General features: G+C 45.8%; 1 protein-coding gene, 1 long non-coding RNA gene and 1 pseudogene across 2 annotated transcripts; 2 read left to right on the forward strand and 1 right to left on the reverse strand.

Moving 5' to 3' along the window:
• Positions 1-2,715: 2,715 nt before the first annotated feature.
• LOC109941623 (leucine-rich repeat extensin-like protein 3) lies at positions 2,716-5,169 on the reverse strand. The gene has a single exon (XM_020542765.3). It carries the CDS (start codon positions 4,808-4,810, stop codon positions 3,224-3,226), a length of 1,587 nt encoding a protein of 528 aa, XP_020398354.1. The 5' UTR covers positions 4,811-5,169; the 3' UTR covers positions 2,716-3,223.
• A 14,087-nt stretch (positions 5,170-19,256) lies between these two features.
• Positions 19,257-19,908, forward strand: LOC109941999 (uncharacterized). The gene is made up of 3 exons (XR_002264585.1): positions 19,257-19,287; positions 19,368-19,443; positions 19,861-19,908. It is a non-coding gene; the product is annotated as an uncharacterized lncRNA (long non-coding RNA).
• Positions 19,909-21,590: 1,682 nt separating this feature from the next.
• LOC109941707 (uncharacterized protein At5g49945-like) lies at positions 21,591-45,933 on the forward strand (annotated as a pseudogene).
• Positions 45,934-72,089: the final 26,156 nt, after the last annotated feature.

A 72,089-nucleotide genomic window follows, 5' to 3' on the forward strand; every position in this document is an offset into this window, starting at 1 on the left:
CTGAGTCCAGCTTCAGGCGCCACAGGAAGCTCCGCCTCGCCCGACCTTGGGCCTCGGCCTCAGGAGAAGTCTCCGCCTCGCCCGACCCCAGGGCTCGGCCCCCGCCTCGGCCTCGGAAGATGGACTCCGCCTCGCCCGACCCTAGGGCTTGGCCCCCGCCTCGGCCTCGGAAGATGGACTCCGCCTCGCCCGACCCCAGGGCTCGGCCTCGACCTCGACCTCGACCTCGGGCGGAATCGCGTCCTCGCTCGGCCTCAACCTCGACCTCGGAGGAGTTTCCGCCTCGCCCGACCTTGGGCTCGGACCGACCACGCCACAGGGGGGATCATCATTACCCTACCCCTAGCTAGCTCAGGCTACGGGGAACAAGACCGGCGTCCCATCTGGCTCGCCCTGATAAACATGTAATGATGGCACCCCGCGTCCGCCCATGACGACGGCGATTCTCAGCCCCTTACGGAAGCAAGGAGACGTCAGCAAGGTCCCAGCAGCTCCGACAGCTGTGCTTTTACAGGGCTCAAGCGCTCCTCCGACGGCCATGACATCGCATGCACATGGCTCTAGCACCTCTCCGACAGCCACATTGGCATGTACATAGGGCTCTGGCTCCTCTCTGCCGGACACGTTAACATATTGCTACACCCCCCCATTATACACCTGGACTCTCTCCTTACATCTATAAAAGGAGGGTCCAGGGCCCTCGTACGAGAATGTGGTCGCGCGGGAGGACGGGCTGACGAATAGGCTCTCTCCGTCGCGAACGCTTGTAACCCCCTACTGCAAGCGCATCCGCCCTGGACGCAGGATAACACGAGCCGCGGTTCTCTTTCCCCCCTTTTGTGTTCCATCTCGCGCCGACCCATCTGGGCTAGGGCACGCAGCGACAATTTACTCGTCGGTCCAGGGACCCCCCGGGGTCGAAACGCCGACAGGTATGTATATGTAATATCCGCTGTATATTTATCCATCGCCATCTGCCTAAAACTAGATTATTTCTGGCATGGCATGGAGGTGGTATTAGGGCAGTCACAATAGTGTAGCTAATACACCCTTTATAACAACATCCATGTCATATATATACTATACTAGTATATTAAATCTTACATTGATGTATTTATAATAGATATCTATATCTGTTTTTAATACTTATTACACTCTTTACGACACCTCAGTTTCTTTCTATGTATAGTCTTACTCAAGGTTTATAGATAGCGGCACTCCCTTCTTGTTGTCACATAAGACAGATGGTGATATAAATTCTTTGAAGAGAGCTGATTGTGCACTATTGCGGCTGCTCTTATTCAAAAAAATCAAAAGCAGTTAGGAGGCAGACTATTCTAGCAGCAAAAGGTAGTGAAACAACGGGCATAACGGTCATCTGGGGCACAATCACAAAGACAAAAACAACCGTGATCATCAGATCATGTACTATTCTTTTCCCCTCAAAAGCACCCAAGGCTGACAAAGGGTCAAAGGCCGTGCCGCGTAGCAGTAGTAGCGTAGCGGCAGAAGCACTCTCCAGTCACAATTCACAATCCCCTTTGGGCTTTGGCTGTCAAGATTAGCTTGCTGCAGCCTGCTGGGGTAGACGGGTAGCTTAGCTTCCCCTGGTTTAGTTTATCTTAGAGCGTCGCCCAAGAGCCGACAGCTCTCTCGATCCCCTAAAAGCAAAAGGAAACAACATCACACTCACAAGCTTTCTGGACAAACGGGAACGTGCTTAAACAAGCAGCTCGTGACCCGGCACCGGCAGATGTTCCAACCAGCAATCAACCGGTCAAATCAAATGTTAGCAGGCAATTAAGAAACTACAGAAAAAGGGCTTGGTACAATACAGTACTGCTAAAAGAAGATTCGCGGTGCAAGCCTCTGCTCACTGCAGTCTAGACATCATGGCAGCCACCAGCGGCAGTACCAGGCAAGGTCCTGGCAGTCACAAGCGATGTTCTGGGTGAACAGAAAAAAAAAAGAAGAGGGTATTGCTGAGTCCTGACCAGGATACTTTAGGTGATCAAGCAAGCACGCATATGGTACGAAAGCCAGGATATGAAAAAAAAAAGAAGAGGGTATTGCTGAGTCCTGACCAGGATACTTTAGGTGATCAAGCAAGCACGCATATGGTACGAAAGCCAGGATATCAGCACCTTGACGAGACAGAGACACCACCAAATCCTGAAAAAAGTTGCACCGTTCTTCACATATTTTTTATGTGTCTTTGGTAGATTCTCGTTCATGTATGTACAGACATGAAAGACCTGCCATTTCGATGCGCAGATGCTTGTTCAATGTTCTGCTAGTATGAGGTTATAAGTTCAGAATTCTGCTGCCAAATTGAGGTAGCTATCTCCTATACTTAGGCTTGTTCTGTTAACAGTGGACTGAGTGAGATTCGAATGGATTAAATCCCTCATATTCAAATTTAAATAGGAGATGATTTAATCCACTTTAATTTCGCTCAATCTACCTATAACGGAAAAAAAGTCCTTAGAGAGGGAGTGGATTTTCGTTCATCAGTACCACCAATGGAACAAATCCAATGAAACAATGGTAAACCGGTGCAGTATGCAATGAATCGCTTGCCGAAAGTAACAGAACACAGCAAAGGAGAGGAAATGGGGGAAATGAACAAAGATCATTTAAAGATAATACTAACAAGACTAACATGCAGCAGAGAATAAGAATAACCCAGAAAAAAAAGATAAGTAAAAGTGCGGATGTTAAAGAAAAGGAGTGAATAATATAAGAGCAAATAATCGATGGTAGCTGTGATACAAAAGGAACAAATGGCAATGGAATTTTTGTTGTTTCTAAACTTTTATGCCTGACTGAACTTAACCGGGCTAGAACTTCTCTATACACTCAGATATATGATAGATCGCTGGACCTACAATCCTCCTCCTTCTGTCCCTCTCAATCTCTCCTTTATTCACAGCCAATTAACCACAAATCCGAAGCCTACACGCTCCAAAGCCCCACCACCACCTTCAATCCAGTCCCTTTCAGCAGCAACGACCGACACCGACAAACCATAACTCAGAAAATTCTGTGGAGATTACCACGCTCTCTCTCGAGGCCTGTAGCCATCAGCCAACGCTATTCGCTAAGCGTGACAATGACCACGTACACCGGTGAATCTGGTAACTGCTATAGGCTATAGCCATTGCCGCAGGGGGGCTGGGCAAGAGCAGAACCAGCTATCCTTTCTTGCGTCTGAGATTGGTTTCTACCGATGCAGCGCAGGGGGTGGCGGTGATCCATATTGAACTGGGTGTACTGATGGCCATGGATGGTGCTGCTGTGGGGGAGGAGGCGATGCATATCGGACAGGGTTTGTGGGTGGCAATGGGCCGGGGTAATATGGTGGTGGCGGTGGCGGTGGCCATGGATGTGTTGGGGTGCAGGGCAGCGGTGGCGGCAGGACGGGGCATGGCGGGCACTGTGGTGGAGGGTGATAGACTGGCGCTGGAGGAGGCGGGGATGGTGGAGGTGGGGAATGCGGTAGTGGTGATGGTGGTGGTGGTGACGGCAGAAGTTGAGGTGGCGGTGGTGAAGGCAGCGGCGGTGGCGGCAGAGGAGGAGACAGAAGTGGTGGAGGTGGAGATGGCGGCGGCGGCGATGGTGGAGGTGGCGAAGGCGGGGGCGGTGAAGGCAGACGCGGCGGCGGCATGGGCTGGACGAACGGTTTGCACTGGAACGCGGCGCAGTTGACAGGTGGGCGGGCGTAGAAGGCGGCGCACTGCTGCGGCGTCCGCTGCGACGAGCGGTTGGGCAGGCAGTTGCTCCGGTCGCCGTCCCGCGGCACAACGCGCGCGCAAGCCGGCGGCTCGCCCGTGAAGAAGTTGTAGGCGAACGTGAAGTTCTTGAGGCGCGGCAGGTTGCATATCCCCGGCGGTACCGCGCCGGTGAGCAGGTTGTGGGTGACGTCCAGCTGCTCCAGCTTCCTCATCAGGGCGAGCTCCGGCGGCAGCGGGCCGGCGAGCTGGTTGAAGCTGACGTCGAGCACGGTGAGCTCCCGCAGCAGGCCGATCTCCGGCGGGAAGCAGGAGGAGAGGCCGTTGTTGATGAGCAGGATCTCGTTGAGCGTGCCGGACATGTTGGCGACGCTGGCCGGGAGGCAGCCGCCGAAGGCGTTGTGCGCGAGGACGACGACGGACGCCGGCGAGTTGCCGAAGTTGTCCGGGAGCTGGAAGCGGAGGCGGTTGTGGTTGAGGAAGATGGCGTCGAGCGGGCGGTCGAAGAGGCGCGGCGGGACGGCGCCCTCGAAGTCGTTGAAGCGGAGGTCCAGGAAGCGCAGCGCCGGGAGGTCCAGGACGACGTCCGGGAACTTGCCGACGAAGCGGTTGTTGCTGAGGTCGAGCTCGTGGAGGAGGCGGAGGCGGCGGAGCGCGCGGGGGAGGACGCCGCAGAAGCGGTTGGAGTTGAGGTGGAGCAGGGCGAGGTCGGCGAGGAGGCCGAGCTCCGGCGGGAGGAAGCCCGCGATGTCGCCGTGGTTGAGGTCGACCCCGGCGACGGCGAGCGCGCCGCGGCGGTGGGTGCCGCCGGAGGGGAGCGGCGCGCAGTAGACGCCCGTGTAGTTGCACACCCCCGGGCCTACCCAGTCGGCGGTGAGGTTGTTGGGGTCGGAGAAGATGGCCTGCCGCTTCCACGTCTGCAGCGCGACGTACGCGTCCCGCAGGCGCCGGCTCGGGAACCGCCACGACGGATCCACCTCCACCGCCACCGTCGGCCGCCCCTCTGAAGCCGCGGCCGCCGCGCCGAAGGAGGAGGCGGCGGCGGCGGCAAGGAGCGCCAGAAAAACGGATCCTCTCATCTCATCTCCGGCGCAGCGGCGGTCCCTCTTTGGTGCGGCGCAGTGACGCGTCACTTGGTGCGCACAGAGAGAGACGAACGCGTAGAGAGAGAGAGGAGGGGGCAGTGCAGCTATATAAACACGCGTAGTGGCGTTGGTCAGAGGAGAAGGAGAGGAGGGAGAAGTGTGCGCGTAGCGGGCCGGAGAAGGGGTGGCAGAGGCGGGCGCGGCGGAGGATTTATGACGGGCGCGGAGGGCAGGCAGTTGGGCGGCTAGGGGCACACCCGCGTTCGGCTCCGGGTTTTGCGTCCGAGAATTCGTGCCAGCGCGAGGCGTGGCGTGGGCTGGAGCCTAGAACTTCTACTCTCGTCGTCGTCGTCGTACTAGTGTGAGAAAAAGATCCGCCAGTCCAGTTCAAACTTTTGGGGACTCGGGGAAGGAGCGAGAGTGTGTGTCTACGTTGGAATTGTGGAGAGGAGAGGATCGTTTGGTGAGGACACACTTGGATGGTATAAAATTCACTTGGATGGTATAAAATTAATAGTTAGCTACTGAAAATTAGTTATTGGGTTTTAAACACCGTAACAAATTGTTAACTATCATACAATTAACAATTAATCTATGTTTGGAACCTTAGAGATAATAGTCAGCCGGCTAATAAATTATTATCTAGATTGAATCAGTTAGTAAACTAATTATTAGTTGTGAGGTAGCGAACAATTAGCTGTTTGAATCCAGTAACTAATTTTTAATTGCTAACTATTAGTTTTAGAGATTCTATACAGGGCCTTAGTTCATTAGCTAGCTCAACCCAGCTAATAATTTATTAGCCGGCTAACTATTAGCTTTAAGAGTTTCAAACAGGGTCGAAAAATGTGTTAATTGCGCAGAGGAAGTGATAAGAGTGAACAACAAGACTACAGTACCAAACCGAACCGAACGTGTTTCTTGTATAACACTGTTATATATATTGTAAACTATACTTAAAGGTGTTAATAGGGATTTCTTCGTCGGATTTGGATACCTCATCCTCATAAAGTTTAACCCATTCCTATTCCCATCGCCGTACTCATCATTGGTATAACATTCATCACATATTCATTCTCGTTCGGGTATTGAGTCTCCAATGAGTCTTCATCATCGATAAAAAACCATGATCATATTATATTTTAATATGATATTAACAATACACAAAAAACATTACATCACAAATAAATCTTATATATAATAAGGAAAATATTGTTTACTCAAGCAGAACAGTAAGAACAAAGTAACATGTGGACTCGTGGACATGATAGCTGGCACCGGGTTTGAAGTGGATAGATGCTTAAAAGGGTTGGAGAGGTAGAGTTATTTGTTGGAATTATTGTCTAATGGATTGAACACCTAATTTCTTTAGGTGAATTTTACACATGGGTAATTAGGTTCAGATTCTGCTTTCCCATACTCATACCTACCATATCTAATAGGGAAAGAATCTCTAAATTTGTACCCATGAGGATTAAAAAAATTTCATACACCAACCCTACTAGAGGAATTTTCCATAGGTTGACGTATATTGGGTCCCATTGACATCTCTAAATGTATTGTTTTATAGAGTGAAGTTTTCTAGTTGTTACGTAAAAGATAGCTCCTTAAACTATTCTTTAGGGAGTGAGCTTGTAAATAAGTATCGAGAGTGGGAAAATTGTGGAACTCTAATTCCTATTATTTAGAGAGTAAAATTTATAAAAAAAATCCTAATATCCATACTACTAAAAATATGTAGTTTTTATAAACAGAATTAAATCTATGGAAAGTTGACTTCGACAAAATTGATAGCTCTTTTTTTCTTGAGAGTAGGTGCAAAGGATAAAAACAAAATCATTAAATGGTTCTGCCCAGTGGACTGATAGTGCGACATATTGTACCTAGTACACCGCCGTGTTGGTCAAAGAAAGGGGTTTAGAATTAAGACAGGTCATGGGCTTTGATAGTCGTCTAGAGTGGGTGAATAGGACGAAACTGAAAATTACAAACTTTTAGCACAACTACAAGCCGGGTTAGCGTTAGAAATAAATGCGAGTCTGAAAGAGAGGGTGAAAACAAATCACAAGCAAATAAGATGGATGACACAGTGATTTGTTTTACCGAGGTTCGATTCTTGCAAACCTACTCCCCGTTGAGGTGGTCACAAAGACCGGGTCTCTTTCAACCCTTTCCCTCTCTCAAACGGTCACTTAGACCGAGTGAGCTTCTCTTCTCAATCAAACGGGACACTAAGTCCCCACAAGGAACACCACACAATTGGTGTCTCTTGTCTTGGTTACAATTGAGTTGAACAAAAGAAAGAAGGAAGAAGAAAAGCAATCCAAGCGCAAGAGCTCAAATGAACACAAGTCACTCTCTCACTAGTCACTATTTGATTGGAATGATCTTTGGACTTGGGAGAGGATTTGATCTCTTTGGTGTGTCTTGTATTGAATGCTATAGCTCTTGTAAGGTGTAGAAAGTCTGAAAACTTGGATGCCATGAATGGTGGGTGGTTGGGGGTATTTATAGCCCCAACCATCAAAGTAGCCGTTGGTAAAGGCTTCTGTCGACGGGTGCACCAGACAGTCCGGTGCGCCATCGGACACTGTCCGGTGCGCCAGCCACGTCACCCAGCCGTTAGGGTTTGACCGTTGGAGCTCTGACTTGTGGGACCACCGGACAGTCCGGTGGTGCACCGGACAGGTTCTGTAGACTGTCCGGTGCGCCTTCTGGCGCTTGCTCTGACTTCTGCGCGCGCAGGCACGCACTGTAGCGCATTTAATTCCTCTGCAGACGACCGTTGGCGCGAAGTAGCCGTTGTTCCACTGGCACACCGGACAGTCCGGTGCTACACCGGACAGTCCGGTGAATTATAGCGGAGCGGCTCCCAGAATTCCCGAAGGTGGCAAGTTTGGAGTTGGATTTCCTGGTGCACCGGACACTGTCCGGTGGCACACCTGACAGTCCGGTGCGCCAGACCAGGGCACACTTTGGTTGTCTTTTGCTCCCTTTGTTTGAACCCTTTCTTTTGACTTGTATTGGTTTGTTGTGAACCTTTGGCACCTGTAGAACTCATAATCTAATAGAACTCATAATCTAGAGCAAACTAGTTAGTCCAATAATTTGTGTTGGGCAATTCAACCACCAAAATTCATATTGGAAAAGGTTTGACCCTATTTCCCTTTCAATCTCTCTCTTTTTGGTGATTGATGCCAACACAAACCAAAGCAAATATAAAAGTGCAGAATTGAACTAGTTTGCATAATGTGAGTGCAAAGATTGCTTGGAATTGAAACCAATATACTTATTTCAATAGATATGCATGGATGGGTTTTCTTCTTATTTAAAATTTTGGACCTCGTTTGCACCACGAGTTTTGTTTTGCAAATCCTTTGTAAATTCTTTTCAAAATCATTTTGCAAATAGTCAAAGGTATATGAATAAGATTGAAGAAAGCATTTTCAAGATTTGAAATTTTCTCCCCCTATCTCAAATGCTTTTCCTTTGACTTAAACAAAACTCCCCCTAAATAAAATTCTCCTCTTAGTGTTCAAGAGGGTTTTGCAAGTTTTGAAGATACTACTTTCTCCCCTTTTTGAACACAATAAGATATCAAATTGAAAACTTCATTTTAAAATTTGGTGGTGGTGGTGCGGTCCTTTTGCTTTGGGCTCATACTTTCTCCCCCTTTGGCGTGAATCGCCAAAAACGAATACTTGTGAGTGAGATATAAGCCCTTTCAAACTTTCTCCTCCTTCGGCAAACACAAAAATATGAGTGAAGATTATACCAAGGTGGAGAACGGAGCGGAGTGCCGACAAATACAATTTGAGTTGAGTGGAAGCGCCTTCTTTGCCGAATACTCCATTTCCCTTTCAATATCTATGACTAAGCATAAGATGATACTTGAAAACACATTAGTCATAGACATAAAAGAGATATGATCAAAGGTATATAAAAGAGCTATGTGTGCAAGAATCAATCAAAATTCCTAGCATCAAGAATATTTAGCTCATTCCTAAGTTTGGTAAAGGATTGCTCATCTAGAGGCTTGGTAAAGATATCAGCCAATTGATCTTTGGTGTTTATATAGGCTATCTCGATATCCGCCTTTTATTGGTGATCTCTCAGAAAGTGATACCGAATGGCTATGTGCTTAGTGCGGCTGTGTTCAATGGGATTATTCGCCATGCGGATTGCACTCTCATTGTCACATAGGAGAGGGACTTTGCTAAACTTGTAGCCATAGTCCCTAAGGCCCTGTTTGGAATTGTAGTATTTTTGCAGTTTTGAAACAATACTATGGTATTTGATGATACTATAGTATTGGAGCTCAAAAGGTGTTTGGTTTGTAGAGTCAAAACTCAGTTTTAAATATCATGGTTTACCTAAAACTGCGGTATTTTTGGAGTTTTCGAAACTCCACTCAGGACCTCAGTTTTCTTCTCTTCTCTCTACATATACTTTATTTTTACAATAGAACCAAATAGATCTCGGTTTTGAACAATACTGTAGTTTTATTGTGGTAAAGCAATACCGTAGTATTTATGTCATGTACAATTATAAACTATAGTATCTCAAAACTATGGTATTTTAAAACTGCATTCCCAAACAGGCCCTAAGGGTTTGCCTCATCCAAAGCAATTGCGCGCAACAATGGCCTGCGGCAATGTACTCGGCTTCGGCGGTAGAAAGAGCTACTGAGTTTTGTTTCTTTGAAGCCCAAGACACCAGGGATCTTCCCAGAAACTGACAAGTCCCTGATGTGCTCTTCCTATTAATCTTACACCCTGCCCAATCAGCATCGGAATATCCTAATAAATCAAATGAGGATCCCTTGGGGTACCAAAGATCAAACTTAGGTGTATGAACTAAGTATCTCAAGATTCGCTTCACGGCCCTAAAGTGAACTTCCTTAGGGTCGGCTTGGAACCTTGCACACATGCATACGGAAAACATAATGTCCGGTTGAGATGCACATAAATAGAGTAAAGAACCTATCATCGACCGGTATACCTTTTGATCTACAGATTTACCTCCCGTGTCGAGATCGAGATGCCCATTGGTTCCCATGGGTGTCTTGATAAGCTTGACATCCTTCATTCCAAACTTAGTGAGTATATCTTGAATGTACTTCGTTTGGCTAATGAAGGTGCCCTCTTGGAGTTGCTTGACTTGAAATACTAAGAAATACTTCAACTCTCCCATCATAGACATCTCGAATTTTTGAATCATGATCCTACTAAATTCTTCACAAATAGATTTGTTAGTAGACCCAAATATGATATCATCAACATAAATTTGGCATACAAACAAATCATTCTCAATGGTCTTAGTGAATAAAGTAGGATCGGCCTTTCCGACTTTGAAGCCATTAGTGATAAGAAAATCTCTTAGGCATTCATACCATGCTCTTGGGACTTGCTTGAGCCCATAAAGCGCCTTAAAGAGTTTGTAAACATGGTTAGGATACTCACTATCTTCAAAGCCGGGAGGTCGCTCAACATAGACATCTTCCTTAATAGGTCCATTGAGGAAAGCACTCTTCACGTCCATTTGATAGAGCTTAAAGTCATGGTGAGTAGCATAGGCAAGTAATATTCGAATTGACTCAAGCCTAGCTACGGGTGCATAGGTTTCACCGAAATCCAAACCTTCGACTTGTGAATACCCTTTGGCCACAAGTCGTGCCTTGTTCCTTGTCACCACACCATGCTCATCTTGTTTGTTGCGAAATACCCACTTGGTTCCTACAACATTTTGGTTAGGACATGGAACTAAATGCCATACCTCATTCCTCTTGAAGTTGTTGAGCTCCTCTTGCATCGCCATCACCCAATCTGAATCTTGAAGTGCTTCCTCTACCTTGTGTGGCTCAATAGAGGAAACAAACGAGTAGTGTTCACAAAAATGAGCAACACGAGATCGAGTAGTTACCCCCTTATGAATATCTCTTAGGATGGTGTTCACGGGGTGATCTCGTTGGATTGCTTGGTGGACTCTTGGGTGTGGTGGCCTTGGATTTTGTTCATCCTCCTTGTCTTGATCATTTGCATCTCCCCATTGATCATTGTCGTTGTCTTGAGGTGGCTCATCTTCTTGATCTTCTCCTTCATCATCTTGAGCCTCATCCTCATCTTGAGTTGGTGGAGATGCTTGCATGGAGGAGGATGGTTGACCTTGTGCTTGAATGGGCTCTTCGGATTCCTTAGGACACACATCCCCGATGGACATGTTCCTTAGCGCTATGCACAGAGCCTCTTCATCATCTAATTCATCAAGATCAACTTGCTCTACTTGAGAGCCGTTAGTCTCATCAAACACAATGTCACAAGAAACTTCAACTAGTCCAGTGGACTTGTTAAAGACTCTATATGCCCTTGTGTTTGAATCATACCCTAGTAAAAAGCCTTCTACAGCCTTAGGAGCAAATTTAGATTTTCTACCTTTTTTAACAAGAATAAAGCATTTGCTACCAAAGACTCTAAAATATGAAACATTTGGCTTTTTACCGGTGAGGAGTTCGTATGATGTCTTCTTGAGGATTCGGTGTAGATACAACTGGTTGATGGCGTAGCAGGCGGTGTTGACCGCCTCGGCCCAAAACCGATTCGAAGTCTTGTACTCATCAAGCATGGTCCTTGCCATGTCCAATAGAGTTCTATTCTTCCTCTCCACTACACCATTTTGTTGTGGCGTGTAGGGAGAAGAGAACTCATGCTTGATGCCCTCCTCCTCAAGAAAGCCTTCTATTTGTGAGTTCTTGAACTCTGTTCCATTGTCGCTTCTTATCTTCTTAATCCTCAAGCCGAACTCATTTTGAGCCTGTCTCAAGAATCCTTTCAAAGTCTCTTGGGTTTGAGATTTTTCCTGTAAGAAGAATACCCAAGTGAAGCGAGAATAATCATCCACAATAACTAGACAGTACTTACTCTCGCCGATGCTTATGTAAGATATCGGGCCGAATAAATCCATGTGGAGTAACTCCAGTGGCCTGTCAGTCGCCATGATGTTCTTATGTGGATGATGAGCACCAACTTGCTTCCCTGCTTGGCATGCGCTACAAATCCTGTCTTTCTCAAAATGCACATTTGTTAGTCCTAAAATGTGCTCTCCCTTTAGAAGCTTGTGAAGATTCTTCATTCCAACGTGGGCTAGTCAGCGATGCCAGAGCCAACCCATTTTAGTCTTAGCGATTAAGCAAGTATCGAGTTCAGCTCTATTGAAATCAACTAAGTATAGCTGACCCTCTAATACTCCCTTAAAAGCTACTGAATCATCACTTCTTCTAAAGACAGTAACACCTGTATCCGTAAAAAGACAATTGTAGCCCATTTTACATAATTGTGAAACGAAAAGCAAGTTGTAATCTAATGAATCTACAAGAAAAACATTGGAAATAGAATGGTCAGGTGATATAGCAATTTTACCCAATCCTTTGATCAAACCTTGATTTCCATCCCCGAATGTGATAGCTCGTTGGGGATCTTGGTTTTTCTCGCAGGAGGAGAACATCTTTTTCTCCCCAGTCATATGGTTTGTGCACCCGCTGTCGATGATCCAACTTGAGCCCCGGGATGCATAAACCTACAAAACAGATTTAGTTCTTGATTTTAGGTACCCAAACAGTTTTGGGTCCTTTGACATTAGATACAAGAACTTTGGGTACCCAAACACAAGTTTTTGATCCCTTGTGTTTGCCCCCCAACATACTTGGCAACTACCTTGCCGGATTTGTTAGTTAGCACATAAGAAGCATCAAAAGTTCTAAATGAAACATTATGATCATTTGATGCTTTAGGAGTTTTCTTCTTAGGCAATTTAGCATGGGTTGATTGCCTAGAACTAGATGCCTCACTCTTATATATAAAAGCATGATTAGGGCCAGAGTGAGACTTCCTAGAGTGAATTCTCCTAATTTTGTGTTCGGGATAACCAGCAGGGTATAAAATGTAACCCTCGTTATCTTGAACCATGTGAGCCTTGCCCTTAACAAAATTAGACAATCTTTTAGGCGGGGCATTAAGCTTGACATTGTCTCCCTGTTGGAAGCCAATGCCATCCTTAATACCAGGGCGTCTCCCACTATAGAGCATGCTTCTAGCAAATTTAAATTTCTCATTTTCTAAGTCATGCTCATTAATTTTGGCACTAAGTTGAGCTATGTGATCATTTTGTTGTTTAATTAAGGCTAGGTGATCATGAATAGCATCAACATTAATATCTTTACATCTAGTGCAAATAGTAACATGCTCAACAGAAGATGTAGAGGGTTTGCAAGTATTTAATTCAACAATCTTAGCATGCAATATATCATTCTCATCTCTAAGATTGGAAATAGAAGCATTGCAAACATCTAAATCCTTAGCCTTAGCGATTAATTTTTCATTTTCAATTTTAAGGCTAGAAAGAGAAGCATTCAATTTGTCAATCTTAGCAATTAAGTTGGCATTATCATTTCTAAGACTAATAATTAAATTATCACAATCATCAAGCTTCCCAACCTTAGCAATTAAATTGACATTCTCATTTCTAAGGTTGGAAATAATATCATGGCAAGTGCTTAGCTCACTAGTTAATTTTTCATTTTTCTCTACTTCCTGAGCATAAGCATTTTTAACTTTAACATGTTTTTTGTTTTCTTTTATTAGGAAGTCCTCTTGGCTATCCAAGAGTTCATCCTTATCATGGATATCACTAATTAATTCATTTAATTTTGCTTTTTGTTGCATGTTTAAGTTGGCAAAAAGAGTAAACAAGTCATCCTCATTATTACTAGAATTAGCCTCATCGCTAGATGTTGCATATTTAGTTGAGGATTTTGATTTCACCTTCTTCCTTTTGTCGTCCTTTGCCATGAGGCACTTGTGGCCGACGTTGGGGAAGAGGAGCCCTTTGTTGACGGCGATGTTGGCGGCGTCCTTGTCGGAGGAGGAGTCGGTGGAGCTCTCGTTGGAGTCCCACTCCCGGCAAACATGGGCATCGCCGCCCTTCTTCTTGTTGTACCTCTTCTTTTCTCTCCTCTTTCCCTTCTTGTCGTCGCCCCTATCACTATCACTAGATAATGGACATTTAGCAATGAAATGACCGAGCTTACCACACTTGTAGCACATCTTCTTGGAATGGGGCTTGTAATCTTTCCCCTTCCTTTATTTGAGATTTGACGGAAGCTCTTGATGATGAGCGCCATCTCCTCATTGTCGAGCTTGGAGGCGTCGATGGGGACTCTACTTGGAGTAGAATCTTCTTTCTTCTCCTCTGTTGCTTTGAATGCAACGGGTTGTGCTTCGGGTACGGAGGAGGATGCGCCTTGCTCGATGATCTTTTTGGAGCCTTTGATCATTAGTTCAAAGCTCACAAATTTACCTATTACTTCCTCGAGAGACATTAGTTTGTATCTAGGATTACCACGAATTAATTGTACTTGAGTAGGATTAAGAAAAACTAGTGATCTTAGAATAACCTTGACCATTTCATGGTCATCCCATTTGGTGCTCCCGAGGTTACACACTTGGTTCACCAAGGTCTTGAGCCAGTTGTACATCGCTTGTGGCTCCTCCCCTTGGTGAAGCATGAATCGACCGAGCTCCCCCTCGATCGTCTCCCTTTTGGTGATCTTGGTCACCTCATCTCCTTCGTGCGTCGTTTTGAGGTCGTCCCAAATCTCCTTGGCGCTCTTCAATCCTTGCACCTTGTTATACTCCTCTCGACTTAGAGAGGCGAGGAGTATTGTGGTGGCTTGTGAGTTGAAGTGCCGGATTTGGGCAACTTCGTCCGAATCATAGTCCTCATCCCCTATGGATGGTACCTATACACCAAACTCAACAACGTTCCAAATACTAGTGTGGAGTGAGGTTATGTGATGCCTCATTTTGTCACTCCACATGTTATAATATTCACCGTCAAAAACTGGTGGTTTGCCTAATGGAACGGAAAGTAATGGAGTACGTTTAGAAATGCGAGGGTAGTGTAGGGGAATCTTACTAAACTTCTTGTGCTCATGGCGCTTAGAAGTTACGGACGACGCGTCGGAGCCGGAGATGGATGGCGATGAAGAGTCGGTCTCGTAGTAGACCACCTTCCTCATCTTCTTTTTCTTTTCGCCACTCCGATGCGACTTCTGGGAAGGGGATTCCTTCTCCTTTCCCTTGTTGCGGGACTCTCCCGATGGAGCCTTCCCGTGACTTGTAGCGGGCTTGTCGCCGGTCACCATCTCCTTCTTGGCATGATCTCCCGACATCACTTCGAGCGGTTAGGCTCTAATGAAGCACCGGGCTCTGATACCAATTGATAGTCGCCTAGAGGGGAGTGAATAGGGCGAAACTGAAAATTACAAACTTTTAGCACAACTACAAGCCGGGTTAGCGTTAGAAATAAATGCGAGTCCGAAAGAGAGGGTGAAAACAAATCACAAGCAAATAAGATGGATGACACGGTAATTTGTTTTACCGAGGTTCGGTTCTTGCAAACCTACTCCCCGTTGAGGTGGTCACAAAGACCGGGTCTCTTTCAACCCTTTCCCTCTCTCAAACGGTCACTTAGACCGAGTGAGCTTCTCTTCTCAATCAAACGGGACACTAAGTCCCCACAAGGAACACCACACAATTGGTGTCTCTTGTCTTGGTTACAATTGAGTTGAACACAAGAAAGAAGGAAGAAGAAAAGCAATCCAAGCGCAAGAGCTCAAATGAACACAAGCCACTCTCTCACTAGTCACTATTTGATTGGAATGATCTTTGGACTTGGGAGAGGATTTGATCTCTTTGGTGTGTCTTGTATTGAATGTTATAACTCTTGTAAGGTGTAGGAAGTCTGAAAACTTGGATGCCATGAATGGTGGGTGGTTGGGGGTATTTATAGCCCCAACCACCAAAGTAGTCGTTGATGAAGGCTTCTGTCGATGGGCGCGCCGGACAGTCCGGTGCGCCACCGGACACTGTCCGGTGCGCCAGCCACGTCACCTGGCCGTTAGAGTTTGATCGTTGGAGCTCTGACTTGTGGGACCACCGAACAGTCCGATGGTGCACTGGACAGGTCCTGTAGACTGTCCGGTGCGCCTTCTAGCGCCTGCTCTGACTTCTGCGCGCGCAGGCGCGCACTGTAGCGCATTTAATTCCTCTGCAGACGATCGTTGGCGCGAAGTAGCCGTTGTTCCGCTGGCACACCGGACAGTCCGGTGCTACACCAGACAGTCCGGTGAATTATAGCGGAGCGGCTCCCAGAATTCCCGAAGGTGGCAAGTTTGGAGTTGGATTTCCTGGTGCACCGAACACTGTCCGGTGGCACACCGGACAGTCCGGTGCGCCAGACCAGGGCACACTTTGGTTGTCTTTTGCTCCCTTTGTTTGAACCCTTTCTTTTGACTTGTATTGGTTTGTTGTGAACCCTTGGCACATGTAGAACTCATAATCTAGAGCAAACTAGTTAGTCAAATAATTTGTGTTGGGCAATTTAACCACTAAAATTCATATTAAAAAATGTTTGACCCTATTTCGCTTTCAGGCTTCATAAACAAGATTATCTATGCCAACATTCACTATAAACTTCATTAAATTTTATTTAATTTAATTGACACGAATCTTGTAATTACATTATTTTGGAGAGTGGGAGAGTACCTCGTAGCTAGTACAGGAGCACATGTGCATGCAGCGGCTAAAGTGAGGTGTATTTGGTTCCTATATGCATCGAATATTTAAATGATAATTATAGATATTAAATATAATCTTTACTACTCTTAAGACGCTACTGTAGGCGTGCACATTTTGGTTCTGCCGATCCCTCTGCCCACCCGCCCCTCTGCTCCCCGCCATCACCGCGACGCCAGCCGCCATTAACGCCGATCCTACGATCCGAGGCCCTGCAGCGCGGCCGCCATCAACGCACCCTCGATCCGCCATCTACGAGCCCCACCATCAACACGGCCCGCCATCAACGCTCCTCGATCTCTGCTTCGGGCAGACACATCCTCCATGGTCCTCCCCTCCGCATCCGCATCCTCCGCCATCGTTCGCCCGCCCGCGTCGCGTTGCGCTCCAACCAATCTCCGTGGTCCTCTCCCCTCTCCATCCTCTCTCGCCTATCCATTCGTCGTCTCTGTTGCGATAGGTTGAGCGCCTCACACAACCCCGAAGAAGACGTCGACGCCACCGCGCCACGCCTCGATCTCTGCTCCGGGCAGGGCCCTCACCATGTCCCACACGACCCCGAAGACGACACTGACGCACATCTCTTCGCCAGCCGCCGCCACCGCGCCACGCCCCAATCTCTGTTCGTGCCACCGTGAGTATGTCTCCTTCCTCCCCACGGAGTTCCCTGCGAGTATGTCTCCTTCGGCATCGTGGGCTTCCCATCACTTGGCGCTGTCGGATGCGGGAGACACAGTCGCAGGCTACACTCCTGCACGCCCCCTCCTCGCGCAAGGCATGATGGCGACGAGCGTGCGACACCTTCGACGGCTCCACAGATGCAACACCAAACAATGGGAACATGGCGAGGCCGGCGAGGAGAAGGAGCGCACTCATGCTACAGAGGGGGTAAGATGAGCGGTGGGTTGAAGCGTCTTGTTGCTTCCATTCTTTTTGGCTGATACGGAACCTTGCCCAGCTCGATTTCAAGATCCGAGGTCTCCCAGATCTAGTTTGAAGGATTGGACCCGAGGTACCCCCACCATGAAGTATTGGGACCCGCCGCCTGTCTCACCTCTTCTGTTTCCCCTCGCTCCCTTCCCATCTCCGCAGGATACTGCAATGAATCGGGCTCCTCGATAAACCAATCGACTTTCCCTCTCGTCACCGACATGCCGAAGCGGGACCGCGACAGTGAGCGTCGGCGGTGCTCCTCGTCGTCACCGCGACGGCGCAGCTCGTCCCCGTCCAACCCGGACACCGCCTTTGAATCCAGTGGCAGGGCATTTGTTCGATGTATAAACCTCCAAGAGATGTCACCCACCAACCAGCGGGAATTTGTGTTTAGTTTAGTTGATTTCTGAATTATTTAGCCCGAATTTCTTAATGCAAAACTTGAAATCCAAAACTAGATTCTAATGTAGATTGTAGAGTATATATCCTACTGCAGTGGGATTGTTGGATTCTTAATGCGAAACTTGATGCCCAACCAACCAGCGGGAGGAGCAGGCCGAAGGGGAACCACATCATGGTGAGGAGCCTCCATAATCACGATTATTTAGGTAAACCAATCACAACTACTTATTAAAGTGATTTTCTTAACTATAACACTTTAAGACAGAAACTCTACCGGACTTTCCTGGGCGCGAGAAAGTCAAATTTGGTGAAGTTGTTGAGGCTCCACCAAAGTTGTCATTCTCGAAGGTAGTTACTTCTCCACATGGCTCTACATGAATCCTTTTGTGCGATCTGTATTCTGGATTACACATCGATGGTTCTATAGTTCTATAGGTGAAGAGTGCTTTAGATGCCTCTCGCGAGATGCTGAGGAAAGAGGCAATTGAGAATTACAGAAATATCAAAGGCTAGACATCGAGGCTTGGACTGCAGCTTCCAACACTAGCAGAATCACAATAGATATTTTCTCTATTTATTACAGCATTGTCAAACTTACTCTGTTTATATCAGAGAAGTTTAGAGTATCAATTGTGTAATTTGTACTCTCATGTAGGCAATTCTGAAAAAATATTCCTGTCTGGATTTCCTCTCTTATTTTGTGTGTTTGTTTTTCCAATTGGATCATTGTTGTGCTCTTGCCAACAGGGTGTTATGTGATTAAGAAAGAAAATGTTGATTGTTTGATCAGTGGCTTGGATTTTGGAAAATTGCCCATATTTGGTTCAAGTCCATTCTTTGATGTGGCAATTGGAGCATAATTAACTAATATTTCAGGATATCTATACTCAGTGAGTTTTTCTTCCAACCTCCCTAATGTATAGTTGTGGAATATGTACATGTCTTCAACAGTAACAAAGGATTAAAAAAAATCATGTTTTGGCATATCAAGTTGAACGTGTGTATGCATACAACTGGAGCCCTTTATCCATGTGGAGGGTAGACATTGTTTTGTATGTAGCATCCTTGGATTCATCTGCCAGTTTGAATCTGAAGAAGTGTATCACAGTATCAGGGTGGCTACCATTATCTTCATGGCGGCGGCGGCCGCGGCGCCTCCCATCCCCACCCCTAACCCCACCGATGACTGGGTGGACGGCTCGTGAACGATGGACTGTTCCTGCGGCGTCACGTTCGACGACAGCGAGGAGATGGTCAGCTGCGACGAGTGCAGTGTGTGGGTGCACACGCGGTGTGCACGCTATGTCCGCGGTGTCCACACATCCTTCTGCCACAAATGCCGGAGGTCCAAGCGCGTGCCTTCCTCCACCGACGAGGCCGAGGTTGCTGAGCTCCTCGCCGAGCTGCCAACCCACCGCCCGCCTCTGCTGTACCGCCGCTAGGCCGAGGTCTCGCTCCCAGCCCACATCCTAACTCTTAGGAGCAAGCGAGTCTCGCCCTGATCTGGTATGATTCATTGTTTTGTTCAGTGTGCCAGATATACTCTTCTTTGGCAGAGGGCTTACTAGCATATACTGTTTGTTCAGATGCTAACAGGACATAAGGAAAATGCGGAATTTGCGCTTGCCATGTGTCCAGCAGAACCATATGTCCTATCAGGAGGTTAGCCTATTTTCATCTTGTATGTTTGTGTTTTCCTACTATTTTGGGAGTCAACTATTTATCCAGTTTGTTTGAACATCTCGAGCACAAGACTTGGGTCCACCTAACTTCCATTCAATGGCAATATGTTTCTTTATTGCATTGGCAAGTGTCCTTCCCCTTAGGATGCCATGGCAACTTTAAGACACATGGAGAATATTTGGAGTGGAACCTTAGTCACCGCTACACCATCTCAGCCTATGTAATAACAATGTGTAAAGTTCAGTTTGGACATAAGATGATTTGTTTGAACTTTTGGGGCTATAAAATTCCGTTTTTCAGCTCAACTAGAAGAACTGTTCGTTTTCAGAAGTTATTGATTACTGTGCTTTTGATAAATAATAACATGTGTTTTGTTCAAATACAAAACTTAAATAGGAAAGGACAAATCTATTGTCTTGTGGAGCATCCAAGACCATATATCTAGATGTTCATTGTTAAAACATGTCTATTTGTTTAATGATGTTATTGTTAATTAAACTAGGATCATTAGCCTTCTCTGTGAATGTCTATGTTGACATATGCCTTATTTTTATTTTTATTTATATTTATACCCTATATTGTTTTTTTATTTGGGGATGAAGTGCGCATGAGTTTTGTAGTGTGGGTGATGATGCTTGTCTTATTCTGTGGGATGCTTGAACTGGCACTGCCCCAGCTGTTAAGGTGACAGTTCTCTTGTTCTATATCTAATTGGATAAACTATGTTTTTGGCCAAAATTGAGTCAATGAATGCAACGCGGCTTCTTTTGTAATAATATAACTTCACTTAAAGAGGTGATGGGTTGTTGGTTTTTAATGAGACCATTGCAATCACATGGAGCTATTTATTTTGTCAAATTGGCCTGAGATACTTTACTTGTTACATGATAATTGTGTTTCTAATTTTATTTCTTGAATGACTGTTCATTTTCATTAACTTAACTGATATAATGTGTTGAGAAATTGATCCTGATTGATTTATTGGTCGAAAGTATTTTGTTCAGTTCTTTACTTGTTCCAAATAGGGTGACATTATATTTATTTCCTAATGTGGTGTACCTTTAGTTTTTTTTTTCAAGATATGGAGTTTGTAAATGCAGCATGGACTATGATGTTAAAAATTATTTATTATTTATTTCCAAGTTGAGAAAGCTCACAGTGGAGATGTTCATTGTGTTGATTGGAATCCCCTTGATGTTAACTATATCTTAACTGGGTATGATGGCATTAAGGTTCAATTCAGCATAATCGTTGAAACAAATTCGATCTCTATCAGTTCCTTATACGTTCAAGTAATGAATCTTTCAATTGATTAAAATAATAAAATTTATGTATGGCTACGATCACAAATGGACTACAAAACTTTTTCTCGTAACGCTATAACACACATTTATACATAAGTTATCGTGTTATTACATGTTTCCGTTGCAACGTACGGGCATTCACCTAGTATAATTATAAAACCAATTAGACAAATGAGGACTAAAAGATGAGAGAAATTTATTAAACCTAGTTAAGACTATATTTAATACTCCTCAATAATATTTAAAAGAGTAATATTCAAAACTTAAAACTTTATCAGGGGAACCAAGCATCCCACATTGCCGACACGGCGAGGGCGTGCATGGCACGAGAAGCACAGGGAAAAGGAGACACGCCCGGTCAACAGCAGCTTGCTTCCAGCTACATGTTCAGGCTATTTAAAGAAGCAGCGTACGTCGATGCATGCTCCGTGACTCCGTGTAGCAGGAGCAGTGCTGTGGAGCCTGAACGAGGACGAGTGCGGCCCCACCTGTCCGTGTCCCTCTCAAGCTTACAACCAACCAACACATATCTGTCGGTCGTTTAGTAGTTACAGTGAACAGTTCCGCTAGAGGCTAGATAGAAATAGAATCCTGACTTCCTGACCACGAACAGGCATGGAAACCTCACCGCCGACGACCTGCGAACGCCGGCCCACCGCAGGTCGGGGTCAGGTCCGCACTCCGCTACGACGGCGACGCACCGCATCCGCATGCCTGGAACGCATCCCGAGGCAGAAGCAAGATGAGCGGACCCGGATCCGCGGCTGGATGCGTGGTGGACGGTTGGGTACCTGACGCTAGCCTAACACGGACACGGCGCACATGCATGTGCGCCTCGACATCGGGACGAGACGACGACGGCTGGAGCACGGCGGTTGGTGCTGTGGCCCCACGTACCGGCGACCCGTCGCCCGAAACCGGAACCGGAGGGACAAGGCGACAGGTTCGGCCTCGGTCAGTAGTAATAGGTTAGGCGACTGTCGTAGCGGCAGTAGCAGTACACAGGTAGGCAAAGCAATGCCGATGCATCCAACTAGCGATACGAACGGATATCCAGATATCCGATATTCGTATCAATTTTAATATAAACATATATATAATATATATTATATATATATATATATGTTTATATACTACTATATTAAAGCTGCAAGTGGTAGCATGTCTCCACCTAGTTCTGCCTCGAGCTAATCTGGACCGTCCATCTATATCCATTAAATCAGCACCGTCCGATCCGTGCGCCGCGCTTTCTCCCCATTTCCTTCGCCTCCTCTCCCGCTATTCAGTTTGAGCCGCAGGAATCTACCTAAGAAACAAACGCACCAAAAGATACACGACAGGCTTACATCTTCCTCTCCTCCCTATCAAAGATGGCGGATTTGAGCCGCCCTAGCGACGCCATCGCAATCGCTCGCCTGCCCGCCCGCCCGCTCGTCCGCTGCGCGTCAGCCTCGCCTCACCCCTGGGCAGCCGCGAAGGGCGCTAGAACACGACGACATCCACGCCAAACCCTAACCCCGCTACGCGTACGCCTCGGGACCCCACCCCGGAGCTCGACCTCTAGGACGAGGACGAGTTCAAGGGCATCCCCGTGCTAGAAGCGATCCCCTTCGACGACACCGCCGCGCCGGCCAAGGCCGACCAGTCGGATCCCTCCGCCGAGGCTCCTACCGAGACGATTCCGGCCACGAAGAGGAGCCCAGCTGAGCTCCTCCACGCATTCTCCGTCGAGATCGCGTGCGTCAGCTTCCTGATCTGCTTCGTGCTCAACTACTTTACGGGGAAGCGGCAAAACAAGAACATCGCGCTGGCCTGGGCCACCAAGTTCGCCACGAGGGACTCCATCTTCGACAAGAACTTCAGTCTTCTTGGCACAGGCGACGGCAAGGACACGCCACTCCTGCTCAAGGAAGGACAGGACGTGTTCAAATTCTACGCCAGTGGGAGACGCTTCTGCCAGGGCATGCTCGCCACCATGGAGATGCGGGCGCGACACGACCTGCTGTCAAGGTTCGTCGAGCTGGTCTTCCCTGGGAAGGACACCATTACGTTCGAGGTGGTAATGCACGAAGAGGCCATGGACCACGTGATTCTGGCCGTGGCCCGGAAGAAGGCAGCTAAGGAGCTGCAGAAAGAGGAAAGGTGAAAGTTGCCTAGAGGGAGAGTGAATAGGCGAAACCAGAAATTTATAAACTTAAGCACACACTTCAAGCCGGGGTTAACGTTAGAATTAAAGTCAAATCCGAAAGAGAGAAAAATCAAATCAACCAAGAAATTGTCACACCCGGTTTTAAAGGTAAACCGAATGCGAACCATGTACGTGCCAGGATCAGTAATTCACGTACACAACGATTACATAAATGACTCATCATAGCACAATGCTTCGAATTACAATAAAGAGTAAGTAATAATATTATAGACTAGAGCCATTTACATAATATAAATCAAAGTACACAGAATCGAAACGTAGCCAACGTAAACAACCCACCACAGGCAACTGACTGGGGGAGCTCGCTAGCCTAGTCCTCGAACTCGTCGACGTCCTGGAACTCCTGGAGATCCGCCTCGACGCCTTCTTTACCTGAGCATAGATTGCACCAAAGGCAACCTGGTGTTTTGTGAAAGCAAGGGTGAGTACACATCAACGTACTCAGCAAATGTCCTGTTTGGCTGAAGTGGACTAGCTTTATGTGGGGTTAGGGTCAAGCAGTTGCTTTTAGTTGATCAGGTAATTATTACTAGTAGAGAGCCAAGTTTTAACATTAACCCAAGTTGTTAACCCAAAAGTACCCTTTCCAAACGGAAAGAATACCACTTACCATTACCATAGTCATAACCAGAACCATCAGTCTCATTGCCACCTGTAAACCAGAGTATCTCTGATCAAGTACCACTAATCACTGGAGCTCCCTTGGCCGCTCATAACCGCGAGCACGGCTGATATATCAGTTTTCAAACACTCTGCAGAGGTTGTGCACTTTACCCACAAGCCGTGATTCCCTCTTGCCTCGGGCCGATCAAACCCTTAAACACTACCAAGGTGAATAGGCAGGGTTTCACTACGTAGCCTTTACAAAGATTCCCCGGGGCTGTAGCCGCCCGTTAGGTTTCCTAAATGTACCGCACTCCTCCCCAAGAGACAAATCAACCTTGGCAGAGCGAGCCGCATACACCGAGCCCATTGACGGCACAACGACTAAGCGAACTACACCCTAGATCCTCTAATTATTCAGCTAAGGGCGTCCCACTCCACCCTCATGGTTGCACTGTTTTCCCGGGCGGTCATCCATAGAACAGGTCCTTACGGAGAGGCACTCGAGAAACCGCTCGAGCCCCCTAAAGTATCACCAGTCCAACATCATAATCATAGAGACAACATCGTATCATAAGTGTTCACATCATGTTCATTGATTAAAGTAAAGCAATAACATGAATCTAACCATAGTAACCCAAAAAGGTAATCAAGGACAAGGTAAATAGAAAGCTAGTCAATCCCTAGGTTGTTCATGGTACGCGGGTTGATGAATTATAAAGTAAATGGGACATAATAGGTCAGAGGACACTTGCCTTCACCAAACAGATGCTCAGGATCTTCGGCCTTGTAAAACTCGAAGAGCTTGATCTCGGGACCAGTGGTTCACCAAGTGTTGATCATTGATTCCTCGAAGCTCAGGAACGAGTCGTGATTCTAATCGCAACGCGAGGCGAAGAAAAACAGACACAAGCAAACAAACATATACATATACATAAGAACATTACACCCACTAGTACAATTTGGCTCTATACAAGCGGTAGGATTTTTACATCACAGGCGGTTCGGTTAGAAAACCGCCTGTGATGTCCCAGGCGGTTTAGTACGCCTGTGATGTAATAGTATCACAAGCGGTTTTTGTTTAGGACCGCCTGTGATGCTCTATCCTTTTCACAAGCGGACCCTAAGACAAAACCGCCTGTGATTGTAAAAATATGAAAATACAATTTAAATATGAAAATAATTTTAATTTTTAACAGAAATATGCAAATACAATTTAAATGAATTAATATTTAATTTTTAACAATAATATGCAAATACAATTTAAATGAATTATAATAGCACACATAGATAACTAGAGAGATTTTAAATTAATTGGCAACCACAATTCATAGTCGATCATACATGATAACAAATACAATTTGATTCATACAATTTTTCATGAACTACCATTTTTCCGCATGTATGGCTTTAAGTTCTTATCAATTTTCTTTTCCACACGCTTGATTCTCTCTGGACCGTTAAAGACGAACATCTCTTCATACTTATTGTATTCCTCATCTTGGTCTCCCACATTCTCAACTCCAACAATTTTTTGCTTTCCAGAAATAACTACATGCATCTTCTCATCTGCTGGATCGAGTACATAGAACACTTGTGCAACACATTCGGCGAGAACCCACGGGTCATCTTTATATCCTACTTTCTTTAAGTCTACCAGTGTGAGTCCGTAGTTATCCACTATCACCCCCACGGGATGTTGTACCCATTGGCACTTAAACAAGGGTATTTTCATGCTTGGGCCATAATCAAGTTCTCATATTTCCTCTATGAATCCAAAATATGTGGTCTTCTGTCCATGTAGGTCAAAAGCATCGATACGAACACCGCTATTTTGTGCAACACTTTTCATGTCTTTTGATTTAGTGTAGAATGTGTACCCATTGATGTCATATGCTTGCCATGATGTCACAAAACACGATGGCCCAGAAGCCAAATTCTTCATTGTTTTCTCATCCGAAGAGTCTCCGAATGGGATGTTTTTGTCCATTAACCATTCGCTGAAACGATGTTTGTGCTCCCTCATGATCCAGTCCTCTGTGCGGTTCTGATTTTCTTTACGAAGCTCATTCAGGTGTTCCTCTATGTAAGGCTCGGCTATCGTGAGATGTTGTAGTACACTACCATGAGCACAATGTACTAGCTTGTAATCCTCAACGCGAAAAGTTTTCTTGCCCATTCTCCCTCTCCCACATAGTTTACCCTCATGTTTAGGTACAGGCACACCTATCATTGTTCCGTCACTGATGTAATCTATACAGCTCTCAATCACTTCTTCTGTAGTGTATCCCTCCATGATTGAACCCTCTGGGTGAGCGCGATTTCGCACATAACCTTTTAATACTCCCAGGTATCGCTCCAACTGAAACATATGATGTAAATATAGTGGCCCTAATATTTTTATCTGATCCACGAGATGTATGATCAGGTGTACTTGCATATCAAAAAATGATGGAGGAAAACACATTTCAAGCTTGCACATAGTCTCGATGATGTATGCCTTTAGATAGTCCAAGTCTTCTAAAGCTATTACTTTTTGTGAAACCGCATTGAAAAAGTAACACAAGCGTGTGATGACAACTTTGACATGCTCTGTTCGAGGGCTCTTACCGCAATTGGGAGGAACACCGTCATCATCACATGGCAGTCATGAGAGTTGTAGCCAAATAGAGACAAGTCCTTCATCCTGACTAGTCTGCTGATATTGGATGAGAAACCTGTGGGCACTTTGACCCCACGCAAACATTTGCAAATCTTTGTTCTCTCCTCAACTGACAAGTTGTAGCTAGCTGGGGGGAGGTAAGGCTTCCCTTTGCCACTATCCACTGGATGAAGTTCCGGTCTGATTTGAAGATCTACTAGATCATTGCGTGATTTAAGTCCGTCTTTTGTCTTACTCGGCATGCCCAGCAAGGTTCCAATGATGCTGTCAAAAACATTTTTTGTTACATGCATCAAATCAATGTTGTGACAAATTTCCATATCCTTCCAGTATGGGAGGTACTTGAAAAATATTGATTGCTTCTTGAAAGTTGTGTAAGTTGAAGGGTCAGTTCTCTTTCTCTTTTCTCCTTTGTTTTTCCCTTTCTGAATACAACATGAATGTTCTTTACAATTTCAAAAACAAGTTTCCCACTATAAGGCTTTGGTGCACCTTCACTTTCCAGTTGATTTTTAAATTCCTCTTTCATCTTTCGGTACTTATGCTGCTTCATCAAGAACCGTCTGTGTCCCATGAACACCAACTTCTTGGATGATTTAAGGTACATGGAAGCAGTTCCATCGACGCAAACTACACAACCATTCTTTCCTTTAGTCTTTTGCCCTGATAGTGTGGCGCCACCGGGAGAATCATGGATGGTAACAAATATAATTGCTCTTAAGTTGAAATACTCACGGCAATACTCATCCCATATTCTAACTCCTTCATTCCAGAGCTTTGTCATATCTTCCATAAGAGGTTCTAGGAACACATCAATATCAACACCAGCTGATTTCGGACCTTGAATAAGAATAGTCAACATAATATACTTTCTTTTGTGACACAACCATGATGGAAGGTTGTACATCGTTAAAGTCACGGGCCAGGTGCTATGTACACTTCTTTTTTCACCAAATGGATTCATTCCGTCTGTACCCAAAGCAAATCTTACATTTCTGGTTTCTTTGGCAAACTTAGGATACATAAGATCGAAATTTTTCCATTGTGATGCATCAGCAGGGTGTCGAATCTGTTTGTTATTCTGCTTGCGGTTTTCAGCATGCCAACGCATAAGCTCAGCCCCCCTAGGGTTTGAGAACAAACGTTTTAAGCGATCAATTACTGGAAGATACCACATCACCAAAGCTGGGTTCTTTGACTTCTTTTTCCCATCCATGTCATCAAAAGTGTCATCGTCACTTTCAGGTCCAATAGTGGATTTCTTGTTTTTATTTTTCTTCTGGAATTTTTTTACACAGTCTTGATTGTAGCTCTTCTTGTATCGACTGACATTGCAAACTGGGCATCTTGATGCGTTCTCAAAATCGCCACGATACAGAATACAATGGTTCGGACATGCATGAATTTTTTGCACACCCAGAGCTATGGGAGATATAATCTTCTTCGCTTTATAAGTGCTTGTTGGTAGTTTGTTGGGTTTTGGTAGTAATTGAGACAGAAAATTCAAAAGATCTGTGAAGCTAGTATCAGACCATCCGGCGCTAGCCTTCAACTTCAGAAGTTCTAGAACTGTACGCAGTGTAGTAAACTCTTTGTCACAACCCTTTGATTCATCATATAAAGGTTCTTTTGAGGCACTTTCCAGTCCCTCCATTTTAGATAGCCCTTTCTGCGATCCCACAGAACTTAACATTTCTGGTTCCATATGGCGCAACATCTCTTCACAATCAAATTCTTCAAATTCTTGATTAGCATCCACATTATCCACTTTACCATCAACTTTAAGATCTAAAATTCTGACAACTCTCTCGTCATTACCAGGCACTTCACACGGATCCAACTCACCATGTTCTGACCATATCGTGTAATTGTTTTTAAACCCTCTTTTTAGCAGATGTGATTGGATTACTCCTATATCTCTCCAAGCTATCTTATTATCACAATCGATGCACGGACATAATATCTCCTTGCTCTTTCGCAAATTCGCGTGCTTGTTGGCCGCTTCAATAAAGCTTCTCAAATTTCGAATGTACGACGGATGTGGTCTTGGCACATTGTACATCCAACCTCAGTCCATTACCTATCCCTATATTGATTAACGTCAATATCGAGATGTAACATGAAAAAATAAATGTTCATGAAAGTGAAACAAGATCATATCGAGATGTACCTAGTACATGAGACAAAATTTTTTAAAATATCTCTAATTAATTGAATTTAATCCCTAAATCATGAACGAATTAATGTGCATGAAAATGAAACAAGATTGCAGCAATATAGGTACCTTGAGGTGAGACAACTCTTCAAAAAAAATCTTTAAATTAGATCAACTACAAGTCCAAATCTTGGAATTCCTGAGTTTTTCTTCAATTCCGGTCTATATTACAAAATTGAGGCAAAAAATCGTATCAAAATGAGAAAGAAAACAAACGGAGATCATATATATGCATAAACTCTTGAAATCAAGCCCGAAAATCAAAAACAAAACCTTCTTCCCGTAGATCAAAAAAATCCGCCGCCGCTACAGTAGTGTGTAGCCTAGCGGCGTCGGGCTCCGGAAGTTAGGGTTCCTGCGCTGGAACCGAGCCTTTTATACTACATACACATCACAGGCGGATTTTAAGAAAAACCGCTTGTGATGTATAACATCACAAGCGGTTTTCTATTTCGACCGCCTGTGATGTTTATCACAGGCGGTCGAAATAGAAAACCGCTTGTGATGTTATACATCACAAGCGGTTGTTCTAAAAATCCGCCTGTGATGTGTTTACTATATAAAAGCCTCGGTACGGTGGCTTAGGGTTTAGTTTTCGCCCGGAGCTAATACTACGCCGCCAGGCTGCTGCGCCGCCGTTCCCGTCCCCGTCTCTGAGCCGTGAGCGCCCGCCACGCCGTCGCCGAGCCCGAGCCCAAGCGCCACCGTCTCCGAGCTGGGCGCCCGTCCCCGTCCCCGAGCGCCACCGTCTCCGAGGCCAAGCGCCGCCGTCCCCGTCCCCGAGCCCGAGCGCCGAGCCTGCCGCCGTGCCCATCTCCGAGTGCGCCACCGTCCCCGTCCCCGTCCCCGAGCCCAAGCGCCACCGTCTCCAAGGCCAAGCGCCGCCGTCTCCATCCTCGAGCCCGAGCGCCGCCGAGCCCGAGCGCCGAGTGCGCCGCCGTGCCCATCTCCGAGCCCTCGGTGCACTCCTTGATCATGCCTTAATTACTTGTTAAAAATTCATGCCTTGATTACTTGTTTTTGCTAGTCATGCCTTAATTATTGTTAATCTTATATTGTTAATGTTGGTCATTATGCTTATATTGTTGGTGTTTTCACTTACATATTTTGTTAAGGTCACCATTTTTGCTTTAGTAGCTTGTATCCCTTGTGATTAAATGTTGGTAATTATGCTTATGAAGAATTTTGTCATGGATAGTTGATGCAACTACTAGGACCCCTTCTTGGTAGAAAATCTCCATAGTGATTGGGGAAACAAGTCTATTTTTAGTGCTTATGGCCACATACATCATGGAAGTACATAGCCATGGCAATGTTATTATCTCCCTATGTTATAAGACTTGTTCTTATCTCCCTTCTTAGTTTTTTGACTACCTATCTTTGCTTCCCAACCCTATGTTATAAGACTTGTTCTTATCTCCCATCTTTGACTTGTTCATAGCCATGACAATGTTATTTGGACCCCTCTTTTTGCCCTATAAGCCACATCCTTGTTTTCCCTCTGATCCCTGCCTTTGTTGCGATCTCAATGTTGATTGTGAGACTTGGCCATTTTCAGTTTTAGAGATGGAAAAAGAGCCACTTGACATGGTTGAGAGCTCAGTTCGAGTCATCGAGACACATGTTGACATCATTCGCAGTCTAGTGACTGATGGGGTTGTGGATACTAGTGAACCGGAATCAGTGTACACACTTAAGACCACTTTGTTTCAAATTGGAGATGTATGCGACATGCTTGAGAAGTGTGCTCTGTCCATCAAAAAGTATGCTGACTCCAAGAGGGCTAAAATTATTCAAGATGAAGCCCTGCAATATGCTGAAGATGATGAAGCTGCAGATGATTTGGAGGAACTCCCAAGCCCAGATCTCCTTACTCAAGCCGACATATTGGAAAAATATTTTGGAATTGAGTATGATAGCGACCAGTCAAGGGGTTGTTGATGTTTAGTCCTAAACAACACGATATGAGTATCGTAGGTTTCACTCTTAGAGATAATGTATTTTGTATGAACCTCTTAGAGAGTGTCAAGTCAATGAACTATCTTCGAGTACTATTGGGAAGTGTATCTCTTTGATGTATTTTTTTTTCTAGTGATATCGATGGTGCCGAGTAGCACCAAATTTGGACTTGTGTCCATATCTATAGATGCTAGTAGTTGAGCACTAGCGCCTACAATCTTGACTACCTCATCCCTATTCTCTATTTGGGACTTATATGGAGAATGGCATCGGCGGAATGCCTGAATCGGCAGACCCCAAGAAGAGATTAAGTCCTGTAGTCTACCACCTCCCGTTATTTGTGGGCTTCACCGATGGCTGGAAACATTTGGTGATAGCAAACGACCTTCGGGTTGAAGACGTCTGCGAGCTTGTTAAGGGGCCAGACGATGGTGAGCCGGTGTACTATGTCCGGATGTGTGGTCACAAAATTTAAAGCTGCCCCGGCTGCATGTGTGTGCTTCTCTTCTCTTAGGTGGGGTGCTAAGTGATCTTAGTAGCCGACATAAGAGAAGAGAAGCGCACAGATGAAGCCGGGGCGGCTTTAAATTTTGTGACCACACATCCGGACAGAGTACACCGGCTCACCATCGTCTGGCCCTTAACAAGCTCGCAGACGTCCCCAGCCCGAAGGTCGTTTGATGTCACCAAATGTTTCCCGCCCTCGGTGAAGCCCACAAATAACGGGAGGTGGTAGACCACAGGGCTTAATCTCTTCTTGGGGTCCTACAGGGCTTAATCTCTTCTTGGGGTCCTTCAGCATGGCTGTGATGTTATAATGCTGAAGGACCCCAAGAAGAGATTAAGCCCTGTAGTCTACCACCTCCCGTTATTTGTGGGCTTCACCGATGGCTGGAAACATTTGGTGATAGCAAACGACCTTCGGGCTGAAGACGTCTGCGAGCTTGTTAAGAGGCCAGACGATGTTGAGCCGGTGTACTATGTCCGGATGTGTGGTCACAAAATTAAAAGCTGCCCCGGCTGCATGTGTGTGCTTCTCTTCTCTTAGGTGGGGTGCTAAGTGATCTTAGTAGCCGACATAAGAGAAGAGAAGCGCACAGATGAAGCCGGGGCGGCTTTAAATTTTGTGACCACACATCCGGACAGAGTACACCGGCTCACCATCGTCTGGCCCCTTAACAAGCTCGCAGATGTCCCCAGCCCGAAGGTCGTTTGATGTCAACAAATGTTTCCCGCCCTCGGTGAAGCCCACAAATAACGAGAGGTGGTAGACTATAGGGCATAATCTCTTCTTGGGGTTCTTCAGCATTATAACATCACAGCCATGCCTTCTCTGTCTAACTGCATTGGAAAGTGCCTTTTCTCCAAGTTCCCTTATTGATGGAACCAGTATATCAGACTAACAGTATATCCCTTTATCGATGGAACCAGCTTGAATGGCAGACAACGAGCAGCCTAGTATGGATGTGGTCTGCACCGGTGCGTCTAACAAAGTTGATGAAGACGCGACCAAACTTGAATGGCAGACAACGAGCAGCTCCAGTGAAGGGAGCGGGGAGGATAGTTCTAGTGACGACAATCCTTGTACTCCTATACCTCCAAGGAAGAAAAAAACATCAGATGAGCTTGATGCCGACTATATTCCCAACGATGAAGAGGTAAATAGAAATATGTCGACTATATTGTAAAATAATGTTCATATATGAAAGGCCATTAATTTTTTCACTATATAGATTTCAAATGAAGAGAAGAAAGAGGATGCATCTTCTACACGAAACACGGAGGATGCTCCGATGCCTGAATCATCCGTTTCACATAAGCGGAAACGAGGGCGACGAGGTCCAAATCAGATGAAAGAAGGTGCAGTTATGTATGTAACAAAACTAAATGCAGAGGGGTTTCCTGAAGAACCACTTGACGTGGTTACAAAGTTTCGAAATTCCTGCGGGGCTACTGTTAGAGATATAGTGCCAATCACACTTCAAAAATGGAAGGATTTAGATGAAGACACCCGCAACAAGCTATGGGCTAAGTTGTCTGAGTCATTCAAGTTCCCAAAAGGCACAGAGGATGCAGTAAGGAAGTCGATGCTCTCTGCTATGGCCAAGATGTTTCGTGGGTGGAAGGCCGAGATGAATAGGGACTTTGTTAAGAAGAATAAGGTTCCTCCGCCCAAGAAAATGGGGAAAATCACTCAAGCTCAGTGGGAGGAATTTGTTCGTCAGAAGACCGAACTGAAGGCCAAAGAACTGGGCGAAACTAATTCTCAGAGAGCGAAGATGAACAAACACCCCCATCGCCTGGGGTCAAGCGGATATCACCATAAAGTTGTGCAGTGGAACAAGATTATCGAGGAAGCTATTACTAACGGCACTTTGGACCCAATATTAAAAGATATCGATGAGAGAGCTATTCGTTGGATCTTAGGTCGAGCAGGTTTGAGTGAGGACGACAAACTTGTGCATCCAGAATTGGTAGGCGAAGTTTCGTCAAAAATTCAAGAATATGCAGATAAGAGAAAAAAAGGAGAATTTAAGCCTCGGAGGGAGAATGACATACTAACTGCAGCCCTAGGCAATCCTGAACACACTGGACGGGCTCGGGGAATCTCTTCTAAGATTTCCTGGAGAGAGGCGTTTCCAGAGTATGCGTCGTCATATAGGAAACACGAGAAGTCGAAAAGGACCCTTGAAGAGACTATTGATGAAAGGGTACAAAAGGCTATTAATGACGTGATGAACAAAATGAAGAAAACAGAATGCATATCATTTGAACTCAAGCCAAGCCACATGAGTCCACCTATAGTCCCTAGCAGCGTTGGATCTGTGCAAGACTTGACCAAGTACCCTGTAGACAATATTGTTGAGGACAAGCCTTGCTTTCTTCATATTCCAATCAATCGATCTGGGACAAAAACAAAGCAAGCTGCTACTGGTTTGGTAAAACCAGGACTTGTTAACTACAAGGACAATCCTGTCCCGCCACACTATGCTGTGGTCCAAGTTCTAGAAATCACAGACAATGGTTGTGAAGATTGGGAGATAGATTTTCCAGTTGAGGGGATCATAACTTTGCATGAGGCAATTAACGAGTTGGTCCTTTGGCATCGACGCGACATCAAGTTTGGTGATGAGCCGAATTCAACACCAATGCAACAAAAAGCTAGTTCGATCATTCCACACCCCATGGTGCAGGAAGATATGACACCAACCTCCAAAAAAATCGTTGAAACAATCATATCGCCTCTTGCGAAGGAACTCGACGAGGGGGACGTAGACAAAATTGTTCCTCAGAATGTCGACGTCAACATCAAAAAGGAACCAAAGGTTGGCACCAATGTTGAAGGGCCAACTATTTCAAAGAAGATTCATAAGCGAATCGCCACAGACGATGTCAAGAAACCGTCAGAATCAGTGGCACGCTACCTGCATAAATTCCAGAGAGTTATGACTAATCAATCAAAAGCAGTATCAGCATCTCATGGAGTAGGCACACGGCCGGCCCAAATAGACAATTTCGAAGTATGGGAAGAAGATGGAATGATTCATACTCGAGAATCATTATGTCTTAAAACCAATATCTCGGTATACAAGAAGGAGGATGTTCCTCCTAAATTTGTGAATGGGAGGCCGTTCTTAACGACGGTGCAACTTTCTAAGTTGTCGACTCCAGAGATTAGAATGCATGAGTGGTACATGGTGGCTAGCAACAAATACAAACTCGAGGAATTCACATTTGTTGTGCCAGAAGATGCATTTTGGAGCAATGATCATATAAATCCTGTGCGGCATTTATTTTTTGACGATCTCTGGTCGTTGTACCACCGACAAAGGATGGAAACCAACTACTTAACCCTCTTCTGCTTGTAAGTACCTCTAAACTTTCATATTTGTTAGTTTTGTACACGCACACATAAACGAGAGTCTAACGATTAACACTATTACACGTAGGATGCAATACATGGATGATAAGAAGAAACAACTTAAGACAGGGTTTCTTGACCCGTTGATGATATCCCAAGCTCGCTACAAAGTAGTTGCTCGGAGGCAAGGAGAAGAATACAAAGACTTGGACGATGCTGAATTTGAGAAAGCCGTCAAACAGAATCAGAGAAAGAAAATGAAGGTAATGGCGGCATACATTGGACGAGCCATGTATAATCATGTACAACATGGCAAGGACTTAATAATAGCTCCGCACCACTTTAAGTAAGTTATCAACATGGTTTAATTTTGAACTATAAATTATGGCAATCGTGATATTAACATGTGTTTTCGTCTATGTCTATATAGTGACCACTACATTTGTATCATGATCTGGCCAAAGGATGGTAAAGTCGTGGTCTTCGACTCACTGAGAATGGAAAAGGCTACGTATAATGACTTCTTGAAGATTTTAGAGAAGTATGATTATTATTGCACACTTGTACTTATTACAACTTAACAAATGTATTCTTAATCTCACAATGCTATTCTTATATGCAGTGCATACCGTTTTTATTGGAAAGATCTTGGCGGCGAACATCCAGAGGACAAGCCTAATTTGTCAATATCATTATTTCCATATGGTGACAAACAACCTCCGGGTACTGTCCTGTGCGGTTATTATGTATGCGAATGGTGTCGTGTCACCTTCCATTACATGGTCAATCGTGAGGATGTAAGTTCGCTATCATTGTCTATATTGCAATTTTTATGTTATATTGTTGCTCATCACATTACTCTTAGCACCGATTGCTTTTTGCTTTCATTGCAGGTTCCTAAATCTAAGATCAATGCTGAATGGTTAGAAAGAGATATGGTTTCCACCGGCGTGGCTAAGGTTGTAAGAGACTTGCTTTACTTTATGCGCCGTGAAGTTCTTCATCAACAAGGGCTATTCTACAATGTAAATGGAAATTTGCAAAAATTCCCAGAACTAAGTTTGTACACAATATCACACAGTGTTTAGGTCTTTAGTTAGGAACTTTAGATGTTTAGTTGTCTATGGAACTTTGAGATGTTGAGTTGTTATGCAACTTGATGTGTATAAATCTGTGTATGATGGAACTTGATATATATGTGGATGAATCTGTGTATGGAACCTGCTATAGAACTTGTTTGAATCTTTGTATGATGAATCTGTGTTTGAATCTGTTATTAATTCTGTTTCTGTATATGAATCTGGAAAATATATATGAATCTGCTTCTGTATATGAATCTGGGAAATACAGGCGGCTTATAATTAAAACCGCCTGTGATGTGTGACTATCACAGGCGGTTCTTTTAAACCGGACCGCCTGTGATGTGTGACTATCACAGGCGGTTCTTTTAAACTGGACCGCCTGTGATGTGTGACTATCACAGGCGGTTTTTGATTGACCGCCTGTGATGTTGTTTTACATCACAGGCGGTGCACCACAAGCGGTTCCTGGAACCGCCTGTGTAGAGGCTAACCGGACCGCCTGTATAGAGGATACCTGTAGTAGTGACCATACAATATAAAATGTTATAAAAACAAGCAATATAAAATAGATAGCGCTTCTACGGTTATGCGAGGAAAAGAACCGCGATAGTCGAAGCTAGGGTCGAGAAGTTATAACATTTACGCTATAAAGTATTAGTTAGAACATTTAATTCGACGCAATCACATTAATTGACATCAAATGTAGATTAAAACTACTATATAGTTATGACTAACTTACTAGTTTAATAGTAGATGGTTAAATAGTTAATTAATTGTCATGAGTGATTATAAGCAAACAGCTTAATCTCACGCGCGAATAATATGCGATACGCGTGAACGTCGAGCGACAATGTGTGCGGAGAGCACGCGCGACACTCGCGAACGACACACAGATACACACGACTTAGAGTGCGAACGACGCATGGCCCAGCACGACACCACGTGCGGAACAGTACACACGAATCCATGCGCGCGACATCGCGCGAATGACATGTAAATCAGCACGCGCGAAGCGCGGGAACCACTAAATAATTGCCGTGCTTATACTAAACAAGTATTGATTCATGAACGTTTGAATTGATGTAATCATATTAATGGGTATTTATAAAAGGACAAGTTAAAGCTACACTTAAATTAGAATGTCATTTCATTAACCATTAGATAAACAAACAATACGCTGGTTAGACAAAATACTTATTATTAACGTGCATTTGATATGATTACGAAGTTATCACAATTAAAACAGGATCAGATGTATCTGCTATGCACACATGTTGAATACGTACTAGTTCACAGTTCAAAACGATGAGATCTCATGCGGCCACAACCACCTCACTCACGAATAGGATGATTGCTTCTTCTTCTCGTTCTCCACTGCGCACATGAGGACCAACACGACAGAAGGAGTTCGGCGAAGGTGGTCTTTCGGTCGATCACGACGGTTGGGTGCCGACCAGGGCCCGCTGGGAGCACACCGCGACGGGCTAGGGAGCCGAGGGGCCGGACGCTCGGGCACGCGGGACAGGCGCGCAGGGTAGGGCTCGGCAGCGGGCTGGGAGCCAGGCCGTGCGCGTTGCGCTCACTGGCCGCGAGCCACCACGCCGGCCGCGCATTGCGCCGGCCCTCTTGGCCGCACCGCAGGGGGGCGCCGAGCTGGCCGCGCCAGGCCGCCGAGCAGGTGCCGCGCCGAAGCCGCGCCCGCGCAGGGGCCACACGCTCGCGTCGGAGCCGCGCCCGCGCTGGAGCCGCGCCCGCGCCACCCGCGTCAGGCTGTCGGGGCCACCGGGGCCGCCGGGGCGAGCCCTTGTCGCGGCTGCGGCTGGGGGAGGGAGGGCGAGGGCGAGCGGCGTCGAGGGAGAGAGAGAGGGATGTGCGCGGGATCGGAGAGGGAGAGAAGGAGGTAGGGGAAAGGGGGTGGGGCTGACGAGCGGGCCCCACCAGGGGGTGGCGGCGGCGACTGGGGGAGGGCGCGGCCTAGGGTTAAGGGGGTGGGGCTGCTGCGCGCGGGATGGGCCAGGTGGGCCGCGCGGGGGAGGGGCGAGCTGGGCCGCCGGCTGGGCCGTGCGGGGGAGGGGGGCGGCTGGGCCGCCGAGCCAGCCGGCCCAAGGGGAAAGGGGGAAGGAGGGGGGGCTGCTGGGCCTGCCAAAGAGCCGGCCCAAGAGAGAAGGGGGGCTCCTTTCTATTTTCCATTTTCTTTATCTTTTGTTCTTTCCTATTTTCTTCACGATGTTAAATTGAATTCCTTATTAAACCCATGCTCCACAAAATCACTCATCAAACAAAGTGAAAGTATACGCCAGCATGATGCGACAATCAAAGCACTCATAGGGTTTTAATTTACTAGGCTTACACGTAGATATAATACAAAATAATTCCCCACTATTTAGGGAAAAGAAAAGAAAGATCAAGGAAAAGAGAGGGTAACACCTGAATTTGGTGGATATTGGAAAAGAAATTTTATACCCCCAAATTCAGGGTGTTACAAATCTAACCCCCTTTAACAGAATCTCGCCCTCGAGATTCAAGAAGAGGCTAGCAAGAAAATGAGATTGGTTCATTGGTTGATCATGACGTTCTTGAGTTGGCTTTCACTCTGCAACCTTAACTTGCGGACTTGTTGCTTTGACTTTCAGATGCTTGAGACCAATTGATGCAGTTCTTGAGGATCTCCTGGACCTGTGGGTTAGGACCCACACATGCTTCCGCCGCGCCACTCCGATCTTGTTGGTTGATGTTGATCGCATTGTCTTCATTGGGGTTAGCGGCTAACCCCCTTTAACAGGAGCATTGATATGCACTTGGTGAAGATGCTGCCGACTCAGGTCTTGACTGATTTGGAGGAGTTGGAGGTTGCCAAATGGACCGGTGCAAGTGGAAAGAATAGCGAGAAAAGGTAAGTATAGACGGTTGAGAGAGAGCAGGGGAGAACCCAACGACTTAACTCTATGGCACTCACCTAGTAAACAGATGCCATTGTGGACCAAGGGCCACACCACATCAACATTCATCACAAAGAAGCAAATCAGTCATCGCACAAAGACAAACAGCACCAGCACACAACAACAAACATTTTGTTTCTACACGTTAATGTTAACTAGATGGTGGTATTTCCTTACAAATGGGAGACTACTATAAGGCCATCGAAAGACAAAGGGAGCGATAAAACATGCAGGATAGGGGCATGAGAATAGTAAAGTATGGAGCTAAAGCAATGATTGTAACCGACAAGGGAGAGAATGCAGCCAAGGTCAGGATAGGTAAAACACCATTGTTAAATTGAGATGTAAAAGTTGATATTTCAAAAGGTAGGCATAAGATAACATCATGAAAAGATCCAGCGATTACAAAGGTAAGTGAGGTGAAAGGCAAAAGCACACCAAAAGATAGAGTTAGGACAAGACTTGCAACGCGACAGAGGAAAAAGGGAATGAACAAGAGCGGGATAGGCAAGACATCACTCTTGAAATGAAATGGGAGAGGAGGCTTTAAAATGCAGGTGCAAGATAAGCATCATGGTAAAGATCAAGGGATGACAAGGGTTAAGGTGATAACATACAAACACAACCAAGGATGTATTTTAGACAAAAACTTGTGAGGCATCAAAGAAGGGGAAGCAATCAATGGTGAAGTAGGTGAGGCATTATCCTCAAACAGCGATGAAAAAGAGCAGGCTTTAAAGGGTAGGTTCAAAGTAAGAATGGGGGCAATGGCATAGATATCACAAGGGTTTTAAATGTAATAATGAACAAGGATGTAGGAGATGAGGTAAATAGGCATAAGACAAAGGATATTAGTACCATAAAGGATGGAGTTAAGACGGTACCTGCAAATGGAAAAGGAGAGTGTGCGTCCAAGGGCAAGATATGTCAATTGCCACTCTCAAATTGAGGTGGAAGGGAGGAGATTTTTGAAGAGAAGGAATAAGGATAAGTATCAAGGCAAGATCGATGGATGACCAGGTAATGGTGATAGCAAATAAAGACACAGCACAAGATGGAATTAAGACAAAACTTGTAAGGCGACAAGGAGGAAAAAGAAATCAAGGGAGAGATAGGTAACTTGCAGCTCTCAAACTGGGTTGAAAGAAAGGGGAGGCTTTTAAAAGACAAGTTCAAGGTGAGCATTCAGGTAGAGGACGTAAATATCGCAAGGGCCAAAGGCGATAACAAACAAGGGTGTGAGAGAAAAGATAAGGGCATAGAAGAGCAAGTGGTACAAATACAATAAAGAATGGAGTTAAGTCTAGGCCTACACGCGGTAAAGAAGAGGATATAGCCAAGGGTGAGATAAGTAAACCATAGCTCTCGAATTGAGACAGAAAAGAGGGGATTTCAACAAGCAGACCTAAGATAAGTATCAAGGCAAGATCTATAGATTACCAAGGTAAGGATGATATCAAACAAAAGCTCAACAAAGTATGAAGCTAAGGTAAGACAAGACTTGCAAAGCGATAAAGGGAAAGGAAATGAACAAGAGCGGGATAGGGAAAACAACACTCTTGGATTGAAATGGAATAAGTGAGGCTAAGAAAAATAGGTAAACATCATGGTAAATATGGAGAGAGGTCAAGGGTCAAAGGTGATAATAGGCAAGGATATAAAGGAAGAGGTAAATGTGCATAAAAAAACCAGGAATCTAGGTACAATCAAGGATAGAAATAAGATAAGTCTTGCAAGAGGTAAAGTATAGGATATAACCACGGGTGAGATAAGTAAGAGACCACGCTTGAACTAAGGTGGGAGATTGGAGGTTTTAGATAACGAACATAGCGTACTCACCAAGGTAAGGTGGAGAGATGAGAAGGGTAAAGACAATAAGAAGCAAAAGCACAACAAAAGATGAGGTTACAAACTCGCGAGCCAAAGAGGAGGATACGACCAAGAGAAAGAAGATATGAGACGGAAGAGGGGCGATTTTAAAGGGCAGGTATGAGACAAACATCAATGTAGGATATAGAGGTGTTAAGGGTGCATGTGATAATAATTAAAAAGCATAACAAAGGATATAGTTAAGTCAAGACTCGTGAAACGACAAAGTGGAGAAAACAATCAAGAGTAAGATCGGTAAGGTTCCAGCAGAAGGGTTGAAGTAAAGATTCATTACCGAGTGGAGTTACAAGGAAACAACGAAATTACTACAGGTGTGCAAAATAAAATGATCACTCATGGATCATTAGGAAACAAGGGTGGTCAAGGGCATGTTAACTAAAATATTTCAAACAGATATTGGGACATAAAGGTAAGCATATATAAAACAAGAGTATGCGAGATTCCAATGGTACGAGCATACCAAGACCAAGAAAGTACAAATTGCCAAAAAGATGGCGACTTATCAATAGAATAGGAAAGGGTTTCAAAAGATAGTAAGATCATGGACATATAAACTAAAATGTTTAAATAGGCAGTAAAAATTTAGAGGCAAGTATTTGAAACAAGAGAATTGAAGAATTCAGGGATATGAGTATGTCAATACCGAAGGACTAGAGTTTGCCAAATGGTACAATTTAATGATGAAAGAGGAAAGAATCCCAAAATACAAGAAGGTTATGGTCAGGGGGCATCTACAAAGATGTCGCAAGCACAAGAGTGAGATCAGTTCTAATGGATTGAGAGAAGTATAGACCATACTAGAATAAAATACTTTTGGCAAGGGGGCATATAGGAGCACAACATAGAATTAGTCGAGGTGACTAATATTTTGAAGCAGCATCAAGGATGGGGTGAAGTAAAAGTCAATAAGTCTTTAAAACGGCCAATGATACTCTAGGTCAGCGGTCCTACAGTCAGCACGGCTTTGATACCATTTATGTCACACCCGGTTTTAAAGGTAAACCGAATGCGAACCATGTACGTGCCAGGATCAGTAATTCACGTACACAGCGATTACATAAATGACTCATCATAGCACAATGCTTCGAATTACAATAAAGAGTAAGTAATAATATTACAGACTAGAGCCATTTACATAATATAAATCAAAGTACACAGAATCGAAACGTAGCCAACGTAAACAACCCACCACAGGCAGCTGACTGGGGGAGCTCGCTAGCCTAGTCCTCGAACTCGTCAACGTCCTGGAACTCCTGGAGATCCGCCTCGACGCCTTCTTTACCTGAGCATAGATTGCACCAAAGGCAACCTGGTGTTTTGTGAAAGCAAGGGTGAGTACACATCAACGTACTCAGCAAATGTCCTGTTTGGCTGAAGTGGACTAGCTTTATGTGGGGTTAGGGTCAAGCAGTTGCTTTTAGTTGATCAGGTAATTATTACTAGTAGAGAGCCAAGTTTTAACATTAACCCAAGTTGTTAACCCAAAAGTACCCTTTCCAAACGGAAAGAATACCACTTACCATTACCATAGTCATAACCAGAACCATCAGTCTCATTGCCACCTGTAAACCAAAGTATCTCTGATCAAGTACCACTAATCACTGGAGCTCCCTTGGCCGCTCATAACCACGAGCACGACTGATATATCAGTTTTCAAACACTCTGCAGAGGTTGTGCACTTTACCCACAAGCCGTGATTCCCTCTTGCCTCGGGCCAATCAAACCCTTAAACACTACCAAGGTGAATAGGCAGGGTTTCACTACGTAGCCTTTACAAAGATTCCCCGGGGCTGTAGCCGCCCGTTAGGTGTCCTAAATGTACCGCACTCCTCCCCAAGGGACAAATCAACCTTGGCAGAGCGAGCCGCATACACCGAGCCCCATTGACGGCACAACGGCTAAGCGAACTACACCCCAGATCCTCTAATTATTCAGCTAAGGGCGTCCCACTCCACCCTCATGGTTGCACTGTTTTCCCGGGCGGTCATCCATAGAACAGGTCCTTACGGAGAGGCACTCGAGAAACCGCTCGAGCCCCATAAAGTATCACCAGTCCAACATCATAATCATAGAGACAACATCGTATCATAAGTGTTCACATCATGTTCATTGATTAAAGTAAAGCAATAGCATGAATCTAACCATAGTAACCCAAAAAGGTAATCAAGGACAAGGTAAATAGAAAGCTAGTCAATCCCTAGGTTGTTCATGGTATGCGGGTTGATGAATTATAAAGTAAATGGGACATAATAGGTCAGAGGACACTTGCCTTCACCAAACAGATGCTCAGGATCTTCGGCCTTGTAGAACTCGAAGAGCTTGATCTCGGGACCAGTGGTTCACCAAGTGTTGATCATTGATTCCTCGAAGCTCAGGAACGAGTCGTGATTCTAATCGCAACGCGAGGCGAAGACAAACAGACACAAGCAAACAAACATATACATATACATAAGAACATTACACCATACAATATAAAATGTTATAAAAACGAGCAATATAAAATAGATAGCGCTTCTACGGTTATGCGAGGAAAAGAACCGCGATAGTCGAAGCTAGGGTCGAGAAGTTATAACATTTACGCTACAAAGTATTAGTTAGAACATTTAATTCGACGCAATCACATTAATTGACATCAAATGTAGATTAAAACTACTATATAGTTATGACTAACTTACTAGTTTAATAGTAGATGGTTAAATAGTTAATTAATTGTCATGAGTGATTATAAGCAAACGGCTTAATCTCACGCACGAATAATATGCGATACGCGTGAACATCGAGCGACAACGTGTGCGGAGAGCACGTGCGACACTCACGAACGACACACAGATACACACGACTTAGAGTGCGAACGACGCATGGCCCAGCACGACACCACGTGCGGAACAGTACACGCGAATCCATACGCGCCACATCGCGCGAATGACATGTAAATCAGCATGCGCGAAGCGCGGGAACCACTAAATAACTGTCGTGCTTATACTAAACAAGTATTGATTCATGAACGTTTGAATTGATGTAATCATATTAATGGGTATTTATAAAAGGACAAGTTAAAGCTACACTTAAATTAGAATGTCATTTCATTAACCATTAGATAAACAAACAATACGCTGGTTAGACAAAATACTTATTATTAACGTGCATTTGATATGATTACGAATTTATCACAATTAAAACAGGATCAGATGTATCTGCTATGCACACATGTTGAATACGTACTAGTTCACAGTTCAAAACGATGAGATCTCATGCGGCCACAACCACCTCACTCACGAATAGGATGATTGCTTCTTCTTCTCGTTCTCCACTGCGCACATGAGGACCAACACGACAGAAGGAGTTCGGCGAAGGTGGTCTTTCGGTCGATCACGACGGTTGGGTGCCGACTAGGGCCCGCTGGGAGCACACCGCGACAGGCTAGGGAGCCGGGGGCCGGACGCTCGGGCACGCGGGACAGGCACGCAGGGGAGGGCTCGGCAGCGGGCTGGGAGCTAGGCCGTGCGCGTTGCGCTCACTGGCCGCGAGCCACCACGTCGGCAGCGCACTGCGCCGGCCCTCTTGGCCGCACCGCAGGGGGGCGCCGAGCTGGCCGCGCTGGGCCACCGAGCCGGTGCCGCGCCTAAGCCGCGCCCGCGCAGGGCCGCGCGCCCGCACCGGAGCCGCGCCCGCGCCACTCGCGTCGGGCCGTCGGGGCCACCGGGGCCGAGCCCTTGTCGCGGCTGCGGCTGGGGAAGGGAGGGCGAGGGCGAGCGGCGTCGAGGGAGAGAGAGAGGGATGTGCGCGTGATCGGAGAGGGAGAGAAGGAGGTAGGGGAAAGGGGTGGGGCTGACGAGCGGGCCCCACCAGGGGGTGGCGGCGGCGGCTGGGGGAGGGTGCGGCCTAGGGTTAAGGGGGTGGGGCTGCTGCGCGCAGGATGGGCCAGGTGGGCCGCGCGGGGGAGGGGCGAGCTGGGCCGCCGGCTGGGCCGTGCGGGGGAGGGGGCGGCTGGGCCGCCGAGCCAGCCGGCCCAAGGGGAAAGGGGGAAGGAGGGGGGCTGCTGGGCCTGCCAAAGAGCCGGCCCAAGAGAGAAGGGGGGCTCCTTTCTATTTTCCATTTTCTTTATCTTTTGTTCTTTCCTATTTTCTTCACGATGTTAAATTGAATTCCTTATTAAACCCATGCTCCACAAAATCACTCATCAAACAAAGTGAAAGTATACGCCAGCATGATGCGACAATCAAAGCACTCATAGGGTTTTAATTTACTAGGCTTACACGTAGATATAATACAAAATAATTCCCCACTATTTAGGGAAAAGAAAAGAAAGATCAAGGAAAAGAGAGGGTAACACCTGAATTTGGTGGATATTGGAAAAGAAATTTTATACCCCCAAATTCAGGGTGTTACAGAAATAAAGGCGAGTGACACGATGATTTGTTTTACCGAGGTTCGGTTCCAAAGAACCTAGTCCCCGTTGAGGAGGTCACAAAGATCGGATCTATTTCAACCCTTTCCCTCTCTCAAACGGTCACTTAGACCGAGTGAGCCTTCTTCTTAATCTCACGGGTCACTTAGACCCCGCAAGGAACACCACACAATTGGTGTCTCTTGCCTTGCTTACAAAGCACTTGAGAGTAAGAATTGAAAAGAAAAAGGCCAAGCCAAGCAAACAAGAGCAACAAAGAACACAAGAGATCCTCTCACAAGTCCTAATGCACTAGAGTTGATTTGGAGACTTTGAGTGGATCGATTGCTTTGATTGTGTTTTGGAGTGGAGTCTTTTGCTCTTGTATTGAATGCAATATTCAGAATGCTTGGATGGATATGAATGAGGTGGTTGGGGGTATTTATAGCCTTCAACCACTTCCATAGCCGTTGGGGAGGCTGTTGGCGATGGGCGCTCCGGACAGTCCAGTGCGCCACCGGACAGGTACTGTGCGCTGTCTGGTGCGCAGCCACTTCATCCAACCGTTAGGGTTCAGAGTGAAGTCAACCATTGGAGCTTTGTCCTCTTGCTGCACCGGACAGTCCGGTGCCACATCGGACAGTTCGGTGCCTTGTGACTTCACGGCTCTGACTTCTGCTGTGCACTGTGCTACACTGTTCCTGCTGTTAGAGTCGACCGTTGCGCGCTGGATAGTCGTTGCCCGCTGGCTCACCGGACAGTCCGGTGGCACACCAGACAGTCCGGTGAATTATAGCGGAGCGTGCCTGCGTTTTGCCGAGAGTGGCTGGTTTGATGTTGTACGGTCCTGGTGCACCGGACAGTCCGGTGCCCCATTCCACATCACACTCAAGTCCTTATGCCCCGATTAAATTGTGTCCCCAACTTGATTCTTCTATTGGTTTGTGTTGAACCTTATGCACCTGTAATACATGAATTCTATACAAACTAGTTAGTCCATGTGTTTGTGTTGATCATTAATCACCAAAATTAATTATAGGAAATGGTTAACCTGATTTCCCTTTCAAAAGGGATATGCAAAGGTTTGCCAACGTTCTCACTTCGGCGCCTGCTAGGAGGAAGTGGGTGTCAGATGAGCTTGCTGTGGTGGCTGAGTCGAAGAAGGTTGCTGGGGATATGATCACTGAGGCTGTGCTTGATCAGGTGAGAGTTAACTACATAATTTTAGTTTTATGGATTCACTTAAGTAAATGCTTCATTTGGATAAGGTTGTTAACTTAGATACTTACATTGCTGCTGCTTCAATGTTTAATGAATTCGCTAAAAATATATTCAGGAGGAGAACTGTGTGATTTGAGATAGCCTCACATTTTTTGAACATTATACTGTTAAATGGTGACATTGGAGAAGTTATGCTTGTATTGAAAGTAAAGTTTACAATCTTGAATTGCAAACTGAGCTCAACTTGTTGCTTTAATGGGAAGCTTATCAACAGTAATTCCTACAGTCCTTGGTGTAAGCTATGCTGTTATTGTTTTTTGTAAGTAGAATTTTGTTTATAATAGGTGATGGCATATCATGAAGTGATGAAAGGATATCCTTTTAAAATTATGGAATTCAATAATTGCAGAAGTGCAATAGCAGGTTGGTAGATTTTATCTATCTTTTATTGAATTTGGAACATGTCATGTTTTTCTTCTCCCCTAAATTTGTTTGTTCTTAGAGATTTTATTTTGTCTTTGATATGTTCTTGCATTGCCACCTTTTGGGCATTGATGAAAGCCTGGTTTGAACAAGGAAAAGAATGTACTTGGACATTTGTTGTTACTTCCAGAATCAAGTTCACTCATGCTATCGATTTTCAATGATTGAAGTAGCTGCTGTCTTTTATTGATTGAGGTAGCTTCAGTTTCTTATATCTATACTACTATATTAAGGCTGCAAGGGGGTAGCCTGCATCCACCTGGTTATGCCTCGAGCCAATCTGGACCATCCATCTATATCCATCAAATCAGCACCGTCCGGTTCGTGCGTTGCGCCTCCTTGAAAGTCACCTAGAGGGGGGTGGATAGGCGGAAAATGAAATTTACAACTTTAAACACACTACAAGCCGGGGTTAGCGTTAGAATAGAAACCGAGTCCAAGAGAGAGGGGAAAACAAATCAACCAAGAAAGTGAAGCGGATGACACGGTGATTTGTTTTACTGAGGTTCGGTTCCAAAGAACCTAGTCCCCGTTGAGGTGGTCACAAAGACCGGGTCTCTTTCAACCTTTTCCTTCTCTCAAATGGTCACCTAGACCGAGTGAGGCTTCTTCCTTAATCTCACGGGTCACTTAGACCCCGCAAGGATCACCATACAATTGGTGTCTCTTTCCCTGCTTACAAAGCACTTGAGAGTAAGAAGTGAGAAATAAAAGAAAGCCAAGCCAAGCAAACAAGAGCAACAAGGAACACAAATAATCCTCTCACAAGTCCTAACGCGCTAGAGTTGAATTTGAGACTTGGAGTGGATCGATCACTTGAATTGTGTCTTTGGAGTGAAGTGTATTGCTCTTGTATTGAATGCACTGTTATAAATGCTTGGATGGTTGGAGTGGTGGTGGTTGGGGGTATTTATAGCCCTCAACCACCAATTCAACCGTTGGGGCAGGCTGCTGTCGATGGGCGCACCGGACAGTTCGGTGCGCCACCGGACACTGTCCGGTGCGCTAGCCACGTCACCCAACCGTTAGGGTTCTGGCGGTTTCGACCGTTGGAGCTTTGTCTTCATGTGGCACCAGACAGTCCGGTGCCGCACCGGACAGGTACTGAGCACTGTCCGGTGCGCCTCTGGCTCTACGCTCTGACTCTGTCGCGCACTGTTCCTCACGTCAGGTACTTTTGCATTCTATCGTTGCGCGAAGTAGCCGTTGCTCCGCTGGCACACCGGACAGTCCGGTGAATTATAGAGGAGCGGCGCTGCTGAAACCCGAAGGTGAAGGGTTTGGAGTCGTACGGCCCTGGTGCATCGGACACTGTCCGGTGGTGCACCGGATAGTCTGGTGCGCCAGACCAGGGTACTCTTTGGTTTCTTTTGCTTCTTTCTTTTGAACCCTAACTTGTTGTTTTTATTGGTTTGTGTTGAACCTTTGGCACCTATATAATATATAATCTAGAGCAAACTAGTTAGTCCAATTATTTGCGTTGAGCATTCAACCACCAAAATCATTTATAGGAAAGGGTTAAACCCTATTTCCCTTTCAATCTCCCCCTTTTTGGTTATTGATGCCAACACAAACCAAAGCAAATATATAAGTGCAGAATTGAACTAGTTTGCATAAGGTAAGTGCATAGGTTACTAGGAATTAAACCAATATTTTACTTCTACTAGATATGCATGGTTGGTTTCTTTTATTTAACATTCTGGACCACGCTTGCACCACTTGTTTTGTTTTTGCAAATCTTTTTAGAAAATCTTTTTCAAAGTCTTTTGCAAATAGTCAAAGGTATATGAATAAGATTTCAAGAAGCATTTTCAAGATTTGAAATTTTCTCCACCTGTTTCAAATGCTTTTCCTTTGACTAAACAAAACTCCCCGTATATAAAATTCTCCTCTTAGTTTTCAAGAGGGTTTTAATAGATACCAATTGGAAATATATTGAGATTCTTTTGAAAATATACCAATTGAAAATTAATAAATACATTTAAATACTAATTTGGAAAATTCTTGAAAATTTTGAAATTGGTGGTGGTGCGGTCCTTTTGCTTTGGGCTTAATATTTCTCCTCCTTTGGTATTAATCGCCAAAAACGGAGACATTGAGAGCCCTTCTATTTTCCCCCTCATTGGTAAATAAAATATGAGTGAAGATTATACCAATGTGAGAGTGATGTGGAGTGATGGCGAAGGGTAAATGATACCAGTAGAGTGGAGTGGAAGCCTTGGTTTCGCCGAAGACTCCATTTCCCTTTCAATCTATGACTTAGCAAAGAAATACACTTGAAAACACATTAGTCGTAGACATAAAAGAGATATGATCAAAGCCATATAAATGAGCGATGTGTGCAATGTTTCAATCAAAATTCCGAGAATCAAGAATGTTTAGCTCATTCCTAAGTTTGGTAAAGGTTTTCTCATCTAGTGGTTTGGTAAAGATATCGGCTAATTGTTCTTTGGTGCTAACATAAGCTATCTCGATATCCCCCCTTTGTTGGTGATCCCTCAGAAAGTGATACCGAATGTCTATGTGCTTAGTGCGGCTGTGTTCAATGGGATTATCCACCATGCGGATTGCACTCTCATTATCATATAGGAGAGGGACTTTGCTCAATTTGTAGCCATAGTCCCTAAGGGTTTGCCTCATCCAAAGTAATTGCGCACAACAATGACCTGCGGCAATATACTCGGCTTCGACGGTAGAAAGAGCTACTGAGTTTTGTTTCTTTGAAGCCCAAGACACCAGGGATCTCCCTAAAACTGACAAGTCCCTGATGTGCTCTTCCTATCAATTTTACACCCTGCCCAATCAGCATCTGAATATCCTATTAAATCAAAAGTGGATCCCTTGGGGTACCAAAGATCAAACTTAGGAGTATAAACTAAATATCTCATGATTCTTTTCACGGCCCTAAGGTAAACTTCCTTAGGATCGGCTTGGAACCTCGCGCACATGCATATGGAAAGCATAATATCCGGTCGAGACACACAAAAAAAGAGTAAAGATCCTATCATCGACCGGTATACCTTTTGATCTACGGATTTACCTCCCGTGTCGAGGTCGAGATGCCCATTTGTTCCCTTGGGTGTCTTGATGGGCTTGGCATCCTTCATTCCAAACTTGGTAAGTATGTCTTGTATGTATTTGTTTGGCTGATGAAGGTGCCCTCTTGAAGTTGCTTGATTTGAAATCCTAAGAAATATCTCAACTCCCCCATCATTGACATCTCGAATTTTTGAACCATGATCCTACTAAACTCTTCACAAGTAGATTTGTTAGTAGACCCAAATATGATATCATTAACATAAATTTGGCATACAAACAAATCTTTTGCAACAGTTTTAGTTAAGAGAGTAGGATCGGCTTTATCGACTTTGAAGCCATTAGTGATTAAAAAATCTCGCAAGCATTCATACCATGCTCTTGGGGCTTGCTTGAGCCCATAAAGCACCTTTGAGAGTTTATAGACATGGTTAGGGTACTCACTATCTTCAAAGCCGGGGGGTTGCTCAACATAGACCTCTTCCTTGATTGGTCCATTGAGGAAGGCACTCTTCACGTCCATTTGATAAAGCTTGAAGCCATGGTAAGTAGCATAGGCAAGTAATATATGAATTGACTCAAGCCTAGCTATGGGTGCATAGGTTTCACCGAAATCCAAACCTTCGACTTGTGAATATCCTTTGGCCACAAGTCGGGCTTTGTTCCTTGTCACCACACCATGCTCATCTTGCTTGTTGCAAAATACCTAGTTGGTACCTACAACATTTTGATTAGGACGTGGAACTAAATGCCATACCTCATTCCTTGTGAAGTTGTTGAGCTCCTCTTTCATAGCCAGCACCCAATCCGGATCTCTTAGTGCATCCTCCACCCTGTATGGCTCAATAGAGGAAACAAAAGAGTAATGCTCATAAAAATGTGCGACTCGAGATCGAGTGGTTACCCCCTTATGAATATCACCGAGGATGGAGTTCATGGGGTGATCTCTTTGTATCGCTTGGTGGACTCTTGGGTGTGGCGGTCTTTCACCCTAAATCTCCTGCTTATCTTCCTTGTCTTTGTCATGGTCATCTCCCCCTTGATCATTGTCTTCCTCTTGAGGTGGCTCATCCTCTTGATCTTCATCTCCATTGTCTTGAGCCTAATCCTCATCTTGAGTTGGTGGAGATGCTTGCATGGAAGATGACGGTTGATCTTGTGCTTGTGGAGGCTCTTCGGATTCCTTAGGACACACATCCCCAATGGACAAGTTCATTAGCGCGACGCATGGAGCCTCTTCATCATCTAATTCATCAAGATCAACTTGCTCTACTTGAGAGCCATTAGTCTCATCAAACATAATGTAACAAGAAACCTCAACTAATCCAGTGAATTTGTTGAAGACTCTATATGCCCTTGTGTTTGAGTCATAACCAAGTAAAAAGCCTTCTACAGCCTTAGGAGCAAATTTAGATTTTCTACCTCTTTTGATAAGAATAAAACATTTGCTACCAAAGACTCTAAAGTATGAAACATTGGGCTTTTTACTGGTGAGGAGTTTGTATGATGTTTTCTTGAGGATTCGATGAAGGTAGAGTCGGTTGATGGAGTAGCAGGCGGTGTTAATTGCCTCAGCCCAAAACCGGTCTGGAGTCTTGTATTCATCAAGCATAGTCCTCACCATGTCCAATAGAGTTATATTCTTCCTCTCCACTAGACCCTTTTGTTGGGGTGTGTAGGGAGAAGAGAACTCATGCTTGATGCCCTCCTCCTCAAGAAAGCCTTCTATTTGTGAGTTCTTGAACTCCATCCCGTTGTCGCTTCTTATCTTCTTGATTCTCAATCCGAACTCATTTTGAGCTCGTCTCAAGAATCCCTTTAAAGACTCTTGGGTTTGTGATTTTTCCTACAAAAAGAATACCCAAGTGAAGCGAGAATAATCATCCACAATAACAAGACAATACTTACTCCAGCCGATGCTTATGTAAGCTATCGGGCCGAATAAATCAATGTGGAGTAGCTCAAGCGGCCTGTCGATCGTCATGATGTTCTTGTGTGGATGATGGGCGCCAACTTGCTTTCCTACTTGACATGCGCTACAAACCATGTCTTTCTTAAAATGAACATTGGTTAGACCCAAAATGTGCTCTCCCTTTAGAAGCTTGTGAAGATTCTTCATTCCAACATGGGCTAGTCGGCGATGCCAGAGCCAACCCATATTAGTCTTAGCAATTAAGCAAGTATCGAGTTCAGCTTTGTTAAAATCAACTAAGTATAGCTGACCCTATAGTGCTCTCTCAAATGCAACTAAATCATCACTTCTTCTAAAGACAATAACACCTATATCCGTAAAAAGACAGTTGTAACCCATTTTGCATAATTGAGAAACTGAAAGCAAGTTGTAATCTAAAGAATCTACAAGAAAAGCATTGGAAATGGAATGATCAGGTGATATAGCAATTTTACCAAGTCATTTGACCAAACCTTGATTTATGTCCCCGAATGCGATAGTTCTTTGGGGATCTTCGTTTTTCTCGTAGGAGGAGAACATCCTTTTCTCCTCTGTCATGTGGTTTGTGCATCCGCTATCAATAATCCAACTTAAGCCCCCAGATGCATAAACTTGCAAAACAATTTAGGCCTTGTTCTTAGGTACCCAAACAGTCTTGGGTCCTTTGATGTTAGAAACAAGCACCTTGGGTACCCAAACACAAGTCTTGGAGCCCTTGTGTTTGCCCCCAACATATTTGGCGACTACTTTGCCTGATTTGTTAGTAAACACATAAGAAGCATCAAAAGTTTTAAATGAAACATTAGGTTCATTTCATGTAGTAGGAGTTTTCTTTTTAGGCAATTTAACATGGGTTGATTGCCTAGAGCTAGATGCCTCATTCTTATACATAAAAGCATGATGGGAAACTGAATGAGACTTCCTAGCATGAATTCTCCTAATCTTGTGCTCAGGATAGCCAACGGGATATAAAATATAACCCTCGTTATTCTGAGCCATGGGAGCCTTGCCCTTAACAAAGTTAGACAATCTTTTAGGGGCATTAAGTTTGACATTGTTTCCCTGTTGGAAACCGATGCCATCCTTGATGCCAGGGCGTCTCCCATTATAGAGCATGCTCCTAGCAAATTTAATTTTTTTCATTTTCTATCTCATGCTCATTATTTTTTGCAGTTAATTGTACTATATGATCCTTTTTTTGTTTAATTAAATCAAGGTGATCATGAATAGCATCAACATTAACATCTCTACATCTAGTACAAATAGTAACATGATCAACACTAGATGTAGAGGGTTTGCAAGTATTTAATTCTTCTATCTTAGCATGTAATATGGCATTTTCATCTCTAAGACAGGAAATAGAATCTTTGCAAACATTTAAATCTCTAGCCTTGGAAATTAACATATCATTCTCAGTTTTAAGGCTAGCAATTGATTCTTTCAATTTATCAATCTTAGCAATTAAACTAGCATTACCATTTTTAAGATTGGTAACTGAATCATCACAAATATTTAACTTCTCAACCTTAGCAAATAAATTAGTGTTCTCAGTTCTATGGTTGGAAATAGTGTCATGGCAAATGCTAAGCGCCTTAGTCAAATTTTCATTTTTCTCTACTTCCTGAGCAAAAGCATTCTTCACCTTAACATGCTTTTTGTTTTCCTTAATGAGGAATTCCTCTTGGCTATCCAAGAGTTCATCCTTCTCATGAATAGCACCAATTAATTCATTTAATTTTTCTTTTTGTTGCATGTTAAGGTTGGCAAAAAGACTAAGCAAGTTATCTTCATTATCACTAGAACTACCCTCATCACTAGATGTAGTATACTTGGGGGTGGTTCTAGCTTGTACCTTCTTTTTCATGTCGTCCTTCGCCATGAAGCACTTGTGGCCGACATTGGGGAAGAGGAGGCCCATGTTGACGGCGATGTTGGCAGTATCCTCGTCGGAGGAGGAGTCGGTGGAGCTCTCGTCGGAGTCCCATTCCCGACACACATGGGCATCACCGCCCTTCTTCTTGTAATACCTCTTCTTCTCCTTCTTCTTCCCCTTCTTGTCGTCGCCCCTGTCACTATCACTAGACATAGGACATTTAGCGATAAAATGATCGGGCTTACCACATTTGTAGCACACCCTCTTGGAGCCAGGTTTGTAGTCCTTCCCCCACCTTTGCTTGAGGATTTGGCGAAAGCTTTTGATGATAAGCGCCATCTCCTCATTGTCGAGCTTGGAGGCGTCGATGGGGAGCCTACTTGATGTAGACTCTTCTTTCTTCTCTTCCGTCGCTTTGAATGTGACGGGTTGCACCTCGGGTGTGGAGGTGCCGCCTTGCTCCAAGTCGACGATTTGTTTTGAGCCTTTGATCATCAACTCAAAGCTCACAAACTTCCTAATTACCTCTTTGGGAGACATTAGCTTATATCTAGGATCACCACGTATTAATTAAACTTGCGTAGAATTGCGAAAAACGAGTGATCTTAGAATAACCTTGACCATTTCATGGTCATCCCATTTGATGCTCCCGAGGTTGCGCACTTGGTTGACCAAGGTCTTGAGCCAGTTGTACATCGCTTGTGGCTCCTCTCCTTGGTTGAGGACGAATCGACCGAGCTCCCCCTCGATCGTCTCCCGCTTGGTGATCTTGGTCACCTCATCCCCTTTGTGCGCGGTCTTTAATACATCCCAAATCTCTTTGGCACTTTTTATCCCTTGCACCTTATTATACTCCTCTCGACATAGAGAGGCGAGGAGTATAGTAGTGGCTTGGGAGTTGAAGTGCCAGATTTGGATGACTTCGTCCGAGTCGTAGCCTTCATCCCCTACGGATGGTACCTCCACTACAAACTCAACAATATCCCATATGCTTGCATGGAGTGAGGTTAGATGATGCCTCATTTTATCACTCCACATATAATAATCTTCACCATCAAAACCGGTGGTTTGCCTATTGGGACGGAAAGTAAAGGAGTGCGTTTAGAAATACGAGGATAGCGTAAGGGGATCTTACTAAACTTCTTGCACTCATGGCGCTTAGAAGTGACGGACGGAGCGTCGGAGACGGAGGTGGAGGGCGACAAAGAATCAATCTCATAGTAGACCACTTTCTTCATCTTCTTCTTCTTGTCGCCACTCCGATGCGACTTGAAGCGGGGAGGTGATTCCTCCCTTCCTTTGGCGCCAGACTCCCTTGATGGAGCCTTCCTGTGGCTTGTGGCCGTTTCCATCTCCATCTTGGCGGATCCTCCCGACATCACTTCGAGTGGTTAGACCCTAATGAAGTACCGGGTTCTGATACCAATTGAAAGTCGCCTAGAGGGGGGTGGATAGGCGGAAACTGAAATTTACAACTTTAAACACACTACAAGCCGGGGTTAGCGTTAGAATAGAAACCGAGTCCGGGAGAGAGGGGAAAACAAATCAACCAAGAAAGTAAAGCGGATGACACGGTGATTTATTTTATCGAGGTTCGGTTCCAAAGAACCTAGTCCCCATTGAGGTGGTCACAAAGACCAGGTCTCTTTCAACCCTTTCCCTCTCTCAAGCGGTCACCTAGACCAAGTGAGGCTTCTTCCTTAATCTCACGGGTCACTTAGACCCCGCAAGGATCACCACATAATTGGTGTCCCTTGCCCTGCTTACAAAGCACTTGAGAGTAAGAAGTGAGAAATAAAAGAAAGCCAAGCCAAGCAAACAAGAGCAACAAGAAACATAAAGAATCCTCTCACAAGTCCTAATGCGCTAGAGTTGAATTTGAGACTTGGAGCGGATTGATCACTTGAATTGTGTCTTTGGAGTGAAGTGTATTGCTCTTGTATTGAATGCACTGTTGTGAATGCTTGGATGGTTGGAGTGGTGGTGGTTGGGGGGTATTTATAGCCCTCAACCACCAATTCAACCGTTGGGGGCAGGCTGCTGTCGATGGGCGCACCGGACAGTCCGGTGCGCCAACCACGTCACCCAACCGTTAGGGTTCTAGTGGTTTTGACCATTGGAGCTTTGTCTTCATGTGGCACCAGACAGTCCGGTGCGCCTCTGGCTCCGCGCTCTAACTCTGCCGCACACTGTTCCTTGCATCAGGTACTTTTGCAGTCGACCGTTGCGTGAAGTAGTCGTTGCTCCGCTGGCACACCGGACAGTCCGGTGGCACACCAGACAGTCCGATGAATTATAGCGGAGCGGCGCTGCTGAAACCCAAAGGTGAAGAGTTTGGAGTCGTACGACCCTGGTGCACCGGACACTGTCCGGTAGTGCACCGGACAGTCCGGTGTGCCAGACCAGGGTACTCTTCGGTTTCTTTTGCTTCTTTCTTTTGAACCCTAACTTGTTGTTTTTATTGGTTTGTGTTGAACCTTTGGCACCTGTAGAATATATAATCTAGAGCAAACTAGTTAGTCCAATTATTTGTGTTGAGCATTCAACCACCAAAATCATTTATAGGAATGGGTTAAACCCTATTTCCCTTTCACTCCTCCCCATTTCCTCCGCCTCATCTCCCGCTATTCAGTTGCAGACTTGCAGCAGGTTCTCCCTCCTCACCATTTCCTCTGCCTCCTCTCTCGCTCACTGGCCAGATTCATTCTACCTCTCCCGCATGCGCTCCCTCCCCACGCCCCGTCTTGCACTCTCACCACACCTCACCGCAGGGAGACAAAAACGGTGGACGCGTCCTCAACTCCTCCGCCAGCTGTCGCTCTTCCATCCTCTTCAACACCTTCTGCGTAGGGAGAGGCGATTCGGCGTCCCGACACCGCCGCTGCTCCCCTCCCCATGGAGGACGAGGACGTCGACCTCGGCGGCGGGGGCGATGCCTCCGCTCTACATAGAGGAGGGTTGTAGTGGAAAGCCGCGATGCCAACACCGAGGCAGGCCTGGGCCAAGCACCAATAGGACGGCACGCTCGGTTGTCAGCGAGGTGGCGCCAGCGCGTGCCGCTACCGGACAGCATCTCCGGCGCTGGAGTCGGTGAGTTCCAGCGCCACCCGGACGTCCTCAAAGCACTGATATCTACCCGGTCTCCATCGCCGCCCTTCTTCCCTTCCCTCTCCATGTGCCTCCCTCTCTTGCCCTCTCCCTTCCAACTGCTCCTGCCCCAGCCCTAGCCCAACCACTGCCCGCGCAGGGTCACCAATCGCGTGCGTAGGGTCGCTGCCGCTCCGCACCAGGACTCCCCGCACCCAACACCGACACCGACGTTGGAAAAGCCCACCACCACCCGCGTCCCCGTTCATCGTTGTGCCAGCACCAGCACTAGCACGGCTGACGCCCACCCACTTCCTGCGTGACTTGTCGAGAAGACCAACGAAGTCCATGAGGTTTCTTTTGTAGGTATTTTGGCCAAGGACTTTTTAGATCCTCCAACTTTATATATTAAAAGTGAGGTCTACAATATTTCTTTGCCTCAATCAATGCAGCATGGTCCTCAAACATATGGTGATACATGTCATTTTCTTGTGTTTGACACATTAGTTTTAATTCCTTATGTGTGTTTATTTAATTTGTTCTTCAATTCAAAATGCAGTCTTTTCTTCACAAGTTGAATCCTTCTGCAAGACCAGGGACAGAACATTTGCTATTGATTTATATTCATCCTATATAAATAGAAACTATCAAATTTTTCTCTATCAAATAGTTCTAAATGTCTTGTAGCACAAATTATAGAACCAGGTAAAAAAGTTTCACTCTTTGAGCTTCTTGGGAATATTTCCATTTTTTCCTCTTTAGCCTTTAGTATGTAACTATGCACACTATCATTTGATGCTAATAGCTAAAAAACTCAGTACTTTTCCATGCCATTTATTGGTTCAACCTCTTAACCCATATTTGTGTAGTAATATACAAGGTGCAGGTGGAATCCTCATAATAGATCCTCTTTTCCAGTGAGTACTTGTGAGTGAGTGTAGAAGTCGAAAAATACCTGTCATATTTGATGAGGTATTTTCAGGATTCTGGCGTCGTGGTGTGGAGATCATATTTGACAATACCTTTTCAGAGGATAAAAAGGTATTTTCTTTGTATTTTATAACCTTGATAACTTCTCTTTCAATCTACTTTTGAGTTACTTGGTTGTTTACCTGATATCGCTTGCTATGCAAAATTGATGAGTGAGGGAATTGTACCATTATCTGCAACCTTAGCAACAGAGGAAGTTTTTGAATCCTTCGAAAGTGACTCTAAGGTACTCATCTTGAATGTATTTCCATAATTGGCTTCAACCATCTTGAAGCATGAATGCATGATCTTTGATGTTATATCAAAAGTATCACAATGAATGCGCCATTAGAATTTAACACTAATTCTATTGTTTTTACCTGGTCCAGTTTATGGCGCTCTTACATGACCATTCGTACACTGCTCATGCTATGGGCTATATTGCAACACTAAAAGCTATGGATTCATATTAGGATCCTATTCAAACCTTGATGCCGACCACATGAAACTCAAGGTGGTAAGAAATATGTCGTTTGAGTAGGTAGAACTGGTTATTTAAAGTAACTTGCAAGAATTTTAGAATAACTAAAACTATGGTTTGCGATACTCCCTTTGAGTGTCCTTACCTCTTTAGTATATGATATACTGTCACTACATAAGCACGCATATTTCTTGTTTTTAATCCATGGCGAACATTTGTATCTGGATCGTATTTATTATACAAGTATAATATCCATTTGAAAGAGAATGGGATCATGTATCTTCTCTTAACAATATATCTTGCCAATTCATGCTTGTAATATGCACTTCAGTAGGTAACTTCTGTCAATGCCACTTTCTAAGGATTAGAGATTAATCTACTTATAACACATTTCCCCCTTATTCATCATCGTCCCTTTTCTATTTCAATGATTGCATACAATCCTTTTATGTCTCTACTCTTTATTATCCTTTCTTATCTATTGATATTATGAATACTTAGTTACTGTACAACAACTTCTTTGTTGATAAAAACATATGTGCAGTCAGTTTTATATGTAGAACATCTCTTAAGTAATTGATTTCCTGCAGATTTTTCATCACCAGCTCAATAGGATTTTAACTGAGGAACATTTTGCTTTAATTAGTTTGATCTATCGTGGTTGCTGGTAATTTGATATGAGCAGGAGGCAACTAATCAACAATGTTCAGGGTGCAGGGCCACACCACACCTACGGACTACTTCAATTTGTGTGTCAAATCTGTTTTCCACAAAGAAATTGTTTAAACAAAAGGATCGCATCACAGAGAGGATGGGATAGTGATGAGGCTTTTAGGTGGTGGGCATAACTGCTTTCGGGATAGTGATGAGGCAAGATAAAGATTCAAACAGAAGTTTTGGGAGAAGGCTGTGGCGATAGATGATCTATGTGCAAAGGATGGTGCATGGTGGGGCATTAAAGGTTGCATGCGAGACAATTTCAACTATAGCAATAAGGTCACCTCGCACAAAGAGCATTTTCAGAACAGTAGGCTCATGAAATATGTGTTGGATATGTAATGGGAGCTTCGTCCTGTTAACGTTTCATCCTTAACACACCTAACAAGGTATGACCCAGCACATGCAGACGACCCAATCGTTGAAGATGGTCACTACACCTTGTTTCGAAGCCTAGCGAGATTTGACGCCTTAGTGTTCTATTGTTACATGCAGATGGCATTTGTGCAGATATCAGGTTTAATGTTGAGCACAAACAATGTTTAAAGATTTTCCATGTTGAGCTTGTTTTGCTTTTGGCCAACTATTGATAGTCTTTTTTGTACAAAAGTGATGCATTGTACTATCATATATAGAAGTCTGTGTTACACCCGGGCTTTAAGGAACAAAGCCGGGTGCATCTCATACATGCGCCAAAGAAGACAACATATATAATAACCGAGTGTATGGAGATAAATATCACAATAACATCAGAGTACTTATTACATAGCGGAAGTCTTATTACAAAATAAAAGATAAATATAAAACGAACTAAGGATTGTCCTTGGCGCCAATAAGTCAACTGGGGGACGCCACCTAGATCAGATCGAACTCCTCGTTGTGTGGCTCCTCCTGAACCACCTGTTCTTCTCTTGTGTGGGGTGTGAGACAGCAAGGGTGAGCTCAGACATGATCATAGCTCAACAAGTTGTGGGAAAACCAGTGTGCATGAACTCACCAAAGGTGGGAGTTCATGTGAAGTGTGAGGCTGATCAACAATAGGGGTTAAAGCTGAGCATTTGCTTTTAATAAGTTGGTCAAATTTTATTAGCAGTTACTAAATATAAGTGAATACCAAACCATAATAAGAAATAATAGAACAAAATTAATAATAATCCCATGCAATGCATATGACAATTTGAATTTAGTTTCATAATTTAATCATGCGATAGTCCTGAGCTGCTCATGACCGTGAGCTCGTCTAGTATACCAGCTTTACACTCTACAGAGGTTGTACCTTTACCCACAAGTCATGTTACCCATCTGCCAAGGGATCGCGACTCCCATACACCTCTGGCAAGGAAGCGAGGCAGGGCAACACTATGAGGCCTTTACAAAGTTCCACTAGCTTACGAAAACCCGCTACAGTTTATGGGAAGAGCACTTGCAAGAATCCCCGTCTGACCGCTATCGCAGCAAAATCAACCCGAGAACCTCCCTGCATGCAACTCCCCAACTGCCCTTGCCCCTTTCGGATAAGGTAGTCTTCCACTAGCTTTCCTAATTAGTTAGCCAAGGGGTCCCATTCCTCTCTTGTGGTGGCACGTGTCTCAAGTTAAGCTCCATGTTCCAATTAACATTAATGATCTTGACATGAACATAAATAGAATAACAAAATAATTGGAACATGGATATGATGAAATATTAGCCCAAAAACCATGTAAAGCAATAGCAAAACTACCCAAGTGATTCAGGGGTAACAAGGTAAAAGGGATAAACAGACTAGGGTGACCTATTGGGTCCCATCAGAATTAAACCTATGCATGAGTAATGACATTAAAGAACATTATTGGATATAAAAGTGGTCAAGGGCACAACTTACCTTCAATGAGCTCCTGCTCAGCTACTTCTGTCTGCTGGTCACCAGGATCCCCAGTCATAGGCTCTTCTAAGCCACAATACAAACAAGCACGGTATATAGAGAAAATTAACATCACACCAAACATGTAAACAAAATACATAATAATAATCTGCACATTAAAATAAGATTATGGGAACAGGAATCATTAATTTTGGAGTTATAGATTTTAAATTATGAATTTCCAAAGGTTTTATGTGCTTGAAATGGGGTTAATTGAGAAATTATTTTTCTTACTGTTTTCATGTCAAAACAGAGACTCTAAGTGACGAACAATAATATTACAAAATTTTGGATTACATATGAATTTTTTGTGAATTTAGCAAGTTTCTAGCAATTATTTATACATTAAAAATCTATTTCTATTTTATTTTCTCTGATTTTCGAGTTGTCTGGACTGGGCCTCATTTTCTGGAAAGTACAGGGGCTAAGACATAAAACTCTCCCAGACACAGCTCTATGCCACAGTGGACCGCGGGTTGATTCGCTAAAAAGTGAGGGGCTCTTTTACAATTTCGGCTCGACGAAGGGGTATGGTGCGATCTAAGTCGTTGGATCGTAAGCCAAGCGCCCAGATTAGATTCATGAGTCAATGAACCGGTATAACACGCCATACGTTGGATTGGAGATCTACGGTCAGTATCATAAGGACACGTGTTCTAATCCAAGACGCTAGATCTCAATCGAACGCTCCACCGCCCTTCCTCCCAATCGGTATGCCATTTTCTAATCTGAACCGTTGTCCACGGATCCGACGGCCACAGACCCATCTTCCCAAACCGAGCACGGTCGAAGACACGCATCACGATGGCAGCGGCGCCGCTGACCGCGAATCTCGAGCATCGCCGGGGAGCCCTAAACCTAACCCGATCTTGTGTGAAATGAAGAGTAAGAGGTGATGAATATGGAAGTGGTAGTTATACCGCTGATTAGGCTCCCAGATGATCCGTCCACGACGTATGACGGAAATCCAAAATTTGTTGACGACGGCGATAAATTGTGGCGAAGCTGGCCGTCGATCGCGATCGGCACGGCCTCAACCCTTCCCCTCCGAGTCTGGTGGAGGTCCCGGATACCACCGACGGCGAAAGCAATGGCCAAATTGAAGCTCCCTCCTGCGGTGGCACTTTCCCCTCACTACCCTCTCGGTCGTACTCACGTTGCTAGGTTGCCGGAAAGGAGGAGGAGAGGTGGAGATGTGGCGTCCCCCCTACTTATCCCCAGGCAGCTCCCAGTTGGGTAGCTACCGCGGAAGCTGCGGTTAGCCCACGCCCACGGGGATCTCGGCGGTGGTTACGTTCCTCGCTCGCGGCGGCTGGAGGATCAGTAGTAATATCGGGCCCACACATCACTGGCACAGGTGCGCACGGATCCGAATCAGGGAGACTGACGAGGGGGCCCTAGGACGAAAGTATCGGCCCACGCGTCAGCCAAAGCTTGCGCGCACGATAATGGCTAGCTAGTGGGCCCGACCTGGCAGACTAGCAATGCCACGACGCGGAGTGGATGTATGGGCTGAGAGGGAGAGAACAGAGTGGGCCGCCAAGGTGCAATTCAGCCCACACGATGTAGTCTCCCTATTCTCTTTTTTTATTTTATTTCTTTTTCTCTTTTCATGATTTGTTTTTTCCTTTCCATTTGAATTCAAAATTCAAATTTAACTATGTGGTAAATTTTCCTCAAATTAAGAGTATAATTTGCACACACTATTATTACCTTCATTTATAATATTTATTTTGTATATACTTTTTCTCTTCTTTCTCCACTTCTAAATTCTAGCTTTTTCTTTTATATTCTAAATTTCCCTTTTTGGGATTTTAATATATTTCTTTTCATATGATTTCTTTTATGGTCACAAGATGCACACAAAAAATGAAAACCAGCATGATGCATAATTTAGTGGCATACATCTTACTAAATATTTGTTTTTAAGTAGGGTGTTCACATGTGATGGTACATAAAGGTCAAACTCACATATAGATAAAGAGAAATTGTTTCTCCATTTATATTATCTCTTATAATTTACAAATTGGGTATTACAGTCTGCATGGTATTTGTCGGAGAGGAAATTCTTCGGCCGGGTGACGGAGTGCACCCGCCCTAAGTCCTAAGATGTGGAGGGGGCTTAAGCGTTGTGCTTTTTAGATATCAGAGGGATGAACACAAGAACACGCAAGGGTTTAGAGTGGTTCGGGCCGCCGGAGCGTAATGCCCTACTCCATTGTGTGTTGTATTGCTTGAGAGCTTGAGTTGTGTGTAAGCCTGAATGACTTGCGTCCGAGTCCCCCTGTAACGTTGCATGTTCCCCCTTTTATAGCTCAAGGGGGGCGTGTACAAGGGTGCTGAGCCCCGACATGTGGGCCCAGGGGCGCAATGGATGTAAGACTTGGGGCAGCAATGGTTGTCTGCTGGAGCAATCTTCCCGCGCTCTGACACCCGTGGTCCGCGTAGTCTTGGTGTGCTAGGGAAGCTTCCCTGGTAATGCACAAGTGCTCGTGGACATAGCGTATCTGCGTATCCTACAGCATGGGCATACTGTTCAGATTAGACAAGCATGCCGCCTGCTGTATGGCCTGGGTGCCGTCTGCCAGCGGAGTGGACAGGACGCATTAAATGCCAAAGGGACACATCACCTGTCAGCAGGGTGGACAGGCGGCGCATCCACTCCGCAATAAATGCATAGGCCACGCGGCCCAGAGTCCTTACGTCATGCTCCGCCCACTGGCCTACGTCACAGGCAATAAGCCATGTGGCAGTATTGGGCCCTCGACCGAGCGGGGAGCGGAGGCGTACCGGATAGAGCCCGGACACACGTCAACATGCCTAGGCCACGACACTTCCTCCCCCGAGACCTTGTGATGGGTGGTCCGGAGCTTACTTGGTGGGGTCCGAACTCCATCCAATGGCTCCAGGCTGCTTTACTTCGTGGGTTCGGTTTGTGCGCACAGGGGTCCTGCGCCTTCTTGAGGAGGTCTAGGCCCGATGATGTTGTCTCCGAGAACGCCACCTTAACCGCTCACGAGATACCCTTGGGGCTGTTCTCCGCGTGGCTAGGGATAGCCGCATAGGCATCATGCCTTCATACCGTAGTAAGGGGTACCCCTGATCCAGGGTATCGATAGTGGCCTCCGGGCCTGCCTCAGGGGAGGGAACGAGCCTGCAGGTGGGGCCAAAGTTCGATCGGCGGTTGCCATGCTGCTCCAGCTCTCCCGCTATTGACCCGTGACTTCTGTATTTGACTGTTTTCGCCGGGTCACGCGCAGGGCGCCTTGATACTGCTGTATTAGCTTTGAAAATTTAACCTCCCCATCTTCTGCGGCTGTCCCGAGGAGGCACGGTATTGGCGCGAGCGGCGGTTTGACTCCCCTGCACCCAGGGACTATCACCCACGGTGGATGACTCATGGGTCTGGGCCCCTGCGTGAGAGACTAGGCCATTGCTTTTGGTGGAGGCGGAGAGGCGCGTCACCGCAGGCGGTGGCGTGCCTCTCCCATGGTGGTTCGTCTTCTCTGCGCGCAGGAACTGGCACGCCAGGTGCCTGACATGCAGACCTGGCCCCCGGTCTGAGGCTGGACCATTGGTCGTGGCGAAGACGAAGCAGTGCACCTACCGTGGGGCGGTAACACGCACCTTGCGCGGCGATTCGCCTTCTTTGCCCCAGCGAGCCAGATGCAAGTCTTGCAGGGTCAGGCCCCCATGCCATAGGCTGGATACCTTGGCTTGGATGGCTTTGGTGCCGCCTCCAACGCTGCCTCCCGCCGCCAAGTGGGGCGTGGCTGTCCGTCCACCACACGAGCGATGGTCGCGCCGTGCGCAGGTCTGCCGCATCCGTAGCGTCCCTTGCGCCGCCGGCCACGTTGCTCCGACGCCGCCCGGGGGTTGTACAAGACGTCGTACGCCATGGAGGTGGCGACCATGTTCTTGGATGGTCTTGTCCTCACCCCTGTAGGAGGGCAGGGGCAAGGGCCTCTTCAACACGGCGCACGCGCTGTGGTCGCTGGCAAGCCGTCGGCGCGTAGGTGGCTGTTGCCGCTGGTGAGGCTGCTCGATGCAGAGGTGGATGCCTCCGCTGGCGAGACCACCGGCATCACCTGCCATCGAGCCTCCAACTCTTTGGCTTTAATGGCCTCATTGTCGCCCCCCGTAGGAGGACAGGGCGAGGACCTCTTCGCGATGGCACACGCATTGAGGCGGCCATCACCGCTGGCAAGTTGCTCGGTGCAAAGGTGGTTGTCGCCGCTGGTGAGGCTGCCCGGAGCTAGCTTCCAATGCAACCCTATCTGTGAAGAGTAGTCCATTCCTGCAGAGTAGAGATGGAACTAGGACTCCGCTTGAAGGCGAATGTAATACTTTTTCTTTCTATAAGGTACTTTTGAGCACTATTCAAGCAGTGTTATCACTTATCTGTGTACGGTGTACCGCCTATCCCTGCTGCTGTGTGTGATGTTGTTGACTCCTCCCTGGTACTTGCCCCCCCCGCCTGGGATGCAGGCTTGATGTGTCGAGGTTGGATACCAGCGTATCTGAAAGGGTTGTCAACAACTCCCGGGAGGCAGCCTCGGCCGGGATCTGGACCTGTACACAGCTTCAGCTAGGGAGCGTTAGTACTACACCCATAGGGTCCCCTGTCTGACATTAGCCATCCTTTGATACATGCTTGGGACTCGCAGGGTTTAGTATGGGTGGCCAAGTTGTGTGTCCAGACCCCCTTGGATCGCGGCTCTAGATACTAGGACTCCCGTCGCAGGGTGGTGGAGTGTGCAGGCTTATGGTACGGGACCAGGCTAAGCGGCTACACGGCTTCGGACCACCCCAGGAGACAAGTGTCCGTTTTCTGGAGCTGGACCCTAGGTTGTCGGACCGCAGGACTTATAGTTCCAAATACTAAGGCACCCGTCACAGAATGGTGGGCTATGCAGGCTTACGGTACGGGACCAGGCTAAGCGGCTACACTGCTCTGGACCATTCCATGGAACGAGCTCCTATTCTTTAGAACCGGCCCCGGGCTGTCAGACCTCTCAGCTTTCATAAAGGAGGTCCTAAACTGCAAGCATGGCTGTTCAATTTGGATGTCGTCATGTCAGGACAGATGGGAACCGTGCGGGTGGGTTAGATAAAAAGTATTATCTGAAAACTGTAGGTCAAATCCATGAAGCAGGAAGATAAAGTCGTCATAGAAATGCGTCTGAGGGGGTGAATTTCCTCTTTATAACTTGACTTGCATGGGTGCAAACCAATAGGCCGGGTTTATGAGGGCAGACCTCACCGGGCTAGTGTACACGTATGTGAAATTTAATTATAAAAGAAAAAGAATTTAGCCCCTCGGAGTTGCTTCTATGGATTGAACTTACAGAGATAGGAAAGGGTACTTCTTCAGCTATAGCAAAGTTGGCATCCCCCGGGTTGGCATATTTCCATCGCCTTGAGGGGTTCCTCCCTGCTGGGGGAGGGGTTGCGGACCCCCCTCTTGGTTTAGTACTTTACCACAGGATTAGGTCCCGACCCTGGGTTCCCTACTATGCACGCACCATCGGCCATAGCACCTGAGCGCCTAGTTACGATGTGCATTTCGGGTTGCAACTTGACATCTGAGTCCGCCGCTTGAGTCCACGTCCTCACGCTGTAATTGCCCCTATACAAACCCATCGAAAGGTTGGACCTGTGGGGAGTCCAGAAGGGTTTCCGAGGGAAGGCAGACTTTGACCCCGTAGGTCAGTGTCACACTCGGTTTTAGAAGGCAAACCGAATGCGAACCATGTACGTGCCAGGATCAGCAATTCATGTACACAGCAGTTACATAACTGGACATCATCACACAGTGCTCAAATAATAACATAAAAGGGTAACAATAGTCGATTACATCATATGTCTAAGACATCCACATAGTCTTTAACAATAATCAAAGTGCGAAAACGAAACATAGATACACGCGGCCTTCACAGGCAGCCGACTGGGGGTTGCCGCTAACCCACGCCTAGAACTCGTCGTAATCTTGGAACTTCTGAAAGTCTCCGTCCACGGCTTGATCTTCTCCTGAGCAGTGGTTGCAACGTGGACAACCTGGGGAAGGGGGGTTTGGTGTGTAGAGCAAGGGTGAGTACACATCAACATACTCAGCAAGTGTCCTGTTTGGCTGTAGTGGACTAGCTTTAAGTGGGGGTAAGTCAAGCAGTTGCTTTTAGTTGGTCAGATTATTATTACTAGTAGAGAAAGCCAAGTTTTAGAATTAACCCACGTTATTAACCCAAACATACCCTTTCCAAATGGAAAGAATACCACTTACCATCACCAGAGCCAATTGCCAAAACGACCATTCTCATTGCCACCTGTAAACCGAACATCCCTGATCAAGTATCACTAATCAATGGAGCTCCCTTGGCCGCTAATAACTGCAAGCACGGCTGATATACCAGTTTTTATAACACTCTGCAGAGGTTGCGCACTTTACCCACAAGTCGTGATTCTCTTTGTGCCCGAAAATCATGACTCTCCATTGATCACTACCAAGGTGACCCAGCAGGGTATCACTACGTAGCCTTTACAAAGATTCCCCAGGGCTGTAGCCGCCCGTTAGGTTTCCTAAATGTACCGCACTCCTCCCTAAGGGGCGAACCAAACATGGTAGAGCGAGCCGTATACACCGAGCCCCATTAACGGCACGACGGCTAAGCAAACTACACCCCAGTTCCTCTAATTATTCAGCTAAGGGCATCCCACTCCACCCGCATGGTTGCACTGTTTTCCCAGGCGGCCATCCAACGAACAGGTCCTTACGGAGAGGCACTCGAGAAACCAATCGAGCCCCCTTAAATGCCACAAGTATATCATCATAAATAAGAAGGAAAACATTGTATCATAGATAAATCTCATCATGTTCATTGATTAATGTTAAGCACTAGCATAAAGCTAAACCATAATAATCCAACCCAAATATGTAAACAAGGACATGGATAACAAAAGCTAGTCAATCCTTAGGTATAACTGTGTAAATGCGGGAAGTGAATTATAGAATGTATAGGACAAAGATGGGTCAAGGGACACTTGCCTTCACCAACCGACTGCTGCTCAGGGTCTTCACCTGCAACTCCTTCGGACTCCACCAATTGACCATTATCTATACGAGTTCAAACATACATTCCACACATTTAATATAAAAGAACAGTACACCATACAATGGAATGCAATAACCAAATAGACATTCAACGCGGGGCTCACAATTATGGTTAAGCGAGAAAGAGGAAATGACAGTCGAGGCTACGGTCGAGAAGCGATCACGTTACTTAATTATAAATTAAACCACTCATTTAACAGAAGGGTATTAATTTGGCCACTGCGTTTAGCATAAAGTAAGCTCATGTTCCACATTTAATCATTATAATCAAATAAAGGTGAATTAAAGGAAGTGGTCGCATGGCGAGACGCGCGACGCAGCATTTAAATTGAATTAAGAAATAAACGACTCGCCGCGCGACAGAGCGCGCAACGAGATTCTTGCATTAATTATAGATAAACCTTAAGCGTCGCGCAACGAAACGCACGACGGCTTACACCAACAGAACTGAATTTAAAACGAATCATCGAGCGACGAAGCGCGCCAAACAGCACCTTAATAAATATAAATTTAAAATGAATCATCGCGCGACGAAGCGCGTGACATAGCACATTAATAAAGACGATTTAGAATGAACTGTCGCGAGACGAAGCGCGCAACGCAGCACATCGACTAAACTAAAATTAAAATGGATTAAGACGAGAGTTGAACGCCGCGCGACTACGGTTGCACGCGCGAGAGCATGCTGCGCATGCCGAGGGCGCGAGCACGGGCGCGCGAGGGCGCGGCCGGGGGCACGGCTAGGGGCGCAGCTGAGGGCGCGACAGGGCATGGCCAAGGCACGCGGGTAGGGTGCGGCAGGGCGCGCGGCCAGGGCGCAGCCTAGCGCAGCCAAGGCGCGCGAGCAGGGGCGCGGGGCTGGGGTGCAGGGCGCGGCCGCCGGCGCGCGGGGCTAGAGCGCGGGCTCACTGGGGAGGGGCTCACCGGGGAGGGGCGCGCGGCGGGGAGGGCTCTCCGGGGACGGGGCACGCGGCAGGGGCATGGGAGGGTGTGCGGCGCGGGCAGGGGAGGGTGCACAGGCAGGGGCCACGCAGGGAGGAAGAAAGGGAGGGGGAGGGAGAGAGAGAGGGAGAGCGAGAGGGGAGGGGAAACTCACCTTGGGGATCCAAACTCCGGCGATCACCGTCTCCAAACCCTAGGGCACCACGGGGAGAGAGAGAGGTGGGAGAGGGAGAGGGAGGTTGCTGCACGGGAGAAATCAAATGAGAGAAAGAGACCAGGGGGCACGCATGGGGGCAGGGGCGCCAGGGGCGCGCGGGCCAGACTGGGCCGGACCGGGCCGGGCTAGGCCGGGTTGGGTCACACCGCTAGTCAAAACCCACAACACGCACAACCACCAATCGGAAACCGATCACGAACCAAAATTCGAAATGGGACGAGACAAACACACGACTAACCACGACATCAGACAAAGAAAAATGCTTCAGCATGATGCAACACCCATGACACTTAGGTTTTGTTTACACATGACACGGACACCCATCACTATATTGCTTTGAAATTGGGAAGAAGGAGCGAAACGAGAAAAGGAAAGAGAGTAACGCCTGAATTTGGTGAGTAAAAAGAAGAAAAAAAATCTACCCCCCAAATTCAGGGCGTTACAGACCTATCCCCCTTAAAAGAATCTCGCCCTCGAGATTCAAGGTTGGCCAGCAAAGAGTTCAGGGTACTTGGCCATCAGATCATTTCACGCTCCCAGGTTGCTTCTTCCTCAGAGTGGTGACTCCATCTGACTTTGCACATTCTGATAGTCTTCCTCCGGGTGACTCTGTCTGCAGTCTCAAGAATCTGCGCTGGCTTCTCTATGTAGGTCAAGTCCTCGTGGACCTCCAGACCTTCCACTGGCAACTGCTCTTCTGGCACACGTAGACACTTCTTCAACTGAGACACATGAAAGACATCATGCACTGCGGACAAGCCTTCTGGCAAACTGAGTTGATAGGCCACTTCTCCATGCCTTGAGATAATCTGATACGGACCAACATAGCGGGGCGCTAGCTTGCCTTTGACTCTGAATCTTCTGACTCCTCTGATAGGCGAAACCTTCAAATAGACGAAGTCATCGACTTCGAAACTTAGCTCTCTCCTTCTTGTGTCTGCATAACTTCGCTGCCTTGATTGCGCTATCTTCAGATTCTCCCGGACCATCTTGATGTTCTCTTCAGCTTCAAGCAAAACGTCTGGCCCAAACACTTGTTTTTCTCCAGGCTGATCCCATTGCAAGGGAGTTCTATAGCTCCTCCCATAAAGCGCCTAAAATTGTGACATCTTCAAGCTAGCCTGGTAACTGTTGTTATAGAACTCTGCATAAGGCAACCTCTTATCCCATCCAGACTGATCTTGCAATGCACAAGCTCTCAACATGTCTTCGAGGATTTGATTAGTTCTTTCGGTCTCACCATCTATCTGCGGATGATAGGCTGAACTGAAATTCAGATGTGTGCCCAAGGCTTCATGCAACTGCTGCCAGAAATGAGAGGTGATCTGCGTTCCTCTGTCTGACACTATCTTCTTTGGCACACCATGAAGACAAATGATCCGAGACATATACAACTCAGCCAATACTGCACTGCTGTAGTTGGTCTTGACCAGTATGAAGTGGGCTGACTTGGTTAGGCGATCCACCACTACCCAAATGGAATCGTAGCCAGCTCGAGTGCGAGGCAATCCGACTATGAAATCCATACCGATTTCATCCCATTTCCACTAAGGGATTTGCAACAGTTGCAACAATCCAGTTGGTCTCTAGTGCTCTGCCTTGATCCGTCGACAACTATCACACATAGCCACATGCTCTGTGATTTCCCTCTTCATTTCGTACCACCAGAATTTCTTCTTTAGATCCCGATACATCTTCTCACTTCTAGGGTGTATCGAATAAGCTGTCTCATGAGCTTCCTTGAGGATCAATTCCCGAATAGACTGGACATTGGGAACACACAAATGGTCCTTGAACCATATCACACCTTCTGCATCTTCCCGAAAGTCTTTACCTCTGCCTCCTAGAATCAGTCGCCGGATTTCACTGATCTTCTCATCATTCTTCTGTGCTCCTTTGATTTCTCGCTCTAAGGTGGGTTTCAGCTCAACTGTTACTTCTCGCGTACTATTCAGAAATCCAAGGCTCAACCTGTTTAACTCTTTGGCCAACTCATAAGGCATCGGATGAGCGACCATCAGATTGACTTGACTCTTCCTGCTTAAAGCATCTGTCACTACGTTTGCTTTGCCTGGATGGTAATGAATCTCCAATTTATAGTCTTTAATCAACTCTAACCATCTTTTGTTGCCTCATATTCAACTCTGACTGAGTGAATATGTACTTCAGACTCTTATGGTCTGTGTAAACATCACATTTCTGCCCATACAGATAGTGCCTCCATGACTTCAGTGCGTGAACCACTGCTACCAATTCTATGTTATGGATTGGGTAATTCTGCTCATGAACCTTCAGCTGTCGGGACGAGTAAGCCACAACTCTTCCCTCCTGCATCAACACGCATCCCAAACCAGTGTAACAAGCGTCGCAATACACCAAGAAGGGCTTGTGCACATCGGGCAAGACTAAGATAGGCGCTGTAGTCAACTTCTCTTTCAGCGCTTCAAAGGCTTCTTGACATTTCTGGGTCCACTTGAACTCAACCTTGTTGCCTAGCAAAGTTGTCATTGGTTTCACAATGTTTGAAAACCCTTCAATGAATTGTCGATAATATCCGGCCATTCCAATGAAGCTCTTGATTCCTCGAGCATCTGTTGGAGCTTTCCAGTTCAGAATGTCTGCCACTTTCTTCGGGTCCACAGTCAATCCTTCTTTGTTGATTATGTGACCCAAGAACAGGACTTCATCAAACCAGAACTCACACTTGCTCAACTTTGCATACAACTGGTGCTCTCGCAATCTCTGCAATACCATCCTCAAATGGTCTGCATGCTCTTCTTCGCTTTGAGAATATATCAGAATGTCATCAATAAATACCACCACAAACTTGCCAAGATAATCCATGAATACACTGTTCATCAAATTCATGAAGAAGGCTGGTGCATTTGTTAGGCCAAAAGACATCACGGTGAACTCGTACAACCCATACTTGGTAATGAATGCCGTCTTCGGAATGTCTGAGGGCCGGATCCTGAGCTGATGGTAACCTGACCTCAGATCTATCTTTGAGAACACGCTGGCTCCTCTTAACTGGTCGAACAGATATTCTATTCTGGGTAAGGGGTACTTGTTCTTGATTGTGGCCTCATTCAGAGCTCGATAATCGATACACATCCTTCTGGTGCCATCTTTCTTCTCCACGAATAAGACAGGGGCGGCCCAAGGTGAGGTGCTTGGCCGGATGTATCCTTTCTCTATCAGCTCATCGATCTGCTTCTTAAGCTCAACCAACTATGGCCCAGATACTCTGCAAGCTCTCTTAAAGATAGGGGCGGTGCCAGGAAGAAGCTCTATGCCAAACTCCACTTTTCGCTCAGGTGGCATACCTGGTAGGTCCTTTGGGAACACATCTGGGAACTCGGACACAACCTTGATAATCTCAAGTGGATCTGCTTCACTGCTATCAACAGCCATCTGATAACAACTTCCTTTCTTTGGCTCAGGCGGGACTAACTCGGTCACCACTTCCTCTCCTAGTGGGGACACCAGCTTGATTGCCCTCTTATCACAACTGACAACTGCCTAATA

The sequence above is a fragment of the Zea mays genome, chromosome 8 (assembly GCF_902167145.1).
Source record: "Zea mays cultivar B73 chromosome 8, Zm-B73-REFERENCE-NAM-5.0, whole genome shotgun sequence".
Taxonomy (NCBI): Eukaryota; Viridiplantae; Streptophyta; class Magnoliopsida; order Poales; family Poaceae; genus Zea; species Zea mays.

Coding starts and splice junctions, on each gene's coding strand:
- LOC109941623 (XM_020542765.3), bottom strand. CDS start 4,810: ATGAGAGGATCCGTTTTTCTGGCGCTCCTTGCCGCCGCCGCCGCCTCC.